The sequence below is a fragment of the Mirounga leonina genome, unplaced genomic scaffold, assembly GCF_011800145.1.
Source record: "Mirounga leonina isolate KUSES-001 unplaced genomic scaffold, KU_Mleo_1.0 Mir_154, whole genome shotgun sequence".
Lineage (NCBI taxonomy): Eukaryota > Metazoa > Chordata > Mammalia > Carnivora > Phocidae > Mirounga > Mirounga leonina.
The window spans coordinates 7,149,930-7,213,894 of record NW_023270389.1 but is presented as its reverse complement, the minus strand read 5'-3'; the positions used below and the strand labels follow the sequence as shown (position 1 = coordinate 7,213,894).

General features: G+C 39.8%; 1 protein-coding gene across 1 annotated transcript; it reads right to left on the bottom strand.

Annotated features, from left to right (window-relative positions):
* Nucleotides 1-7,827: 7,827 nt before the first annotated feature.
* On the bottom strand, nt 7,828-37,998 carry NUF2 (NUF2 component of NDC80 kinetochore complex). The gene is made up of 14 exons (XM_035010052.1): nt 37,895-37,998; nt 34,250-34,389; nt 32,996-33,070; nt 31,899-31,975; nt 31,138-31,199; nt 26,419-26,516; nt 25,162-25,235; nt 23,732-23,828; nt 22,242-22,304; nt 19,536-19,673; nt 17,437-17,577; nt 16,356-16,531; nt 15,313-15,448; nt 7,828-8,220 (listed from the first exon to the last, which is right to left on the bottom strand). The coding sequence occupies exons 2-14, from the start codon at nt 34,370-34,372 to the stop codon at nt 8,086-8,088; spliced, it is 1,395 nt and encodes a 464-aa protein (XP_034865943.1). The 5' UTR covers nt 34,373-34,389; nt 37,895-37,998; the 3' UTR covers nt 7,828-8,085.
* Nucleotides 37,999-63,965: the final 25,967 nt, after the last annotated feature.

Genomic DNA, 63,965 nt, shown 5'->3' with positions numbered 1-63,965 from the left:
GGGTTCTAGAGGGGAGGGGGGTGGGAGGATGGGTTAGCCTGGTGGTGGGTATTGAGGAGGGCACGTTCTGCATGGAGCACTGGGTGTTGTGCACAAACAATGAATCATGGAACACTTCATCTAAAACTAATGATGTAATGTATGGGGATTAACATAAGAATTAAAAAAAAAAAAAGCATGCCATTCAGCATTATGCCCACGTATTGTTAGTGATGCTTCATATAAGCAGTAAAAGTATAAAGAAATTCATGGAAATAATAAACTACAATTTCAGGATAATGGTTACTTGAGAGCAGTGAGGGGGTTGGTCATCGTGGGGCTATGGAAAGGGCTTTAATTGCATTCGTGTTTTCTCTTTTAAGTTAGGGGATGGTACAGGGATGTTTATTAATATTTGCCATGTAGTAGCCTTGTATATTTCTGAAATATAATACCTTTCTTTTAGAAAAACAGTAATGTCTTCACATCAATCATTACATAAAGATTTCGATTATTAAGTATTACAACCAAATATTTTAAACACTAAAGAGTGCTTGATATTCTGAATATCCAGAATAGATTCAACTAGCTCTTGAGAAATTAACATTATAGAGTTTTCATTACATTGAAACTAGTGATGTGGTTTAGTAGCATTATCAATTAAAACATAGCCTGTTGTTTCAGGGTTTCTGGGCTAGGATCCCATGTCAGATGTTTATAATTCCTTAGTAGAAATTCCCTTGTAACCAGGAAAAAAAAAAAAAAGATGGCAGCCTTCAGGGAAGTAGAAAATGAGGAGTAATTTTATCTGTAAGAGTCAGGGAAAACTTCTCAGTGGGTACTCCAGATCTGACCTGGATTCCTAGCCCTGTTCCATTTATAGCAGGGCTGCCTACCCATGCATGCCAATGATCTACTTCAAAGACTTCGAGGGGACATTTCTCCTGGGGTTGATGGAGGCAGAACTGACTTAGTGGGCCTGTTTTACTCTGAAATCACATTTGGAAAGTAAGTCAACTATTTGGGACATGCTTGGTAACTGTCAAATCACTGGGACTAGGGTAGGATGGGCTGGTCTTGAGTTTCAAAGAAAACTTGAAGTGAACCAAGATGCATATGGGGCATGGGGTTGGTGGCAATCCCAGAGGGCCACCATAGAAACAGAAGTTGGAAAAGAGCTGTATTTGTATTTCTTATAAGGGAACCCCAAGTAGGGAGCCAAACCATGCTTCCCAGAATCTACAGATCTAACTCTCTGGAATCACATCTGGCTGTAGAGCTCATCCTGCAGGCTCCAAAATTCTGGAAATGTGGCTAATAGGTATCTGATTGTTTTTGTTAAAAGTTAAAAAAGTCAGATCCTATATGGAAGAAAATATTTTTTTCAAATAACTAACTAAATCTTTAATATTTTTATATTTTTAGTTGCAGATATAGAGAAATTATAGTTGCACAGAGTCCTAGAACACCACCAACTTTCTTGGTATTTCACTGCATGGTTAAAAGTCACAGCATGAGGGAGAAGCTCTAACTAAAACTCCAATGTTTGCATTATTTTCCCCTTTCCATTTGCTTAACAAAAGAGGGGAGCTGGGATGTGTTGCCAGGGCTGGGGGGACTCTAGAAAAGAGGAGCTTTCTTCCTTGAATGCCTAGATCCCACAGATGGACAGGTGTGAGGGAGTGCAGTGTACCCCCAGGCGTATGCTTTGTAGGGTGGGAGGGCACGTGGGGCTCTGACCTGGCTTCCCCACCCACCTTTCTGGGCAGTTGGAAAAAGAATCTTCACTCATAGGAACTTTGGCAGTTTCCCTTCCCCTGAACATAAAACTTAAGCAAAAAAAAGTCACCCCTCTCTGCGTTGGCAGAGGATGGGCTAGCTCTCTCCAGGAGAATCTGGGGCCTGCTGACCTAATGTGTTACACAGCCATGGATTACTAATACAAGGATTAGAGCAAAAGGAAGACTAGCAACATCTGGATGGAAAGAAAGTCTTTAAGAGTTGACAATGTCAGGGCGCCTGGGTGGCTCAGTCAGTTAAGTGTCCGACTCTTGATTTTGGCTCAGGTTATGATCTCAGGGTCATGAGATCGAGCCCCACTTCAGGCTCCATGCTCAGTGCAGAGCCTGCTTGAGATTCTCTCTCTCCTTCTGCCCTTCTTCCGACTCCTGCTCTCTTCCTCTCTCTGAAATAAATAAATAAAATCTTAAAAAAAAAAAAAAGAGTTGACAATGTCCATGGATACTTCTGGAGAGCAGAAATTATGCTTTCACTTCTTTCCATGCAGTCCAATTGGACCTGGAATAAGGTGGACTCTTGGTAGATGTCGCTTGAATTATTGAGCGAAGGTTGGGGGGCTAAATTTTGTGAAAGTAGAGAGTCCAACCACAGACAGGAACATGGGGTGACTAGGGCTTCAGGGATAAGACATGTCTAGGGAGACTAACCATTCTGGCTTGCCCAGGACACAGGGGTTTCCTGAAGGTGGGACATGAGTGCTAAAATTACAACAGTGAGAGCCCCATTAGAGGAACCCTCCAGGGAAAGCAGGGAATTCATGGAAAACCTAATGAGGAGCAGTCTATTATCCCCTTGAAGATAGTGAAGTTTCTTCACCAAATATTATTTCACTTCCTTTATGTGCTAAGTTCTAACGATGAAAGCATGAATTCTGGCCTCTGGAGGAGAACTGATATAAAGTTGCCTTGGTGACAATGGACAGCTTTGCCCTCCTGGAAAAATGCAGCTGATTTCTGAGAACTTTTAGGAAGATATTAACGTTCCCATAGCATTTTTTTTCCTTCAAATCTCGTCAAAAGGATGGCTTTAAGCATCTCAGTAGTTTCTGAATCCTCTCTCTCCTCTGCCTGGAGACAGACCCCATAGCCATAATGAACATTGGTGTGGGTAGTGGGTAGTCAGAGTCCCGAGTACAGCAGGACTTATTTTTCTGCTTCGATTTTATTTCTTTCAAACTGTAAAAGCTGACCTCGCACGGCTACAGCTAGTTTTATCACCTCAACTTCTTGAGCTTTACCAGTAACAATAGCCACTTACAAAGAGTGCTATGTAGTTCACATTTATTATCTGATTTAATCCTCACAGCAACTTAAAGACACTATAATCCCTGATTCACACTTGAGAAACCGAAGGCTCAGGGCCATTCCAGGATGCGCCCCAGTTCGCTCAGCTGGTCAGTTGTGAACATGGATTTCGAAGGTCTTTCCTAAACCTGCGTCCTGAACCACTGTGCTAAATGCCTCGTCTTCGTGATGGTCAACACACATAAAGTGCCTGACGATGGCCCGGCCGCTGCACCAAGCATTCCACGTACGTCATCTCAGCCTCGAAGGGCAAAGAACCTGGCAGTATGAAGACGGAACCAATGATGAGAGGCTGTTAATTTCATATTCCAAGTGTGGTCTGTGGTCCAGCCACACCAGTATCACCTATGAGCTTTTTAGAAATGCAGGTTATCGGGTCTCACCCAGACCGACCGAGTGAGTATCTTCATTTTAACAAGAGCTCTCAGTGACTTGAACACATAGGAGATCTGTAAAAACCCTAACCCGGCTATGGGTGGATTCCCCTACAGCAGTAGTTCTCTAACTGGGATCCTGGACCAGCAACATCAGCTTCCCCTGGGAACTTGACTGAAAGGCACATTCCAGAGCCCCACCCCAGCCCTTCTGAATCAGAAACTCTGGAGCGGTAAGCTGGTGGAGCGTCCAGGTGATTTCAGTGCGGTCTGAGACCTGCTAATGCCTTCCTTACCTCTGCTCAACCTGGAAAGAAGAGCCAGCAGCGACACCCTGTGGAGCCAAGGGAAGTTTGCACCTTTTCTATGAATGTACCTGCTGCTTTTCCCTGGTAAGGTCAAACTGTCCTGATCTTTGTTCTTTGCACTAAAAATACAAAGCTAATGTCTTTCCCCATGAACTGTTTACTTTGAGGTCTTGTGCCCATTGTGATCAAGCAGACTAGATCCTTTAATTCAGCGAACTCATTCATCACCAAGTAAGTGTAAAAGATTGCAGTCGAAGTAGTGCAGAAGGTAGAAAGCATATCAGATTGGTCCCGGGAGCAGTGTAGTAACAGTTATATTTATAACAGCACCTGCTACCCCTGGAATATTTACTATGTGGCAGGATCTTTGCTAATTGTTTTCCCAAACTCCCTCAGTCCTTACAAGCTAGAGATGTAGTTACTATTGCCATTTTATAATAAAGAAAGTAATGTGAGGGCTGATTCTGATGCCAAGGCTCTTAATCACGTAGCAGCACTTCTTAAAGCGATCCCTGAGGATCAGTGTTGTAAGTCACTTAGTGTGCTTGTTTCAAGGGTAGGTTCCCAGAGACCCACCACATCAAGGCATGTGTGACAGGCACCCCAGGCAAATGTTACACTCCCACAGTCTGAGGACTGCTGCGCTACACCGAACTCCCTCCATCGCAACATTGTCCTTCAAAGAGGACAATGGACTGTTCCCGAAATGGTGAGGTGAGCAGCAAAGATTCGTAGAGCAGTGGGGAAGAGATGACCAAAGGGGACCTCCAAAGGGAGATCTATGGGGTGGCAGTATGAATGGATTAGAAGAGGATGCAGTGGTAGAGACTGATTTTATCATCTTATCAGAAAAAAGCTTGTCCCCCAGAGTCCTCAATGCCAGTCCTCGAGCTTCTTTTCCTAAGTGACTTGCTAATCGTTGTATGGGGTTTCTCGAATTCTTATCTCGGGAAAATTCAGTTTTAAGAGTTGCATGAAATCTGAGCTGGAAATCCAGCACCAAGCACTAGGAGGATGATTTAGATAAAATAATCTTAAAAAGATAATAAAATAGGGTCAGAAATCGGAGCTTTGTGTTGAGTCATCCTTGTAAGCAGACTGTTAAATAATTTTAAGTTACTGTTTAGAACCTATTTTGACTCTAAATAGATTGTCTCCGGGTTCCTTCTGACGCTTTTTTCGAGTTGTAACTATCACTTTAAATTTTTCAGCTTTCCAATCTTAAAATCAAGTTACTCCGGCATTAGTCATGCAAGCTATGTTATGCCCCCTGGTGGCAATATGGGTAGGAAGATGAGAAGCCAGTCTCAATCAAAGGGAGAGAGCCAACTTAATTGAAGTCGGTGGCGGGCCCTGAATTTGAAATGGAATTTCATATAAAACTTTTCTGGTCTTACTAAAAATAGGAAACATCCCGTTAAGCTAAAATCAGAGGTATTAACTTCAGCCTGCAAGGTACGTATTTCAATTTCCCTTGCTTTGTCATAAAATGGATTAGCTCCTTGAAATATGCCAGTTAAATTTGAAATTAAATATTTGCTCTACATATAGCTAAGTAGCTGGACTCATAAAAGATGCCTAGAGTCTAAATATGGGCAGAATTTCCTTCGAGATCAGGCCTCAGCCTATCACATAAACATACTGCTCTTTCCTTCCTTCAGAGCAGTCATTGTTCTGTTAATACATTTTAAAATGCTACACAGCCCAAGGAAGTCAGGTATATTCAAGGAGGCTTTGGGAAAAAATTTCAGATTTTGTTTGTAGTCTTCAGTTGGAACAGCCAAACATAGGTTTTAATGTGGATTATACTCAGGGCTTCTTGAAGGTGGATTTTTTATCTGTCTGGGAAGGGAGAGTGAAGCTAGCAAACTAGTGGTTTGGTGTGAAAAAATGCATGGAAGATACAAGTTTCTTGCTGGATTTAGATAAACCTGACCTCAATGGACAAATTATTTGGTCACGGGAGAGAAAAATGGCAGTTCCTTAAGGAAACAGAATAGGTGACTACCAGGTGCCTGGCTCTATGCTATCCTAGAAGTATGGGAGAGAGAGAGAGAGAGAGAGAAAACAACAGAGAGAGACACACACAGCCTCAAGAAACAGTAAGTCTAGCAAGTGAAGATGTGTAAAAAATTAGTGATATAAATGAAAATTGTAACAGACATAAAGGAAAACCTGACAAAGTTTAAAAGGGCATTTCAGCTGTAGTTTGGATTGAGACTTGAAAAATGAGTATTTTCCAGTTGAACATACAAAGGAAAAACAGAAACTAAAGGAGGAAACAGGTGTAAACGCATGCAGGTGTGACGTGCCCGGGATCGCTCCAGGATAAAGCTCTGACGAGAAGCGGCAAGAGACAAGGCAGGAGTCTGGATTAAGATGGGTCTTAAAACTCAGGCACAGTTACTTTGTCCTTGAGAGGTTCCATGAGGTTCTCAGTTCATGAAGCCCTTTCTGTTTAGGAAATTCTTCCACTGTGCCCCTTGGCCAAAAAAAAACACAACTAATGGACCTGTTAAGTCCATTATTAAGTAGTTAGATTAAAACAACTTCTTGGGCATTTTTGTCCTAACAATGTGTGTTTAGGAAGAATAACACAAAAACTGAAAGTATTTTTATTCTACTCTTAAATAACCAATTATTAACTGGATGTGTGTACTTACTGGGCAGTGCCCAAGTTCTCAAACTTTGCAGTCAGATTGGACATCACCACCCTCATTTCTTATTCCATAAGAATGTGATACTTATTATCACAGCAAAGGCCAGAAACCCATTTCATCAAGATGTTATCATTGAAAGGAATGCAGTGGGATCTAACTTTGAAACTGTGAGCTACCTTGGGCTAGCAGTTTGCAGTGGTGTCGAATAGAAAGTCACCATCTCTATGCTTCCCTTGCAAATTTCAACTATTCCATGGTTCCCCTGTGAGGTCACCATCACACCCCAGCAGCAGTTTGAAAATCCAAAAAAACTGCAAATCACTGACATAATCTAACTTGCAAGTTTAGAATGCCCTGATGCCTTTGGGGGTAGGGATGGGTAGAGACCAGGAGCCTGGTGAGGTGGTCATCACAAGCTTCTCAGGTAGGAAAGGACAATGCAAACTGCAGCACGGGGGAAGACATGAGAAGAAGCAAAGTTGGGTACATTGATCCACAGTTCTTGCTAACTAAATGTTATAAAAAAGGAGTGAGGTGCACAAGAGGGGAAACGGAGGGGTTCCAACTATGTGTAGTTAGCGATACCATTTAGCAGAACATGTGTTAAGTATTTTGATAATCTTATTTGAATCTCATTGGTTCCCCTTGCAATCCTGTCTTTTATTTCATGCACGAAAAACATTATTTTGAGTGGGTCCATTAGGCTCGGCCAGAATGCCAAAAGGTTAAAAACATCTACTGACTATTGGACATGCAAGTGTGAAATTCAGGAGAAATAAGCAAAATGTAATTAAATGTACATAATGCAGTAAAAGTTGCATGGATGTCTCGATTGTGATTGGAGCTGTGGGTGTAGATACAAGTTTTCAAACAGGAGTAAGAGGCTGAGGATGAGGATCAAGGGCAGAAGCCCACACTCAAACTTTCTTTCAAATGATTACATTAGAAAGTGTGGTATAGGGGGAACATTCCAGGCTCCAGCACCATACAGAGGACAGCCCAAATTCTGGCTCAGCTGTTTAATCTCAGGACCCTCATGGTTACTTCACCCATAAAGCAGTAATAAAAATATGCACCCAGGGGCGCCTGGGTGGCTCAGTTGTTAAGTGTCTGCCTTCAGCTCAGGTCGTGATCCCAGGGTCCTGGGATCGAGCCCCGCATTGGGCTCCCTGCTCAGCAGGGAGTCTGCTTCTCCTTCTGCCTCTCCCTCTGCTCCCTCTCTCGCTGTGTCTCTCTCTGTCAAATAAATAAATAAAATCTTAAAAAAAAAAAAAAAAATGCATCCAGAGTTGCCCAAGTGAGGATCAAATGAGATCCCAACCACAATGATCAGAAATACTACACCCCCTGATGTCCACAAACAAAGCACCAACAGCCGGGAAAACAATAGAAAAATTACATCTTTCAAATGCACCTATTTTGGTTTTATTCCAACTACTTTCAAGGGGCAGAAACATGAATCACTACACAAGTTATTTGAATTATAAGTTAATAAACTTTTACGTTAAATGCATTATCTTACAAAGTAACAACCTATGAGAGGATATAGAACATTATGTGTTGCTTCTGATACTTCTGTTGACTTCAATTTAACTGTTCTCTTTCCGAAGGTAAAATGAAGGCAGTGAGCTGTTTACAGGAAGCCAAGTGACTGTGTCCATCAGGTCGACGTTCTGAACATCCTCTTCTTCAGTTCACCTGTCTTCTGCTCTAACTGAGCACCAGCGTCCTCTGTGGCCTTTTCAATGCCTTCATGGTATTTCTCCAAAGCAGCTTTCAAACTCAGAAATATTTCCTAAGCGGAAAATGAAATGGAGTAAGAATTATCCCGTGCATCAACCTAAACTGATAAGAGTTACAAGAATTCTAACCATCTCGTTAATATTTATTAATAACATTTTAAAGCCTAAATGATCTCATGCGCACACCCATGCACACACACATGGACCTACTCGTTTTAAAAAATTCCTTCTTTAGGCGGAACAGACACATCAAAGAGGTCTGCTGCTTAGAAAGAACAGAGCAGAGAGACATGTAAAAAAGACTTGGATTTGAAGATATGAAGAATGTATTTGTAATTGTCAAGGAAAAGCTTTTACTTTGGAGCTTTTCATCTCCAGGCAAGTCCCTGGGTTACTCGGGACAACTAGACCCTCTGTGTCTGGCCCCAATCACCAATGAAAGATAGGTCAACAGATTTTTTTTTTTTTTTAAAGATTTTTTACTTATTTATCTGAGAGAGAGAATGGGAGACAGATAGCATGAGAGGGGAAGAGTCAGAGGGAGAAGCAGACCCCCCACTGAGCAGGGAGCCCGATGTGGGACTCGATCCTGGGACTCCAGAATCATGACCTGAGCCGAAGGCAGTTGCTTAACCAACTGAGCCACCCAGGCGCCCAGGTCAACAGATTTCATAAGTCATCTGTACGATTGAAAAATACACATGTTAGAGACACTTTAATAAACTTATCGGGTAATTCTACTATAAGCAATAAGTTTTCATATAAACCTATGTAGATGTGCTAAGAATTAAGAAAAAAATGAGAGAACAATGTTTACAGATGGGATAAAATAATAAAAGAAGCCAATTGGCCTGCAAACACTCACACTCATCCAGTGCAATTTTGATCCTTGTATTATTCATTTTTCTTGAACAAAACAATTCTCAAATCCAGACACAAGAAGTGGTATTCTAAGTTGATGGTTTTTCATCACTGAAATAAAACAGCAGTTCTCTTCCAGTGGGAGGAAGAAGTAGTAAATGGGTACAGATGTTCTCAATTTTAATCATCCCTGCCATTAAATTTTTCTTAAACCTATAGTTTGGTACTACTTACCTTAATTTAAATTTTAGTGTAGATACTATCTGATTTTGAACAAACTATATGGATTATAATTTAATATATTACAATTCATAGTGTTTCATAAAAGAATGAAACTATTTCCAGACTCTGTCATCTATGCAAATTTGAGAGCTATTGCTCAAGATTCAGTGAATATAAACAGATGCTTAAGGCTAAACACTTTCCAAAAATCCAAACACAGATATTTATTAAATCCTAATACAAAAATAGAAGAGTCTATTTAGATTTCTAAGATCTAATTGGGCATCAAATTACTACAACTATGATGGAATACGAATCATTAAGAAAATAAACATTTTTGAAAGCTTTATTTCTTCAATCTTAAAGGAAAAACAAGGTGAAATTAGTTGCTAGCTTGTGTAAACACCATTTAAAAAAAAAAAAAACTCAGCACATTCAGCAGTTATAGATCAATTTAACTTCCTAGTTCCATAGGAGTGTATATTTATTCTTACTAAAAAGGAAGCTGAATAAATTTGGTAGAAAGACAGTACTCATAAGAAACTATTAAGACTAAGTGTCAATCAATAGTGTCAATCTAAATATCTGAACCAACCACTTCAACACACCTAAAGAAACCATTTCCTTCCAAGAACAAAGATACTCTCATGGAGGAACCAAACCCCGCAGGTTGAGCCACGATATATGACATGTTAAAGCCCATTCCAGGGGTGCCTGGGTGGCTCGGAGTGGGGGTTGAGCATCCGACTCTTGATCTCAGCTCAGGTCTTGATCTCAGGGTCATGAGTTCGAGCCCCATGTTGGGCTCCACGCTGGATATGGAGCCTACTTAAAAAAAAAAAAGCCCACTCCAGGGCACATCAACAGAAGGCAGCAAGCACACATTTGAAGTAACAAGGCAACCCTCAGAAGATGTTAATGGCAACAAGCACAGCCCTCACAAATGCTATTTCAGTTTCCAATTAAATTCTGTATCCAAGTGGAACTTTAGATTATTAATCCACATCTAATCCACAAAATAAGTACATCTCACGGTGATGACTTCACTAAGGTGAAATATTTTTAAATTCAGTCTGGTTCTGTGGTGTCTCTGTGGTAACCACCAGGTGCCTGTGGCTAGAAAACTGACATTTAAATACCTCCGGGCTCCTGAGCTGCTGCCCAGACACAGGGGCCCAGTGGCTACCATACAGAACAGGACAGAAGAGCATCCCCATCATTGCAGAAAGTTCTACTGGCCGGCACTGGTCCAGGGAACTGTCTCACTTTTACATCAGATAAATTGCAGAGGACAGTTGACCCTTGAGCAACATGGGTTTGAACTGCACGGGTCCACTTATACACAGATTTTTATACAGTATGGGATTATAAATGTATTTTCTCTTCCTCATGATTTTCTTCCTAACATTTTCTTTTCTCTGGCCTACATAATGTAAGAATACAGTACACAATATATATAGCATACAGAACACGTGTTAATTGGCTGTTTATCTTACCAGTAGGCTATTAGTCAATAGCAGGCTATTAGTAGTTAAGGTTTTAGCAAGTAAGAAGTTCCATGTGGATTTTCAACTGCATGTGGTTGGCACCCTGAGTCCCTGGGTTGTTCAAGGTTCAATTGTATATAATATACATGGGGCTTCACAGCCAATCATTACCCAACAAGTACATATTTAATTCATCAACAAAATACATTATTGAGTACCTTCTAGAAGTAGCACTGTGCCTAAGTACACTAGAAAATGCAGATGTGCTTTCTACCCTGAAGGAACATACAGCGCTTACAGGATGGCTAAGTTTTGTACTATATTCTAAATTTTAAATATTATTTCATTATAATTAATTTAAATGTAAATATAAATAGCCATATGTTGCCAGTAGCTACCCCACTGGACAGCACAAATCCAGATTATCTGGAATCAACTAAAAGCACTATAGTAGTATTTGAGAGAGAGAGATCGAAGATATGTCACAGGAATCAGAGACTATACTTTCTAGTAAATTGTAAATAACTGAAATGATTAGCTTAGATCTAAAGCTTTAAAAGTCCTAGAAGGCAGGGATCATGTCTTCCTTATTCACTACTGACTCCAAGTCAGGTGGCGCCCCTGGCGCCCAGAAGATGCACAGGCCATAGGTGAACAAGGGACTGAGGGAATGCACCACAGGGAAACCAGGAGCTCCCATTTTAAGCAGGAAAGTATAGCAACAGGGATAGTTTAGCAGGATAAATTTGGCAGTACTTAGTATTCAGGGTAGATCTGGTGCAGAGAATCTCAAGTCAAGGAAGAAATTTAGCAGGTTTTTGCCACAATCCATGAGCATTACAAAATTAGGTGACAGAAGCAGAACAGAAAGGGGTTGTGATGAACAGTATCAATGACATTTAAAAAAATCTGAACACTAACCAGGTGCTTGTCTGGATGTCAGGATTATCTACAGAAAGTCCAAAATTTCAACTCCTTGCGATGGAAAAATGATGATGCCATCAAAGCATAAGAAGAAATTTGTGAAGAAATGGAGTAAAAGGGAAAGACAGAGAGGCAGAGGGGAAGGAGAGAGATAGTGAGGAGGAGAGATGCTGGAAGCTGCTAGAAATCATTCTATAAATGTTATTCTTGTTGTGATGAGCGAGCCCACTGAAAACATCCGGCAGGCAGCTCCACTAAGGAGCAGGGATGGGGTGACTGGACAGAACAGGACACCGGTTTAGAAACCGATCTAAATAAAGGTGTTAACTGAAAGCAGCAGAGATAAGGATCTCTGGGAAAGAATATTTAATGAAAAAAGGGATGTGAAGATCATTAGGATCTCAGAGAAACTGCACCCAGAACAAATGGACAACTGTAGCCTGTCTTTTCCTTCTCATGGAGGGTGATTATGAAGGAAGCTAAAAGGAGCTCTTTGGAAAAATGCATCATGATTCGCCATAGGATTTAGACTCTCCCATGCTGCTCAGGACACATGGGTATCACAATGCAGACTGGAAAAGCTACAACAACTTAGCAACTTCAACAACTGTATCCAAAGTTCTGCTCAGTGGCTCTATGCCTCTCTGAAGGAAGAAATATCTACTATAGCAAAGGGCCCGATTCTACTCAACATTTTTATTTTGGAGAATATGCATGTTGATCAAATGTGCAGGTGGTGCTAAGCCATGAAATAAATGTGAATGATTCAAAGATTTAAAATGACCTTGATACTTTGACATCTGCATAGAAGTAAATAGATGGAAGCCTTAACGAAATACTAGTAAAATTCTGACTTAAAAGTCCCATGAAATGGTTGCATTCATGTACGGGGAAGCAATTTAACTAGGCAGAACTACATGCGGAACGGATAGGGGTCATTTAATTGATCAGCAGCTCCATATGAGCTAAGGGCGAGATGCTGCTGCTAAAAATCCAAGCCAGTATTACACTTCAGTAACAGAAGCATTGTGCTTTGAGACTGGTCCCAGCATTATCTGGAAGGCTATGTTTAGTCCTGGGTCCTACATTTTACACAGAATAATGACAAACAGGAAACAGAGGGGAGAAGACAGTAAACAGGATAGTAATGAATCTGAAAATTAAGCTATATAAAGAATGGCTGGAAAACTGGGGCTCATTAACCCAGATGAGAAGGCTGGAGGAACCCATGATCATTATCCTCAAATGTCTGAAGTGATATTAAGCAGAGGATGATACAGATTTGTTCCAGAGAGATCTTGGTTCACTTGAGTACAGAAATTATATTTTAAATTCGAATTAACATTTTAACCACTAAAGCGGTCCTAGCAGAACAGCCTGGGTGGTTATGAGCTCGACGATATTGAAAACAATGAAGCAGAACCTATCAATGGTTCTCAAAAGCCACAGTAAAAAATTCCAGTTCATGAACCCCGTTGCTGATGATTCTAATTCAGGACATTTGAAGGGGGGGGGGTTGTTTGTTCATTTTTGAATTCTAATACGCAGCTGGTTTTAAGAAACACCATGCTAGATGACCATCCAAGTTTACAAATATTGATGAAAAACTACTACATATAAGGTGCCATTCCAGGCATGGCTTGACAGGACATACTAAGGTAGAAAATACATGATTGCTACTGTTGAGAAACAACATGTTCTTGGCGAGACAGACAGACACTAAACACAGTGACATGAGGCCAGAAGGGGCACCTTTACGACTGATGGGCTGGAAGTGCTGAGGCACATAGTAGCTGGTTCACTAACTGGGCCTGACCATGTGATAACAAATAAATATTCACTGATTGGGGCGCCTGGGTGGCTCAGTCGTTGGGCGTCTGCCTTCGGCTCAGGTCATGGTCCCAGGGTCCTGGGATCGAGCCCCGCATCGGGCTCCCTGCTCCACGGGAAGCCTGCTTCTCCCTCTCCCGCTCCCCCTGCTTGTGTTCCCTCTCTCGCTGTCTCTGTCAAAAAATAAAATCTTAAAAAAAAAATATATATTTACTGATTGATTTTAAGAAGTAGGATTAAATATCTCCTATGATCTTTCTAACCTGCATTCTAGAGAGAAACAGAGAGCTGGGCGTTGGTGAATATCTCGTTCAGGGGCAGGAGAAAGAGAAGCAGTTGAAATGTGGAAAGAAAGGGAAGAACACAGAAAGTCAGGACAGCCGACTGGGCCGACCACAGTAGGGAAGATGGTCATTCTCTTTTCTTTTCCTTCGTTCCGACCGTCCTTCCTTCCTCCCTTCCCAGCAGCCTTGAGACAGCACTTGGGGTACGTCTACGCATGCTTCCATGTGCACGGGTAGCGATGCCATCTTTCAAGAGGATACAGGTTCCTGAGAACGGGTGAGGGGATTGTCTGCAGTGGCTTTTAGTTTTAGGACTCCTTGCAAATTGGTTGTGGGTGGTGGAAGGTAGAGACAGCAAATATTTAAATATTTCTCAGGTATCAGAGTTTTAGGAAACCTGGATCCAATATGTCAATAAAGTGAAGGTGAAAAAGAATGAGGGGAAAAAAGAAAGAGGCCGTGGGATTTTACACGATAAAAAGTTGTTTTTAGTGATTTCTAGTAGAGCATTTTGGGGCAATCTGGAAGATACAGGTCAAACTTCAAAGGTTAAGAGAAAATGAGGTATAATACATGTATCAGGAATAAACGACTTCTTGGAGACACTGGCAGTTAAGAAAAGGACAGAAAGAGGTAAACATTTGATGTTTGGCACTGTACTGACATTTTGGAAAGACAAAAATGTAGACGATGTCTGTCCTCATTAAACTTAGAACTGTTTATGAAACGATAAAATAAATACACTGAAACAAGCCAAGAATAGAAGCAGCAAGTAACGTTAGGCAATTACGATAAAGTTATCATGAAAATTCTCATCACATAGGGACCACCCTCAGCTATTCTGTTTCAGGTAATAGCTCAAACACATTTAACACTGATGGTGAGAAATATTTTTTTTTAATATTTTATTTATTTATTTGTCAGAGAGAGGGAACACAAGCAGGGAGAGTAGGAGAGGGAGAAGCAGGCTCTGATCCCAGGACCCTGGATCATGGCCTGAGCCGAAGGCAGACACTTAACCGACTGAGCCACTCAGGAACCCCTAGAAATACTTCTGAGATCCTTTTATAAGGACGGAAAAATGCAGAAACTTTTTAAAGGACATTACTTAAAATCACTATCCAAGTTCATCTATCAAAAAAGTTCAGAATGAGCACTGGGTATTATATAGGACTGCTGAATCACTGACCTCTACCTCTGAAACCAATAATACATTATACATTAATTGAATTTAAGTTAAAAAACAAATTAATTTTAAAAAAAATTTCAGAACCTTTATGGAGCATGCACTCTTAAAGCAGAGCACGGATGCTCGGCTAGGTCAGGGGAAAGGACATGGGGGGAAAAATGTACGAAGGAGGCATAAATCCAAACAAACAGTGGTGATGGAAAAGGGGCTGTAAATGGAATTAGAACCAAGGAACTGGGGATCAATCTCTACTTCAGAGAGCTAGCAATATCCTGAACGTGAGGGTGGCAGAGTCGCCACGGTGAGCTGGTGAGACCATTAAAAAGGCACCTGTGGGCACCCACTCACCTGAGACTTCAGCCTCTCCCTCTCAGTGGCATCTTTCAGTTGCTGAATTCCGAATTTGATTTTCTGGATTTCTTGATTAATTGTGGTTACTCTCTCGTAGACAGCTCCTCTTTTTTCCTGAACTTTATTGCAATCTCTAAAGGAAAACAGACAGCTAAATTTTAATTCCGCTCAAGCATCTGAAAAGGAAAACATGAAACTCTAATTTTGATTCCAAAGAGATCACATATATTTGTTTGACAAACCTAAACCGTTTCTCGGGGCATACAAGCAAAGAGCTGCAAACCCCAGAGGGTGCTGGAGCCAAGGGCTGTTATTTACGCCAGAGACTAAGGTGACTCCCCCAGCTGTGCTCACGTACGTACTACTGGGAGGAACGTTGACTCGGGACAACTTTTCTGCAAGGCAGTTTGGCAGCAAATACAAAATCCGCCTGTTCTGCCCTTTGTCTTCATCCGCATGAGGAAGAACAAAGGAAATTTTCACCACGTGCAGACTGAAACAAGGACATCTCATAGACGTATCTGGGGGTGTATTCTAAAAATATAGTCTGAGAGCTGACGGGAAGAAGGCTCTACCACGGGAACACCCCAGCATGCTGGCTAACGGCCATAAAACCCTTAGTGAAATATTACTTCTTATCTGGATTTTAAAAATAAATAAATAAATAGGACCTTTTCTCAAAACATGGATGCTACAATGCCGGAGCCCAGCTGGACCATAAGATGGACCAGGTGACTCATCTGATGCAGCCCTAGCCCACTCCTCTGAGTGCACTGAAATGGGCAGGGGCACCGAACCCTTTTGGAGAATCCTGCAAAGGATGTGGAAGCGTGATATCTGGAAAGGGAAAAAACTAGGACCTAAAACAGCTCTAAATCTAGACCCAGCATTATAAAATTCATAATTAATTCATCTTTTTTTATTCACCCAAAGGTGGAATACCCTGTTGAAATTATAGGAGTTTCAGGATCTTAGGGGGAAAAGTGGACTAGCTTTTCCCAATTATTTTCTAACACATTAAACTGAAGACAAGTTCGTACTCAATCACTGTGCGTTTGTACTGCTTGACATCCTCGTGCTTCTTATTTATTTTGAATTGTGCCGTGGCGAGTTTTTCCTTCTTCACAATCATTAGTCTTTTGAAGGAATTTTCTTCCGTCTTCAATTTCTTCAACTCTGACTCATCACTCTCAATTTGGTCCTCCAAGTTCAGGCTCTATAGTCGACAGGGAGTACTTAAAGTCGAATCAACCAATTAGGATTTATAAACAAAACAAACATCTATTTCCTGGGATGAGCTATAAGAAGATACAATTTGAAGATGAGATAAAACTGTTTCAGGCCCAAAGCCGAGCAGAAGAAGGCAAAGTGTTGGGAGGGGACCACAGCAAGGCACTGGGGACGCTGGGAAGGAACAGGACCCTGGGCAGGGCTACATGAAGGGGGTTTGGGTCTGTATTAAAGTAGGAGGAATAAAGAGAGAAGGGGAAACCCTAGAACCATTAAAAGCAGTGAACCTCAACCTTCTTTTGCTGACTCTGGATGGCAGACAAGGGAGTGTATGGTTGGGATAGAATACCTCAGGTCGCCTTCTAACCCCTACTTCCCTCAAAAAAAGAAATCCTTTATCAAATGCAGTGTTAGTGGTCCTGGGGACAGCGTGGGTTACTATGATCAAGTTAAGAAGTAAAAAAGGATTTTCAAGCTTCTAGCCTGGGAAAATTAATGTCGGCATTCACTCTCCATCTTCAGGGCAGGCACTAAGGGCATAAACTTAAATCGCAGGTACGATGTGAGACCGTAAGTTGGGACTTTGGGCTTACTGGTGAGATCATTTCCAATGTTAGAACAGGTTTAAAATTCCATTACTTTCCTCCAAAATATACACAGCAACGTGCCATGTTAATTAATCATTTCATCTGAAGGCTAACAGAGGTCTTACCACTGCTGTGTTTAAGAAGAAAACTGTTGTATTGCTCAGCGAACCCTGCCACATCTATTATACTCTAGAATGATCCTGCCTTTCTTTAGGAAAAATAGTAACACAAAGTAAAAGCAAAGCCAAGGAACTATAGTAAACTATTCCATAATAAAAACATTAAAATTCCACACAATACAAACCTCTTTTAAGATGCTGGTTAATTTTTCCCTGTTATCTGCCAGGTCCTGTATTTTCTTCTGATATAACTGTACCTCCAGCTGACATGAAGGCAAGCAGTCAACGGAGTCTCTATAGATTTCATACTTTTCCATTACTTCTTGCTTTCAAAGAAAGAAAACATAAAAACCAGTTTGATAGTCTCCTTTATGAAACTGCAGTACTGTCAATTTGTTTGCTCTTAAATAATTTCTGCACTTAATACTGAAAGCTTAAGAGCAGAGAACAATTAAGTTTCTAGGTCAGTAAGAAAGCGCTGTTACTGACATGTGTCTAAGTACATATAATTATGCTTCTTAATTGCCAAATATCCTTACACAAAGGAAAACTGCCACAATTTTACTAAATCACTCACTGAAGTACCTTCCAAAGGTTATTCATGATGATTTGAAAAGAGTTCGCGTCTGCTAATATTCAAACTGCTCCTAATTACTCCTGGGCAAATTGTATTACCAATTATGATCTTCCTATTCATCTGTATAATAACTATTACTACAGCTGATTCTTTTTAAAAGATTAATTCCTCTTCTAAAATTAGAAAATGAACATGTAACAATACGGACTTACTTTTCTTCTCCCCACTAGCCTATCCCTCCAACCACCTTCTTAACCAATTGGATTTTGTCTTCAGTGAAATGCTTAATCATATCATTACTCATTTTTGTTGTCTTTTTTCTTACGAATCTGTAACCACTCTGCATCTTTGCATGTTATGGATATAATCCCTTTACCTCTCATATGCATTATAAACATGATCCATAGGTCTCCTTTTCTCTAACTTAATTAAAAAAAAAAAAAATCTATCCCGGTTCAAGATTATACAAGTGTTCTCCTAAAATTTCTAAAATTGTTGAAGTTTTAATCCACATAGAATTTATTTTTGTAAATGGTGCAAGGTATAGACCCAGCTCCCTTTTCTTCTATGTGAACAACCAACTGAACCAGAACTGTTTTTTATTAAATAAACTACACTTTTCTCATAAATACTCAGATCTAGTTTTTGGCTCTCATTTCTGTTCTCGTAATCATTGTCTATTCCTAGGTGATAATTCTTAATTATCAGGAATGACTAGAATAGCAAATTCAGAGGTAAACCAGAAACGTTCTGTTAATTGATGGTTTAAAAGCTCTGCCCCACAAAGGATGCTAACTTGTCTGCCCCCTTCTACTTCTGTCACACCGTGCCTCCATCCATCTCCCACAACAACCGATCATCTTGTTAAACATAAATTACATCATGTTCCAACATCCCCCTTTAAACTAATCAGTGGTGTACCCTTGCCCCTAAAGTAAAATCCCGCTCCCTGAATAATCTGCCTATTTCTTATTTTCCTATGGTCACCTCATGCCACTCCCCTTCTTATGCATGAGGCTTTGTTCCTGGAACATACCTCGCTTCCTTCTACCTCAAAGAATTTGCATATGCTGTTCCCTCTGCCTCCAATGGTCTTCCATGTACAAATTTAGTAGGATAACCACGGTTTATTCTTCAGATGTCAGCATCAATTTCTACTTCCTTCCCCTCTCCACCCCAGATTTCCAAAATTTAAATTAGGCTACCCTCATTATTTCAAAGAACCCTATATTATTTTTTGTTTCTCTTTTTGGTGTTTCTTAAAAAAATATTTTTAGAGCAGTGTTAGGTTCACAGCAGAACTGCACAGAAGGTACAGGGATTTCCCATGTACTTCCTACCCCAACATGTGCACACCCTATACATATTCATAATATATAACCTGCAATTATATCACTGATTATAAACTTAATACTTTTCTCCATCATATAAAGTAAGTCTCAGGAGGACAGAGAATTTCTGTTCTGCTCACACAGGGTAAAGTCTCAAAACTTTGTTGCATCATTGAACAAATGTCTTGAAATTGTACTTCTTTTCCCTACACCTACTTTAGAGGAGAGCAACATATCAGAGACAAGGGCAAAAAGCTTAAGAGGAAAAGAAGTGTAGATAAACTGGAAATCACAAAATGAACCCACGATTAAACAAAAGTTGCTAAAAAGAAAAAAATATATAGAAAAGCATTAAAATTAAAAAAAGGAAATTCACCCTGGAATTTTTAAGTTTCTGGACTGTATCTTTCATTTTTTCTTTATAATTCTTTAGCTTCTCTGGAGAATCCACAATTTTTGTTTTCAAACTCTCTTGTACTTCTTTCAAAGAAACTACTGACAATTTTAGTTCATTCTGTTGAGAAAACATATTTATATATTAGATACAGTAATAAAATTGTTAACTTACCATTACAATAATGGAAAAGAACAAAGAAATTGGGTCTGTGCTCTTTGTAGTGGGGGAACAATTAAATTATGATCACCTGCTTATTTGCTCCCTTTTGTCTATGGGCCAAAGACCAAGCCCCTAAAAGCAGGACATTCAAGGTCCTTCACTGTGTACTTCTCCTGTCCTTGCAAGGTCCCCTGCTGCCAGTGCCCCACCATACCTACAGCCTGCTAATACCAGTCCTAGGTTTGAACAGATGCAAGTGATGTCTCTTTGATCAGTACGGTCCTCCTGAATACCATCATCCCACCCCTGTACCGCCTCTGAGTTTCATTAATCCTTGGAAATCCTGCTCCCACTTCCCCTGCATTCCTTCTATGAACAGTACAATCACTGTACATGCAATGCTATAATTATGTACTTAATCTGTGTGGCTGAATTTGACTGAGCAGCTTGGGGTTGTGAGAAGTTATCTTTGTTCTCCCAGAACACAGACAAAGCCATAGCACTGAGCAGGCGCTCAACACATGCCTGCTGAATTAAAACAAATTTCCTTCCTCTCCTGAATTTCAAACCATTTGCGGAATTGAGGTGAAGGGCATCGGAGATTTTTGTGAAAATTTTTCTGCAAGTCTAAAATTATATAAAGATAAAAAATATTCATATGAACTTCCTCCCCAAGTATTAGTTGATAAATTATGTTTACATTGTTTTGAGATACTCTCTATGTATCGATATGGGAAGATCTCCAAGAAATATTAAGTGAAAGAAACAATTATAGATCAACAAACAACACAGGCCCATTTCTAGGAACACTGAATAATGAAACGGCAATAGGTAACTGTATGTGTCTATGTAAGCGCATGCAACGTCATGGAAAGGAATGGGAAGGAGCAACCTGTAGGGGAAGCAGGCCCAGAGAAGAGGGCCTTCTGTGTCTGACTCTCTGTCTCTCTGTCTCTCTCTCTCTCTCTCTCACACACACACACACAGAGGCATGTCATTTGAGTATTTTATAACAGGAATGTATTACTGGATGGCTTCTGTAATTTGTCTACAAATTACTTTCAACTAAAAAGAACCACAAATGATCTTACATTTTGATCAACTCAGAGCCCAAAATTGAATGTTTGACACCATATGTCTGTTATTCTAGCAAACGGTCACACTGTCTACTCTACTCTCGCATGCTCTACAAAACCAGAGCCCAACCTCCTTACGACTGACGTTGACTTTTCATCGCATTTCTTCCCTTTATAAGAAGCCTAAACCCGATACTATAATTACAAAACGATTTTGTTTTAAGGTAGATTTAAATGGGACAGAAAAAAATGAATAATAAAATAACCAGGCAATACTACTCAGAAGAAAGCACTTGCTAATAAAAAGAGTGACAGAAAAATACAGGATATATTACACCAAAGTAAATTTCAGGTGGTTCTATATAGTGTGTTAATAGAGAAGCCATAAAAGTACAATGAGACAACCTGGGATTAAAAACATGAGAAATGGGACAGCGTTTTCTATGTATAGAACTAAGCCCACAAACCATAAAGGCAATGTCTATAAATTTACATTAGAAACATAAGCCTTCTAATGGAAAAAAATCACGAATTTAAAAGACAAGTAGTTAATATCCCTAACTCATAAAGTTTCTTTAAAAAAAAAACGAAAGAAGCCAGGAACACACATAGTTTACAAAATAAGACATAACAACAAACCATTGAAGAGGATGTCAAAATCACTAAGAATCAAAAAAATCAAAATGAAAATGAGGTGTTTTTTTCCTATAAAAGCGACAAAGACAGAGAAAGCAAACTAAAAACCTCCCATTTTGGCAAGACAGTAGGGAAAAGAACACTCTCATATTCTATTGGTAGGAATGTAAATGGGTATCTTTTTAGAAGCCAGCTTGGCAAGGTGGGTCAGTTTTAAATGTGCATTCCCTTTAACCCAGAAACCCTACAAGTAGGAATCTGGTCTAAGAGGAAAAGCAGCCTGGTACACAGATCTCGGCGTGTGAGTACGTGAGTGGGTGTGCAGCATACACACACTGCTGTCTAGGAGCAGAAACATCAGAAGCCGGTGAATGTCCACCAACAGGACACCAGAAGGATCTACATCAGTGTGACGTACAACCATAAGCAGCCGTTAAGATAATGAGGCTCTATGGTGGCCTGGTAAGTATTCATACTCTTGTTCAGTGAAAAAAGGCAGGTTTGTGGCATGAAGAGTCTCACAGCTCTGAGGTAACATTACACATGGCTCTCCGCATAGAGAAATATCGTCTATGCACGCATCAGACTGTGTGGTGAGCCACTGGGTGATTTTCACTCTCCTCACACATTTCCATGTTTCCATTAAAAAAAAAAAAAAGGTAGTCAGCTATTATATTTAAACCGAAAAAAGTTAAACTAGTTTCATTTTAAGGAAAAAGGGAGAAACATTTACTTTAACAATGCACACAGTTAAAATACTCCTCCACACAAAATATCCAAACCTTAAATGCTGGTTATATGCAAAGATGCTTACCAAACGCTTGGTTTTCTCTGAAATATCAGACTTCTTTTGGGAATTTCCGTCCTGGAGCACTATCTAAGGAAAAACGCCAATAAACTGTTTTCTGTGATGATTCAAAACAGATTTAAATTTAGCCACTCAGTGCGTTCTCATAAAATAAAGGTAAGGAAGGAGAGAAGTTAAATGGATTAGACCAGATATTCTTAAACTTCCTCTGTTTACGATGCCCCCAGGCCAGAAGAAATACCTAACGGTTTCTTTACTAAGTAGGAGAGTCCAAATAACTGCCTAAGTATTTACATCCTAAGAACTTAGTAGCCCTTTGAAAAAATTATGCATACAAATTGGGAAAAAATAATGTTTATTTTATTCTTAAATAGCCACAACTACTTCCAAGTTGGATGTGTGTACCTATTGGACCCTGCACAAATTCACACACGTTGGAATCAGATTGGACACAGACATTCTCATTTCCTGTTCTGTGAGGTTGTTCACGAAGTATTGGTTTTTCACCACGACAAATGCCAGAACCCAGGCTCACAAAGATATGAATGGAAGGCAATGTGCCTTGAGCTAGGAGTTCAAGCAGGGTACAAGAGATGCTAACAATCACTGTTTCCCATAAAATTTTAAAATATCCCAAAGCCCCTGAAGTCCAGGGTGCCTCCGTACAGTCTGGGAACAGCAAGTTTAGAAAACGGCAAATCCTAAAAAATTCTAGTCAACAAGAATTGACTAGAACACAAATTGATAACCATGGTTGACAGAAGTATATATCCATTATAAGGAGCACAAATGGGCACAGCAATATACCCTAGATCTTTTGTAACTGAAAGTAACGTGCTCTTACGTCCTCCACAGCCAAAAGAAAAAAAAAACAAAGTTGTTTTTAATTTATGTGAACTGTGAAAATAAAATGAAACCTTGCTCACATGGAGTCGGGAGGCCAGGAGGGGGAGCTCTCACCCCCCATGAAGCCGTGTCAACTCCAAGAAGCCTCATCAACTAGGCCCCCCACCAGGGCAAGAGCCACTGAGTCTCTACAGGAAAGCCTCTTCCCCTGCAACTCCCCCAATGAGAAACCATCACCACCCTCGTGCTAGGTTAGTCTTTTCTGAGCCCAAGAAAGGTGGTTCTCTTAGCGTTCTCAAAGTTCCTGCATAGCAATTACTTTGCCGTGCTTTCTGCTTTTATTCCCTAGCTGTGAGCAAAAACAAAACCAAAGTGCCCAAAAAGAAGAATTTTTTGTCATATAATGAATCAGACTCTGTGTTTAGACTCTTGCTTTTCTTCCAAGGACTCTGATTCCAAACAACCCCTCCCAACCTCCTCCTCCTTCTCCATAAAATAACATATTTCTCTCCTTTGTTTGTTGGACGAGCCTATGGTTTTTGCTGCAGTTTACTTGTACCAAATTGCAATTCTCTGCTATTTCCAAATAAACCCATTTTTGCTGATAAGATAACTGGCTGTTTAATTTTTAAGGTCAACACAGCTGATACCGTTTTTTGACGAAACTCTTGATTCAGTGACTGCTGCAGCTCCTGAATATCATCTGAAAGCTGTTTGAACTCTGCTTGTTCTTCAACTGGAACAGAACTAAACACAGCAAAATAGATGAAAATAACATATATCAAGTTCTTAACTTTGCAAGGCCAAAATAGTCTCTGTCCTCAAATGACTCAAATGGAAAAAAAACAAAAAACAAAAAAACTATCTGCTTTCGTGTTTCTGAATTCTCATCCTTCCATGTGACAGAGATTTAAAATAGATGACCTGGCCTCTACAACACAGAAAATAAAGATCAGATGGGCTCCTCAGCCTTCCACCACCGAACCTGCGTATGGACTCATCTGCATTCGTACCTGCCTTTTCTAACTCAGCTCCTAATACAAGAAGCGCAACATTCCCTTCCCTGTTCAGTGCCGGCTCCTGCCTGGCTCCTCTCCTCGCCTCCCTCCCCTGGATCATCCATTCCCTTTGCTCTGCCTGTCCTTCCTAACAGCACCTGCCCATGTAAAAGTCTCTGCCATGCGCACCATTCTCAACTTCTGCTTTTGAGACATGGTACAGAATTATGGTTTTAATGATCATTTCCCTGACTGCTAGTGAGTTTAATAATCTTCACATAGTTAATTAGCTATTTGTATTTATTCCTCTGTAAATCCCCTGTTCTTGGCCTTTGCCCATTTTCCTATTATCCTTTTGCCCTTGGTTTGTAGTTCTTCGTATTTTAGGAATATTACACAGGTTTTCTTACTAGGGACGGTGCTGCTCTGCTGGGTAGGCTGCAGATACTCGCCCCCAGTTTGTCATTTATCTCTTAGTTTGCACTAAATTTACCTGTGAAATTTTAGTATCTGCCTCCTATTCCCAGTCTTTGCAGCCTACTGCTGTCTCTAAGACAGTCTATACCAGGGCAGGTTAGGAAAGCTCTCCTGTGAAACAAAGAAACTCAAAGCCATCAAGAAATGAGAAGGGATAGGAAATCTTTCTGCTCAAAATCGATCTATCTGGCCAAGAACTCTAACTCCCGAATGACTCTCCAATATGACCGATGAGGCAAAACAAAACAAAGCTCTCTTAACAGAATTAACTGGCTTTAAGGAAGAAAGAGAGTCCACTTAGTTACTACTCACCTATAGAAGATAAATACTTCCAGACATAATTTAGGAGGCAAGTTAATGGCTTTAAACATCTCAGGCTAATTCACTAACAACAAGAATAAGGTAAAAGAATATATTATGTACTAAGAGTTAGAAAGGAGGAGAACGAGTTTTTCTTTTTTTGGAACAGGTAAACTTAAATAGTCTGCTATTTAGTGAGGAAGGTGAAGGAGACTTGAGGTAGACTGCAGGGTTGTCAAATACTACTCATGATTCATTCTGCATCTTGAAATTACATTTATTTTATTTGTAAATCTCCTACTTACTCAAGTCTCTCCAATTTCATTAACGCTTCCTGGTGAGCAGTATTTAACTGGTGCATTTTGTCCAGAGATGATTTCTATTAAAGCAATTTTCATATTAGTGCTTTTCAACACAAACAGTGATGTGTTTAAAAAAAAACATCTACCGGTACACACTGCAAAATGCTTACTCCTCAGCTTTCACTATCAGAAATAAGACATTTTTAAGAGAGAACAGGCATTCATGATGAGTGAATTAGGAATTTACTTATTCACGCATAAATGCTGAGTTCTTACCATAGTCAGGCACTGTGCTAAGTGCCAAGAATAATACCCAAGAAGAAGTAGTTATAGTTGGGACTTAAGTAGCTCATTCTCCTTGAAGGGTCAGATACACGCATGTAAGTCTACAAACAACTTGCTACAGGACCAAAAAAAATGACATCCAGCCCAACCCGGGTAATGGCTGGGGAGGAGCATCACAGGGCGCTTTGTAAAACTGTCTGAGCTATGTCTTAAAAAATGAGGAGAAATCAGCCAAGCAAAATTGTATGTTTTTGTGTGTATATTAGCAAATCTACGTGAAGTTTTGGAGAGTGTGTGATGTTTGGGAAGTATAAGCTTGACATGATTTGTGCAAGGAAGCTTCTATCTATACAGCTCAGTGTTGCTGGAGCTGAAGTTCTAATTATCTGGTGTTACTCTGGCACTTTTCTAAGAATATGATAACCCAAAACTGAGGACAGATGGAAACAAATCACATGAATGACCCATAATCTTTCCAAATTCTCTAAATTGTTGATGAAATGAGTTTCCATCTGTTAAAGTGATTTACTTGGACTGGATCTTATAATGCACTGTTGGGCAAGCATGATAAAACATCATTTTAGGCCATTTTTTAGAAAGCAAACATAAACCTCAAATATCTCAATTAAATAAAGAACACTGCACTATCTATTAAACTCCAAAGGAAAAAAATATGAATTCGTCACTATTTCTCTTCCCTTACATTTCCTAATATAGGAAAAGGAGCCTCAGCTGTAAGATTAGAACAAAAAACCCAGCCTTTCCCTAATGTTATCCAATAGCGAAGAAAATCTCATTCTGATACATGCTTTCCAGTAACGAAAATCTGCAAATTACATAAATATTAAAATAAATTTGATTCTAACAGCCATCCGACAATTAGGTATCTGTGACAACTATTTCAAAACAGATCAGCACTTTATAAGTGATATTACTGATCTGCTATGTGACTCAAAAAATATGTTTAAATCTTACATATTGCCAAAGAAATTCCATATATGTCTCACGGCATGCTTCTCTGAAGTGAATGAAGTTGATAATGCCACTTAAAAACCGACTTGTCCGTTTTGCCTCTAAAATAGAAAGCAAGACTCCTTAAGTAAATCTTTGAAACAAATGTAAAAATAAAAATTCATTCTCTCCCACAATATACTCTGCTCATAGCACATAGAATAAAACTGCATGCATGCTATAATGAACCAAAGCGCAAAAAATGTGCTCTAATATAAAGATCAGAATTATCTTTGCATTAATAACTTAAAAAAAAAAGTAAATCATTTTTGGTCAAGAGAGAATAATAAGGAACAGATTTACTCTCCCATTTTAAACTAGAAAACCAGATAAAATATACAAGGCAACCAATTTTAGACACCAGACAACAGGCAATACAGGACAGCCATCCCTAAGAGAAACAAATGAGGTGAACCCTATTAATGCACCAGCCCAGTACTTAGGCGTTCTCAGGCTGTACTGCAAGGAGGGAGAACACAAACAACTCGCAGGTTTTGCTGAGTCACAAAGATCAAGTTTCGAGTTTGGAGAGGTCAAGGCAGCTAGAATTTATGAGTTCTAGAGGCCTTGGCCTTTCCCAACTAAACTCTATCTTCCTGACAGCCTCTATAAATATATTCTATAAATATATTCTGTTTGTTCAGGAAGACAGAGCAATGCATCAGCATTAAAAGAGAAGGGGAAGATTTTTTAAAAAGACCCAAATCAAACTTTTGTCCTTAAAAAATAAAATATCTGCAAAAATAAATACACTAGGTGGGATTAATAGCAGATCGACCTGACAGATGAATGCATTAGGGACAATGAAGACACAACAATAAAAGCTATTTAAAAGGCCAGAGAGAAAAAATGGATAGAACACCTATGTGCTGAGGGACAACATCAAGGTAGCATAACAAATGTGTAATTGGAGTCCCACAAAAGAGACTGGCAGAAAAAACTTATATAAAATATCTAAATATTTTCTAAATTTGATGGACACTATAGACATAGTCAAGGAGATGAGTGAGTCTTAGTGGGGGTGGGCAGGGGGAGAGGAACACAACAACAAACGGAAAGAAAATCCCCAAAAGCACATTATAATAAAACTGCTAAAAACTTGTGATAAGGAGAAAGTCTTACAAGCAACTAGACTGGGGGAGAACCAAAAGAAAATAAGTCCAGGCTAAGCAAGGAGAGGAACACAACAACAAACGGAAAGAAAATCCCCCAAAAGCACATTATAATAAAACTGCTAAAAACTTGTGATAAGGAGAAAGTCTTACAAGCAACTAGACTGGGGGAGAACCAAAAGAAAATAAGTCCAGGCTAAGTAAGCAAGTGGTTTGGATTATTAACTTTCATGTAGGAATCATTGCTGATGCCTTAGGGGCTTGGCGCTGAGCACTCTAGCAGATGGGGGACTCTAGGAAGGCTGCATCCTTAGTGAAGAGGTAGATTGGGGCAAGAAAAATCTCTCATGCCAGTGAGGGAAATGACAAAGTTCCTAGTGTCTCCTAGCCTTGTCTCTGGGGAGCAAAGGATCTCTGAGAATTCCAAAGCTTGAACCTACTGCCATAAGGATTTTTAGTTTGAATTAAACTGTATATGTGGTCCAAGAACTCCCAAATTTGGAATTAAAAAGTGATCTTTAGCCAATGATAACCCAGGAACAACTGCCAAAAGCAGAAAGTATCCCAGGAGGGATGTGGCCTCAACCCCAGCAGCAGAAGACCATAGGACGACTCTGCTGAAGACAAGCTTAGATTTATAATCCAAAGGCAGGTGTGCATATGCACGTACACACGCGGAAGACACATCTGTCATCAGTTTGTGGTATGCAGCTAAAGCAGGACGAAAGGAAAATTTATAGCACTAAACATGTATATCAGGAAAGAAGAAAGGTCTCAAATTAACGTCCTCACCTTCTACCTTAAAAAAAAAAATACGGGAAAAAAAACAGCAAATCCAAACTACGCATGGAAAAAAAGAAGGAATAACAATAAGTACAGAAACCAATAGAGAACAAAAACATAAATAAAATACAGAAAAATCAATGAAATCAAAAGCTGGTTTTTTGAAAAGATAAACAAAATTGATAAGCCTCTGGCCAGACTGGTCCAGGAAAACGACAAGAGTGAAAAAACAAATGACAAATGTCAGAATGAGAGAGGGGACATCACTACTGACCCCAAAGACTGTTAAAAATGATACAGGAAGATTATGAACCACTTTATGTTAATAAATTTTCCAGCTTAAATGAAGTGGATAAATTCCCTGAAAAGGGGAAACACCAAAGCTCACTCAGGGGCGTTGGCAATAAACCACCAGCATTTGATATTATCAGTGTTCTGGATTTGTGCTATTCTAATAGGTGTGTGGTGGTTGGTCAATTGATTTTTGACAAGAAGTGCCAAGGTAATTCAATGGGAAAAGAATAATCTTTTCTGGGGCACCTGGGTGGCTCAGTCGTTAAGCGTCTGCCTTCGGCTCAGGTCATGATCCCAGGGTCTGGGATCGAGCCCTGCGTTGGGCTCCCTGCTCAGCAGGAAGCCTGCTTCTCCCTCTCCCACTCCCCTGCTTGTGTTCCCTCTCTCCCTGTCTCTCTGTCAAATAAATAAATCTTTAAAAAAAAAGAAGAATCTTTTCAATAAGTGGTGCTGAAATAATTTGATAACTATATGCAAAAAAGAAAAAACCTGAACTATGACCCTGACCTTACATCATGTATAAAAATTCAAGCATTAAATAACAAAAGCTAGAACCATAATATGCTTGGAGTGCCTGGGTGGCTCAGTCAGTTAAGCGCTCAACACTTGATTTTGGCTCAGGTCATGATCTCAGGGCTCTGAGATCTAACCCACAGAACCCCGAGGAGGAGATTCTCCCTCCCTCCTTCTCTTTCCCCCTTCACATGCACACTCTGGCTCTCTCTCTCTTTCTCTCATAAATAAATAACTAATAAATAAAACTATAATGTGCTTAAAATATACGAGTAAAATCTTAGCATCTCTGAAACCAAGATTTCTTAATAGTACACACAAAAAAAATGGTTTTATGAATCATTTTTATGAAAAAAAATTGATAAATTAGAATCTTCAAAATGGAAATATATTTTGCTCTTCAAAAGACAGTTATAATACTAAAAAGTCAAGTAATGGATTGGGAGAAAATATTTGCATAATACATATCTGATAAACTATGTGTTTTTATAATATCTGAAGAAAACTTACAATTCAATAATAAGACAAACAATTAAAAAAAAAAAAAAGACAGGGGCGCCTGGCTGCCTCAGTTGGTGGAGCATGTGACTCTTAATCTCAGGATTGTGGGTTTGAGCCCCACATTGGGTGCAGAGATTACGTAAAAAAATTATTCAAAAAGACACTCCACTGACGAAGATATATGGACAGCAAATAAGCATATGAAAATATGCTGCTATTAGTCATTAGGGAAATGAAAATTAAAACCATGAGATACAGCTATATAGCCACTAGAAGGGCTAAGATTAAAAATTTCCAATATCAAGTCCAGGGGAGGAAATGAAGCAATTGAAACTACAGATGCTGTTGATGGTTATGATGCCGCCACATTAGAAAACAGTTCGGCAGTTTCTTAAAACTTTAAGTGTGTACTTAACACATGAACCAGCATTTCTACTGCTAGGTGTTTACCCAGAGAAATGAAAACACATGACCTTACGAAGACTTGTAACCTACGTTCAGAGCAGCCTTGCTCATAATGGCCAAAAACTGTAAACATCCAAATGTCTATCAGCTGGTCACTGGGTAAATATATTGCAGTTTATATTTACAATAGACTACTATTCCAAAATAAAAAGAAACAAAGAACTAATAAATGTAACTAACATGGATGAATCTCAAAAGCATTCTGCTAAGTTAAAGACACCAGACACAAAAGAATACAGACTATTATTTCATTTATATCAAATATCAGACAAGTCAAGAAACTACAGTGACAGAAAGCAAATCAGTGGTTGCCAGGGAAGAGGGGTTGGTCAGAAGTAATCAACTTCAAGGGGACCCAAGGCAACTTTTGTAGGGCTACCGAAATTTCCATACATGATCATGGCGGTGGTTATACAACTATGTACCTTTGTTAAAATTCTAGTTATACATTTAAAATTGGTGAATTTTTATTTTGTGTAAATTACAGACCAATAACAAAACAAAAAGGTAGAACAGAAAGAGGAAAAAAACATTTTTAAATAGCACATTGAATCTCTTGCAACATAAAATAATTTGATGCATAAATATCAGAGTCAAATGAATTAAGGGACATTTAAATAAAGTTAAGAGAAATTGACATGTAAATACAACATCAAGACTAATCAGTGCTAAAAGATATTTTCTTCATAGTAAAAAGTAATTGCTACATTTGAGAAAATTGGTGTGATGAATCCACTATGCAGTACCACAGCTTATATATTACTCATATCCGTGTTTTCAAATTTACAGGATATCTTTTAAATGTAAGGAGTTAAGAAAAATGGATCAGAAAAACAGCTTTCCTATGGACCTACAAAGGAAAACAATTCCAGTAAAAGGATATAAAAAAATTCATCCTTAAAAATGGGATAAACTTTCTAAAACCAATTATCTGTAGTTTTTATTTTTACACTTATTGACAGAGAAGTAAAATATTAAAGTCAGACATTAAAAATTGTTTTAAATTCTCACTTACTTGGATATAGAATATCAGCAATCTCAAAGTCATTCACCCGACAGATGGGCAGAAATGAATCCCTTAAAGATGAAGTGGAGAAAGAATATTTTAAGTTATATATAAACCATACAATATAAACATTTTATTTTCCAAGAGATTTCTGGATATGTTTCTCAATGTCCAAAGACCAAGTCAGAAGTCAACTACCACACATAATCCTGTAGCACAGAAATCTATGTTTTCTGTACACTGCACAAGTATTCAAGCAATACCAAGGTAAAGTTATAAATTCTAATAAACAACACACACTTTTGGAGGTACTAGGACTCTTTAAAAACTCAAAACCTCCAAACAATTTTAGATTCACAACATCTTAAAACCCCACTGAAAGCAGAATGGATAGTGCCACAGAGGGAAGCAGTTAGTTCTATTTGAAGAAGTCTACAATTTTCAATGTACTGATGGAGTGGAGAGGGAGATGATAGAAATTCTCCAAGAAAATCCTGTCATTAAGAAAGCTTAATGCAGGCACCTGGGTGGCTCAGTTGGTTAAGCAGCTGCCTTCGGCTCAGGCCATGATCCTGGAATCCCAGGATCGAGTCCCGCATCCGGCTCCCTGCTTGGCGGGGGTCTGCTTCTCCCTCTGAGCTCTCCCCTCTCATGCTCTCTCTCTCTCTCACACACAAATAATAAAATCTCAAAAAAAAAAAAAAAAGAAAGCTTAATGTAATGAAAAAATAAATGTATGTAGTCTCAGAAAATAAAACCACTTTACTCACAGATGAATAAATAAATTGCTGACCGGTAAGAAGCCTTCCATGATATGTGGATACATGACTTCTGAGTTCACTGGCATCTAAATGTAATATATCACAAAATCTAAGTTACACATTGATTAAACAAAATGAGAAAAGTCTTCAACCTCAAAATAACTTTTTTTTTAAGTAGGCTCCATACCCAATGCGGGGCTTGAATTCATGACCCCTAGGTCAAGAGTCATACGCTCCATTGAGCCAACCTCGTGCCCCCTGTTAATCATAAATTAAGATCAAAATAACCTTATTATCATTAAATGTTTAAAACTTAGTAAACAATAACGACCCTCGCACAAAACTAGAGTTGTTACTAATAATGCTAGGTTCACAGCAGGTCCTCAGTGAAGATTTTTTAAATGAATGAATGAAGGGGTCAAGTCAGCATTTACTAAATCAGGAGCTATGCTCAGCATTTTACATGTATTCTTCTTTAATTTTCATAACTACCCTAAAACAGTGTGCTATCCCTATTTTATACACAAAGAAAGTAAGCCTTAGCAAGGTTTCATAGCAAATATGTGGCAAAGCCTTTGATTTTTAAACAATATGTAATCATATTGGTGAGATTCTAAAGATAGTACATTTTTAGTAAAACTTCAGATCATGCCCTGAGGATTTAACAGCAACAACAAAATTAAGAAAAATGACTTTTCCTACTAGCAATACCTAATTTGCTAAAAGCTCAGATGCCTTATTTCAATTGTTTTCAATCTTAGTGTACATCACATACTCTAATTTGGGAGTCCTTTCTCAGAAGAGAGAGTATGTGTGAAGACTGTGCTATTGCTCATTAGCCTCTGAAGACAAACCTGTAAATCTGTGAATAACTACACAGCACCAATAATTTCTGTCATTTAAGTCTTTTACTACTGTTGTCTTACTAAAGCTATCAATATAAGCCACTATTATACCTAAGATTCTTTTGCCAGTGACATTAATTTTATATAAGCCTTTGATTTTGTTAAAAATAAAGTCAAGAACTTCCTATCCTGAAACCAGTATGCAATATGAACAAGGGAAATGCAGCAAAAGAAAGTAATTTTGCCTCATCTTAAACCCACCATGTAAAAATGCTCCAGTCGAATTCCATATACTATTTGTAAGGCTCTCATGTAGATCATGTGCAAGACTTCAGGCTACAACAGAAAAACAACTTTTAATACTCTGATGCATGACTCGACAGCTGAATCACCATCATCTGATATTGTAGACAATGGATGCAAAGAGTAACAAAGTTACTCTATTTCTCTTGAAATATTTCTTAATTTTTCCAAATCTTAAAACACATATATACTTATCAGTTTGCTCAGATATAATAAGTGGTCAGTGAGATCAGTTGTTTAAGCTTATATACAGAATCCAATCCAAGCAATCCATCCACATTAGGGAAGACGGGTTAGTCTTTCAAAACAGACTGCAGGCATGGGGCAAACATAACGGCACACTGAGGGTGTATTTTTTTTTTTTTTTTTTTAAAGACCATGGGCAAACTTATTTCACACTTCAGATGTTAAGGTTTCCTGAGAGGTTAAAGTTTAAGTGAACACTATTATCCTGGGGGTATAAATTTAATAGAGTAGCATGGAATTTTCAAAAGTTTTATCTTTTAATTCAGCAGCTGCCAAATACTGGCCTGTAGAACCTGTTCTGACCCATATACAAGTTCATTTATTCTGAGATTATTCCTTCCATTTTAAAGAATTACAAAGGGACTGAGATCAAGAAGTTTGAGTTCTACATCACTAAACCAGGTTTTATTATGTTATTACTTCAAGACCAATGCAGGAAAATGGAAGGAGACTTTGGGATTTTCTATGACACATAAATAGTTTTTTTGCATTTAATAACTAAAGAAATAAGAACAAAGCCTGTCAAAACAAGTCAATCCCCCCCTTGGGGCATAATGCAAGAAAATTAATCCATAAGTTTCCAAAGAGAATTGTTTCTAAGCACTTTTTATGGTTGGAAACCACTTGGAATAGGTTCCTTCAAGTCCTACCAATAAATGATACACTCAGACCACCACTACAATAAAAAAAATTTAATATACTTTAATAAGTCTATGATTTAGAAGTGTTTTTTTTAAGGAAACAACCATATTAAGGAATTGAATTCCTAATGGAAATGTAGATGTCACCTCACATATAAACTTAACATTATTTTAAAATTACACTTGGTGAGAGATTGCTTCTGGATTAAAATGATTGGCCCACATCAAGTAGTAGGGTACATGCCCTTTTGCAAATACTATAGGCCAAGTAGTTTCATTTCTTTTTAAATACCATCATCCACATGGAAACACAATCACATTGTACCTTTGGATTTGGATAAAGATCATTCTTGGAGAGGTTTTTACCATCAGCTCCTGTTAAGATTTTGTTGCGAATATGAATCACAATCTCAGCCACATTATATCTGGGGAAAGACAAAGTTTCCATCTTGGGAATCTCCTAGTCTGAAGGAAGAAAAAACAAAAGATCAGAAACATGGACAACTAGCTATTCTCTTTATCTGGAAGTTGATAAATATAAGCAAAATTAACAAGCTAACGTTGAACTATTCATAGTAGTGTTAACTATCATCAAACATCCTAGTAAGATAACACAAATTACATACATATGTATATCCTAGATTGTAAATGTGTATATACATGTATGTATTCTGAAATATCTTTTATTCTGAAATGGTTTTCTTTCTCTAATTTCCTAATGCTCTTCTCTTTCATATGGGAAAGAGGATTTTGCTCGAATATACGTGAAAATCCCTGTTTTTTCTTTGTTAAATTTGGGGGACTTAGGGTTTAACAAGATTGGTCTTGAGAATTAATCCTCCAGGCAAGATATATAGGCAACAGTATCAGCAGAAGCTATATATAAACAGTACCAACATAAGGATAATAAAACTGTACTCTGATCTAATATCCTATTTGATGTACACATAGTGAGATGGGCAATAAGATTTAAGATGCACGTAGGAAGAGAGAGGGGAAAAAATACAGTAAAAATAGAATGCTGTAATTAGTAGGAATTCCAATCACCAGAGAGAGAACTTAAAACAACAACAACCACTTTCCCCTAATGTCCTCAGATGTGAGATACTCCCACCTGTGTCCCCCTACAGCAGTCGTTGTCACAATTTTGCACCCCTCCTGCGGGGGGATATCTGGGTATGTGTGGCGACATCTTTGGCTGTCAGGACTGGAATGGGGGTGCTACTGGAATCTAGTGGTTCGAGGCTCATGCTGCTAAACAACCTACAATGCACAGGATAGCGCTCCCACCTCCACTGCAGCAAAGAATTATTCAGTCCAAAAGTCAGTAACGCTGAGGTTAAGAAATCATGTCCTAGAGCCTTGCCTTTAACTGTTGTAATAACTGCCACAGTGTATTGTGAGGTTTCTAGAACTCTGACACTACATTCTGAGCCCCCGTAAGCTGACACCTTTGCATTTTCTTCTTATTTCTAGCCGTGCCCGGCAGGATAGCAATAGTAACAGCAGGAGCACCAGCCATTGCAGCCACCGCCTCTGCGTCTCAGTTGACAATATCGGATTTATTACATACAGATCACCTGTTCCGTGAGGAAGTAGCATAATTCAAGAGCCCCAATGTGAATATACTCAACGTTGCAAACAAACTGAAATGACCCACAATTCCGGAAATCCATTTCTTTAGGTGCCTAATATTTCTTAGAATATTATAGTTAAAAGAAGCTTCGGCAACTTGCCTAATCTCTGATAAATGTAGAAAGCCATTCTGAAAGATGACCGACAAACAACTTGGCACTTCTGCGTGAACACGTGCAAACATCACAAAGTTCACCAACTCTCAAGGCAACTTTTTTCCACTTCAGTATGGCTTTAATAATTAAATAACTCTTCCTCACACTGTGTAGAAATCTGTTTATTGTAATCTTTACCCACTGGTCCTATTTCCAGTCAACGCAACTACAAAGGAAGTATTAATTTCTGTTTACATGACACCACTTTTGAAAACGTGAAGAGAGTTATCACATCTCTGCTTAGCCATCTCTTCTCTAAGGTTAAGTATAATTTAAGTAGAACCACTGCTTATATGACATTATTTTAGAAACTTTACCATTCTACTCAATTTCCTCTACAACAATTTTGTCCATGTCTTCTTAAAATGTAATGTTCAAAGTGAACACAATACTCCAGGTATGGTTTGCCTAGGGCGGAATATTAATATAGTAGACATTGGCCACGCTACTCTAGTCTACAACTGTAGCACTTACTGACTCTGTCTCTGTTTCTCTCTCTCACACACACACTCACACAATCAACTAAAACTCACAGAACTTCTTCAATGTGACCCATTGATATCAAGCCAGGACTTCTCCATGTTTTTCTTAACATAATTATTTGAACCTTAAGCAAGGATTTGCACTTCCCATTATTGAATTTTATAATTTTATACTTTCATTCCATAGTCAGCATCTTTCTGACTCCAGATCCTGACGCCTCACATATTAAATGTCCTTTTCAGCATAAATACACATTCCACATTTTCATCTAAGTCATAGATTTAAAAACCACTGATAGAAATACTTGGCCAAAAGATTGTAGAAAAAGTCACTTTTCCAAAACAAGCTACATCTGGATCAAAGATTATCACAGTAAGGGTGCAGCTGGTTAAGCAACGGACTCCTGGTTTCGGCTCCAGTGATGATCTCAGGTTGTGAGATGAAGCCCCAGGTCAGGCTCTGCGCTCAGCATGGAGTCTGCATGGGATTCCCTTTCCCTCTTCCCCTCCCATTCGCGCTAGCTCTCTCTCCCAAATAAATAAATAAATCTTAAAAAAAAAAAAAAAAAAAAAAAGATTATAAGAGAGAAAGAGTAGGTGTAAAATACCTTCATAATCATTACCGCACATCCTTCTCTAATGTGTCTTGCACTCTATCAGATTAATCCTTATAAACACTGAATGCATCATGTAATATCTTTACAAAAATACTTCAATTACCCTACCCACCACATCAAATTCAATTTTTTCTGTTGGTTTCTAAAACACTCCAAAATTTAATAAATCAGTGAATTTTCTGTTTCAAGTTAGTCTCCTCCAAGATGTTTCCCAAACTCCCAATGCTTCTTTTTGGAAGCATCTCCCATATCCAATTTCTATCTTTCTTTGATAGTACAATTTCAATTCCAATTCATCTTTGGGAGGTGGGGAAAAAGCCCTTCCAACTGAACAGTATGAGGTCTCTAGTGGGATAAAGCATATAAACAACCTAATAACATGTAGAGTGACCCTCAGACCGTCTAGCAAATAGCAGGTATTAACTGCTAATTATCCCTCTGATTTCTTTATATTTGCAACACTGAGAAGCTGAACAGAGTAGATGTTGAGAGAATATCTGTTAAATCATACACGCTTCGTTTTACTAAAACTAGTTCATGAAAGCAACGTTCCAAGAGGCAAAGCCTAAACAAAAACCACCTCAATAAATTAGGTAAAAAGTTTCCTGAACTCATTCAGGGAAAATGAACGTGCTATGCATGCACAGTGCCATATATTCACCGCTCTTTTCCTTTGATTCTTAGATTAAGTATGATATCTTTGCTCTGGCTAAGCGATGTGTGAGCAACGGAGATCTGTAGAAAGTTGACGAGCGTCTCAAACCTACTGCCTTCCAAATAAATGGGTCAAAAAAATATAAATACAAGCTTCAACTGGCCAGCTTCAGCCCAAGTTTCTTCTCACACAGTCTACGTGGCAACAAACACTCATCATTTCGCAGGAGCTAAGCTCAGGTTGTTTCTGGGGCCAACACCAAGTTAAAAGAACCCTATCTCCCGGGGCCTGGCTTCTCCAGCCTCCTCCCCAGCGCTACGCGCAACGAAAACACTGCCAGGCCCGGCGTCCAGGCTCCTGCCCGCGCCTCCGGAGGGACGGCGCACTCAGGCTCCCGTCCTCCCGAGTTTGGTCGCGTTCACTTACCGCGGCGGCCAGCCGCCCGCAGGAGGGCGAAGAGCTCCGGAACCGCTGCAAGCGAAGTTTGAAGTCAACAGACATCAGCCGTCAACGGTTGTGTCTTTTCAAACTTGCCGCCTCCCACTGGAAGTCCCGCCCCCTCCACCCAGCCCACTTCCTGCGCGGCCGCGGCGCCGGGTGCCGGTAAGGCTCAACAGACCCGAGGCGGGTGGGGCTTGTGCGGCGAGAGAAGGCGCCGGGCTCTAGGCGGAACTGTTTTTTGCGGCGTTGGCGTCTAGTCGGACCCGGATTCCACAGGAAGTGGGAGCGCGGCGGTTTGCCGGAAGGGCTGGGAGTTCCGGGAACGGGGTTGCTGCAGAGTTCCTCCACATCGTGGAGGGCTCCCCGGGCCCGAGGTTGAGAGCAAAAGCCAATGGACAGTTTCTAGAGACTTGAGCTAAGTTCACAGTGAGAAGGGAGAGAGGGTGTGGGGTTCTCCGTGGGGCAGCGTAAGTCCTAGGGTCCCAGAGTGATCATACTAATACCGATATTTTGACATCGAGTATGAGCGCACGGCTTCTGTTTTAGGCTTCATTAAAAGGGGAAGGAGGAGGGGGCGAGTAGATACTGTCATCAAATGAGGGCTCGAAGTCAGAGAGACCATGCAGCTGGCCAAGGACGCTCACAGTGTTCACAAGTAGCACAACCAGGATCCAGACACAAATCCCCTGATTCTGCGTTGGTAAACACGACTCCGAGAGGTGAAAGGTACCCAACGGTTCATCCGGCCAGAGCCTTTCACTTTTACAGGCAGGCAAACGGGGGCTTGGAAGTGATTTGTTCCCTACTGTGCGGTAAGCGGCACTGTCCAGAGTAGAAGCCACTGTCCTGATTGTAGCTTTTCCCTCCCTCCGGGCATCTCTCCACAGTAGCCAGCAAGGCAGGTGCTTCCCGACACGGACTGTTCCCCAAACGTGCACGTGCCCCAGTGAAGGGCGCTTCGTACATGACCGCAAGTCAGCGTCCTGCAGCGCAAGACACGAGCGAGCTAGTGTCGGTGGAGAAGCCGTGAAGTTTAATTTGGGTTTGGGGCACTAGAGGCCATAATGGGACCTACATCTGACTGCAGGATGGAGTATTAGTTGGTGAGGGTTCTATGTTGGATGGGGAGTCTGGACTGAATAAAGTGAAACATCATGCTAGAAATACTGTGTTGGAAGTAGACAAACGCTGGTGCTTTTTTGTGCATATTGGTAGAGAAGTCTATACCCATTCTAACAAAAATACATTTCATATTAAATAGTTCAGGGCTTCTCTTGCCTAAGTCCATGTTCTTAGGTCAATCTCAAAGTCAGAATAGTAAAACTCAAAAGTAGGTTAGGAAAGTAGAATTTTAAAGATCTCAGGGAGTCAGGAAAGGAGAGAAAAAAGACCTTTCATTGGCACTTAGCCAAATCAACTTTATTACTTGTGCATACTTATCCTCCACTGGAGCACATCTCCTTAGAGGCAGGGAAAGGGGGGACACCTAAGGGTGGAGGGCACAGCTCTGGAATCAGTAGCTGGATTTAAATCTCCAGTCACACTACTTACTGCCTATGTGGACTCAGGCAAGTTGCTTAACCTAAGCTGCTTTCCACTTACGCAAAATGGAGAAATAGTCCTCTTTGATTTATAGGTTGTCATGAAGATTAAATGAATTTGTTCATGTAAAGTGCCTGGCAGAATTGTGAGCACTCAATAAGTATTAGCTGTTATTTTGATTATTATTTGTATGAGGTCCCTATGCACATGGTAAGCGCTCAACAAATGTCTGAACTGTTGAGAGTTCAGACAAGAAAAGAGTGATCTATATGTAGGCCAAGAATAGAATGGACCCAATGGGAAGAAAAATAAGACAATTCTTTAATATAATGGTTTAGTTGGGGGATAATTTTACCATCGATATGGCAATCTGATAGTTAAAAGTATGAAAGAACTAATGGATATTTATTGAAATTATCTCAGCTATAAGGGTAAGCGTGACTTTAAAAATTCAGTTGCCTATTACAGGGCAGTGCGAGGTAGAGGGCGGAATGGCAGAAATTTCAACTTAGACTTTCTAGAGTTTTAATCATCATCCATGAAGACACTAACTGCAGCAGAAAATTGAACCTAGTATTCTTTATGACTGTGGCATCTAATTTTTCTGCACCTGTATACCCTCACATGCTCTGTATTTGCCTTCTATTTCATTTTCCCTGTCAGTCCTCAGTCCATTGCCTCCCTTCCCAGCCTGGACCGCAGGGTTTATCAGCATCCAAACTTCCTGTGTCCAAGGCCTCTGACCCAGGTGCCTGTCAAAACTGTGACCCTGAATGCATCCCATAAATCCCCAGCGTGGTGCCCTGGAGGAAACAGTACATAGGGGCGTATGACACATTTGTGGTCTCCAGCTTCATCTCACCTCCTGCTTCTTGACAATCCATTAATTTATCATCCATCACTTTCCTGTCTTGGAGCTTTCAGTGCCTTACAAACTATCCCTTCCCAGCCTCAACTCCCGTTTTTATTAGAAGGTGCCCAGTGTAGTCTGAAAGGTGTTTTTCAAGCACGTAACACACATTCACATGCATCTGCAGTTTTTATGCCTGTTCCTGATCTCATTTTAATTTCATGTTCCCTTTCTAGATTGCACTTTAGAGGCTGGATGACAGACCTGTAAGGACTGAGCAGACCTTTGAGTGACATGATGCGGATGCTCAGTGAGACAATGACAGCCTGCAGCTGGACATTACCTTTAATGCAGGTGGTGCTCTGTGGTAGCTTGTGCTTTGGGTTAAAACAAATCTCTTTTTAAAGTGATGGGTTCCAGGGGCACCTGGGTGGTCGTTAAGCGTCTGCCTTCAGCTCAGGTCATGATCCCAGGATCTGGGATCAATTCCCGCGTCAGGCTCCCTGCTCAGCGGGAAGCCTGCTGCTCCCTCTCCCACTCCCCCTGCTTGTGTTCCCTCTCTTGCTGTGTCTCTCTCTGTCAAATAAATAAAATCTTAAAAAAAAAAAAAATAAAGTGATGGGTTCCAAATTGTTGTTTCTGCTTTGTTTTTAGCAGATCAGTAAGGCTGAAAAGTTGATTCACTTGATCTAGGGTGGTAGAAATAGGTGAAAATACGAAGATGGATTTTACTCCCTATTTGCCATCAGGCACCCATGCATTGGAACAGAGATTCCCTACGGGACACACATGTTTCCAGTAGCCTTGTTTCCAGTTAACTGAGAAAATTCAAGCCATCGTGCAACATACACCTTAACGTCCTGCTTCCTCATGCCCCTCCCTGCCACGTGTACCTCCCTCTTATTTCAGAAGATGAAATATACCTCCCTGGCCTGTGCTGCAGATCATGCTTCTCTTTCTTTCTAAACCTCTCAGTTGCATTTGCTACCACTGATCAAACCTTCCTTGAAACCTAACTCCCTTTGCTTCGCTCCTCTCTCTTCTATCTACCTCATACTTCTTAGCTGGCTTTTTCTCTCCCTGCCCTTTAAACAGTGTAAGTTCCAACATTGTTATTATTATTATTATTATTATTATTATTATTTTGTAAATTTGTCTTTATTTTCTCCTTGGGAGTATCATTTACTCATTGTTTTAATCTGTTTGCTCATGAAGCCTAAAACAACTGCTGTTCCTGATTTCTCCCTTGAGATTCAGGCTTTTACTTCTATTGCTTCACAAGCTCCTTGGGACCTTTCTGGGTGTAGTCTGAAACCAGGCCCATAGTTGGAGGGCAGGGAGAGGCGAAAGAAAGAGGTAGGCCACTCCAGATGGTAGGTAGCAGGTTGAATAAGCAAAGGAACTTGCATACAAGACTTGCCTTGGGTGGCCACAAGAGCAGCTCTCTGCACTTGCCTGCCAAATCTTGAAAGTTTATATAGAATCCATAATGGGGTTCAGTCACTGTATACAATCCAGATGCGTCTCAGCACATCACTCTCTCAAGCCTGTGTCCTTGGAGCAGCCTCTGGGCACAGAGAAGGCAAGCTGGACACACATTCCAAGGACAGGGGAGGGAGAGAGGAGCCTCCAGTTGCTGGTGTCCAGCTCACAGGTCAACCAGCGGTCATGTCCTTTTGGTGACTCCAATAATTTCCTAGCCTTCTAGATAGAGCGACTTGGGAGGGTGCATGAGCCATTCCAACTTTAATTTGTCCCTTTCATTTCCACTATCTCAGTGCTGTCTCTAGCCTTACCACCCCTGCCCACACCCCCAAATTCATCTTGTAAGTAGCAGCCAGAATGATCAGTCCCAAATGTAAATCTGAACGTTTCACTTGTCTGCCTAGATTTCTTCCATCCATCTCTCTTATCACCTCCAAGATAAAGTCTAACTCCATAGCCTGGCATGCTAGGACCTCCATGATCTTGTCACTGTTTATGTTTCCAACCTCACCTCCCATCACACCCACTTCCCATTCAGGAGGCTGTTTTATACTTTGAGACCTTATTTTGTTGACTGTCTGGGCTATCCTGATTTTCTTTGCCTGACTCTTACCTATCCTTATTTATTTTTCAGTCTTTCAAGAAGTTTTTACCTATTCCATAGTCTGAATTAGTTGACTTTCCTCCTGGCTTTCTTGGCAATCATCTTTTCATTCAAAAAACTTTACTGAGCCCCTAATTTTGTGCCAGACAATGAACTACGTACTAGAACATAATAGTGAACAAAAAAAAATGTGGTAGAAACCAATCTAACAATTGACCTGACATCTTGTATTCTCATAGAGAAGGGGGGCAGGTAATAAAAATAAATTTTTTAAAAATGCAGTTCAGCCTGATTGGCTCCATGCTTGAGAATATCTAGGAATTGGCTAGGTTAAACGGGGTTGGGGGGACAAGTGCAGCAGATGGAGGTACCTTCCTAAAGGTAATAGAAAGCTTGAAGGGTTTTGACATGACTAGGTTTATATTTTAGATGATGATTCTGGCTAGTGTGAGAAAGTGGAATTCAAGAGTGGCAAGGAAACCAGTTCAAGAGGAAGGGAAACCAACTGGGACATCATTGTAGTAATCCAGAGGAAACAAGATGGCGGCCCATACTACGGTGTTGCCAGTGTGATGGAAATCGATCCCAGAGGAATTTAAGTAGACATGGTGGAACTTGATAACTGATTGAACGAGGAGGGCAGAAGTAAGAGAAAGCAAGGATAGAGTCTTGTAAACAGGTTTTGGTGAAAACAGGAACTACCATATTTTCTATCATATATTCATAGCCTAGCACAAGTCCTTAGATGTTGTAGATGCTCAATAAATGTCTGTTTCATGAGAGTTTTCTGACTCCCAGATAAATGGGGTGTCATTCTTTATTTATAGTGGGAAACTCATTTTGGGTGGTGAGCAGTTGTTGAGTTTTAGACATGTCAAGCTCAAGATGCCTGTGGGAGATACACATGAAAATGTCCAGATCCATGGCATTTGGAAGAGATCAGTGGATTCTTTGTATACTTAAAAAAAATAAAAGTTTATGTTATATTGAAATGATCTGTTTTATGTCTGTCTCAACTACTACACAGAGCTGGTTCTTAATGACTTGATTCCTGAGCACCTAACACCACGTCTGGCACAAACTGAGCACCCAGTTAATGTTTGTTGTTGGAATGAACTACTCCTTTTTAAAAATGGTTCATCTAACAGGGAGAAATCAGTCATAGTAGTAGCCTCTGAAGAGGAAAATGGGGAGGGGGTGGGTCAGAGTAAAAGGAGATTTTGACAGTATATACTTTGAGTCTTTATGCTCTCCCCCTCAATGTGCTTTTATTTCTTAAGAAAAAATAAAAGGATGACCAAAAAAGTGTTCTATTCAACTTTTGTGGACTTTAAACTGAAAACCACACTCTGACTGTGGTCTGATTGGTGTAAGGTAGGATAGTAATGCTGTCTGAAATCATGACAGCATTTTTGACCACATCACATTGACTGATTCACAGATTTGTTGGTTGTATCATTGATGCCATTATTCAACTCACCTAATATTATTAATAATATCCATTTCTTAAAAATGATGACTAACCATGAGTAGCAGCCTGAAGTAAAATTATGAACACACATTTCATATGAAGGGCATCAGAAAAAATCTTTGAAACTACGTATGAGAGATGCAGAAAACACCTAATGCAAAGAAGTGTCATAGTTTTATGCTTGCCTAACATTTTGTAAGAGAGAAAACAATTTGTCATCTAACATCTATTGCTTGGCAACATTACAAGTTATATCTAATATGCAAAACCCTTTATCACAAGTGTTGGAATATCCTTTGCACATTTTAACCATAGTTAATTATGAATGAATAAGTAAAAATGTATAATGCTTTTATAGATTTTTGAATTACTATTTTAGTTTGGGGCTATATATCTACTGGAAAATGCACCAATATTTAAAGAAAATAGCAAATTCTAGTAACATTTCTGTATGCACAGCATGTTCACTGGGTGGCATGCTTGTATTAACACTACCCTTATGCCCCTTGAAAGTCAACAGAAGTAGAGTGATAAACATCGAACACAATGTTCTAGGTAGAAAAAATTAGATTCTAAATTTATTGGCTTTAAAATACATGTTTAGAGTTCAGGCTTAAGAAAAACAGCATTGAAGTCAAAGTAGCTGTCTGCTCTGATTATCTTTTAATCATTCCAGACCTATTGATCTACTTCATTCCTCAGCTGTGTTCATCTTTGTTAGTGGATTTGGAAACTGAGCTCTACATTTGCAATGGTTTAAATATTATTTTTGTTATGGGCTCAAATGGAATTTTTAGTGTGAAGCCATAAAATACATGTCCTTTGCTCATTTTTGATGAGCTCTACACCAGATCCAAGGTAGAAAATACATGGTGTGTTATACTTGAACCCCTCTAGAATCCTCCCCCCAACCTTTCACACCAACACCTTCTTTTAACACAGTTAATTTAGAGCAGCTTAGGGATTAATTGGACATTGATAAAAATATTTGTCCAATGTGACTTTTTTTTTCAAATATAATCTTCATGCCCTGAGTATTTCCAATGTTGGCATTATAATATCCTGTTAGTGTTTCCAGTTATTTCAAGGCAGTTCATGAGAGTCACAAGAAAAAATATTAATGTTAATCAATTTAAGTAAGAATACAGATGAACAGAGCGGGGAAAAAAGGAGAGGCATACCTGAAAAGAGACTCTCAATGGTAGGGAACAAAATGAGGGTCAATGGAGGGAAGTGGGTGGGGGATGGGCTAGATGTGATGAGCCCTGGGTGTTGTGTGTAAGTAACGAATTACTGAATTCTAACCCTGAAACTAATATTACACTGTGGGCTAACTAACTGGACTTTAAATAAAAACTTGAAAAAAATTGAAGAATAATAACGTTAAAATTAATCATTCATAACAAATTTTGGAAAAGAAAGTTACACTGAAACCAATAATGACAGCACAAATCAGAAAACTCTGGGGATAAATAGCTTTTGTCACAGTTCTAGTGTCATGTTGTCATTCCTTTACGCCCCTTTATGTTACTGACTTCTATTATCTAGAGTTAGTCTAATAAATAGGCTGTTTAATGAACCCTGAGAGGGAAATCACTTCTAAGTTCCCAACATCTTTTCATAGACCCTAATTCTGTTTTCTCCCAAGAAAGAGACTGCATGTTTTATCAAAAAATTTTCGGTGTAATATTAAGTAATAGTATCTAATTTCATCCTTGGTATTTGAAAAAAGTTCAGGTCAATTTCCACCCACTACTTATTAAGCAGACTCAAACTGGTAAACAGTGTTTGGCCATATAAATTCAAAATTAATACTGAATATTGCTCCTAGGATAGCCCATTATGATATATTCCATTTATATATCTTTTGCTTGTGGTGCTTTAATAATAAGAATTCACATTTATAAAAGATGTCCCAGGTACCAGTTCCTCTGCATGCATTCCCTCATTTTTTTTATTTTACATTTTATTATGTTATGTTAATCACCATACATTACATCATTAGTTTTTGATGTAGTGTTCCATGATTCATTGCGTATAACACCCAGTGCTCCATTCAGTACGTACCCTCTTTAATACCCATCATCAGGCTAACCCATCCCCCCACCCCCTCCCCTCTAGAACCCTCTCAGTTTGTTTCTCAGAGTCCATAGTCTCTCATGGTTCATCTCCCCCTCTGATTTACCCCCCTTCATTTTTTCTTTCCTACTATCTTTTTTTTAACATATAATGTATTATTTGTTTCAGAGGTGCAGGTCTGTGATTCAACAGTCTTACACAGTTCACAGTGCTCACCATAGCACATACCCTCCCCAGTGTCTATCACCCAGCCACCCCATCCCTCCCACCCCCCACCACTCCAGCAACACTCAGTTTCTTTCCTGAGATTAAGAATTCCTCATATCAGTGAGATCATATGATACATGTCTTTCTCTGATTGACTTATTTTGCTCAGCATAATACCCTCCAGTTCCAGCCACGTCATTGCAAATGGCAAGATTTCATTCCTTTTGGTGGCTGCATAATATTCCATTGTGTATATATACCACATCTTCTTTATCCATTCATCTGTCTATGGACATCTTGGCTCTTCCCATAGTTTGGCTATTGTGGACATTGCTGCTATAAACATTGGGGTGCATGTACCCCTTTGGATCACATTTGTATCTTTGGGGTAAATACCCAGTAGTGCAATTGCTGGGTAATAGGGCAGCTCTATTTTCAACTTTTTGAGGAACCTCCATACTGTTTTCCAGACTGGCTGCACCAGCTTGCATTCCCACCAACAGTGTAGGAGAGTTCCCTTTTCTCCGCATCCTCGCCAACATCTGTCGTTTCCTGACTTGTTAATTTTAGCCATTCTGACTGGTGTGAGGTGGTATCTCATTGAGGTTTTGATTTGGATTTCCCTGATGCCGAGCGATGTTGAGCACGTTTTCATGTGTCTGTTGGCCATTGGGATGTCTTCTTTGGAAAAATGTCTGTTCATGTCTTCTGCCCATTTCTTGATTGGATTCTTTGTTCTTTGGGTGTTGAGTTTGATAAGTTCTTTATAGATTTTGGATACTAGCCCTTTATCTCATATGTCATTTGCAAATATCTTCTCCCATTCTGTCGGTTGTCTTTTGGTTTTGTTGACTGTTTCTTTTGCTGTGCAAAAGCTTTTTATCTTAATGAAGTCCCAATAGTTCATTTTTGCCCTTGCTTCCCTTGCCTTTGGCGATGTTTCTAGGAGGAAGTTGCTGCGGCTAAGGTCGAAGAGGTTGCGGTCTGTGTTCTCCTTTAAGATTTTGATGGACTCCTGGCTCACGTTTAGGTCTTTCAACAATTTGGAGTCTATTTTTGTGTGTGGTGTAAGGAAATGGTCCAGTTTCATTCTTCTTCATGTGGCTGTCCAGTTTTCCCAACACCATTTATTGAAGAGACTGTCTTTTTTCCATTGGACTTCTTCCCTGCTTTGTCAAAGATTAGTTGACCATAGAGTTGAGGGTCCATATCTGGGCTCTCTATTCTGTTCCATTGATCTATGTGTCTGTTTTTGTGCCAGTACCATACTGTCTTGATGATGACAGCTTTGTAATAGAGCTGGAAGTCCGGAATTGTGATGCCACCAGCTTTGCTTTTCTTTTTCAACATTCCTCTGGCTATTCTGGGTCTTTTCTGGTTCCATACAACATTAGGATTATTTGTTCCATTTCTTTGAAAAAAGTGGATGGTATTTTGATGGGGATTGCATTGAATGTGTAGATTGCTCTAGGTAGCATTGACATCTTCACAATATTTGTTCTTCCAATCCATGAGCATGGAACGTTTTTCCATTTCTTTGTGTTTTCCTCAATTTCTTTCATGAGTATTTTATAGTTTTCTGAGTACAGATCCTTTGCCTCTTTGGTTAGATTTATTCCTAGGTATCTTATGGTTTTGGGTGCAATTGTAAATGGGATCAACTCCTTAATTTCTCTTTCTTCTCTCTTGCTGTTGGTGTATAGGAATGCCACTGATTTCTGTGCATTGATTTTATATCCTGCCACTTTACTTAACTCCTGTATGAGTTCTAGCAGTTTTGGGGTGGAGTCAAAGAAATACAAACAATTATAAGAACATATTATGAGCAACTATATGCCAGCAAATTAGATAATCTGGAAGAAATGGATGCATTCCTAGAGATGTGTCAACTACCAAAACTGAACCAGGAAGAAATAGAAAACCTGAACAGACCTATATCCACTAAGGAAATTGAAGCAGTAATCAAAAATCTCCCAACAAATAAAAGCCCAGGGCCAGATGGCTTCCCAGGGGAATTCTACCAAACATTTCAAGAAGAATTAATACCTATTCTTCTGAAACTGTTCCAAAAAATAGAAATGGAAGGAAAACCTCCAAACTAATTTTATGAGGCCACCATTACCTTGATCCCCAAACCAGACAAAGACCCCGTCTAAAAGGAGAATTACAGACCAATATCCCTGATGAACATAGATGCAAAAATTCTCACCAAAATACTAGCCAATAGGATCCTACAGTACATTAAAAGGATTATTCACTACGACCAAGTGGGATTTATCCCTGGGCTGCAAGGTTGGTTCAACATCTACAAATCAATCAATGTGATACAATGCATTAATAAAAGAAAGAACAAGAACCATATGATCCTCTCAATAGATGCAGAAAAAGCATTTGACAAAGTACAGCATCCTTTCTTGATCAAAACTCTTCAGAGTATAGGGATAGAGGGTACATACCTCAATATCATAAAAGTCATCTATGAAAAACCCACAGCGAATATCTTTCTCAATGGGGAAAAACTGAGAGCTTTCCCCCTAAGGTCAGGAATATGGCAGGGATGTCCACTATCACTACTGCTGTTCAACATAGTATTAGAAGTCCTAGCCACAGCAATCAGACAACAAAAAGAAATAAAAGGCATCCGAATCAGCAAAGAAGAAGTCAAACTCTCACTGTTTGCAGATGATATGATACTTTATATGGAAAACCCAAAAGCATTCCCTCTTTAATGTTAACAGCTGCATGAAGTGGTCTCTATGCCCATTTTCGGATGAAAAACTAGAAGTATAAATCACCAAAGAAACTTTGACAATTTACCAATAGTCATGTAGCTAGAAAAGCAGGGAGCCAAAAGTTGAACCCAAGTAATCTAATGGTAGAAGACCTGCACTTTGCTACTCCACTGCACTACCTAATGAACTCCTACAGCACAGCGGTAGGATCAGTGCTGAGTTCTGTAGCCTGTGCAGCAGACCCCTTCTCTTCATGTTCCACAGCCTGTATCCCTGGGTTCTTGTAGCAAGACCTGTATCCCTAGATACCTTCTACCCTTTCCCACTTCCCCGCAATACACACACAAAAAAACCAATGAGAGAGACCTATGGGACATTGCATGGCTCCTTTGGGAAGGGTTTAGTTGATGGATCCTTTGACCTAACTACTTTGCTTCCTTGTGGTGTTCTAGGGATCAAGACCCTCTGAAGGCTTTGGGGTGGGTTGGCAGCCTCACAAGATTTTAGGCCTTCAGATATGTCCTAAGTAGATATTCTCTCATACCTAACCCTCTTCTTCCACAATTTGGCAGCTTCAAAGTCTCTCCCAACCCCTATTTCTCTAGCGCCTACCATCACTCCAAAGAGAGTAAAGTCCCAGGCGCTCCCAGTTTCTTCCTTTGTCTTAAAAGGAAATCTCACTACTTTTGCCATTTGTTGATTGTCACTTGCTTCTGGTTCTGCTCATTGACATGCTCTCCTCTGGAGGTTTTTCTCCTGGGATTAATATTAACTAAAACAAAACACATTTAATAATTTATCCCACTCCAAGAATTAATTTTCTTAAGAAAACCACTATTTGCTCTTCATGAGAAATTCATAATCACAATGTTTACATAATTTTGACCTTATTTCATAGGAATAAACCAACTGTCTTATGCTAAGAGATTTCCTACCCTGACTGACAAGGAATTATTTATCTTGAAATGACTTTCTTTCTCCCCTAACCACAGCAAGGATGTAGTTGTGTGGGGGAATGAGGACATTCTATTTTACCCTCTCAAGTTTTCATTTTAAGCTTGAAGACAGAAAGCAGAGTGGCAAACCACCTGGCTAGAACTAAGCTTCTAACCCCAGGATAAACCAGACTCGACAAGCATTGAAAAGATTTTGTATAGACTATAAGTATACTGGCCATCACTTTTTCAGCAGGAATTCATTGAAAACTTGTATGTGTCTGACACTATATTCTCAGAACCAAAAATTAGGACATATTACCAGTGGAAAACAATGTTTTAACTTTCTATTCTTTTCCAGGCGGGTAAAAAGAAAAGACTCTGTTTCTCCTCTCAACATTCTATTGCAGTTCCAGTCACCAAATCTGTGGGATTTTCCCCCACACTGACCAATTCTCCAATGCCAGCTGGGTGTCCTACAATTCAGTTCAGTTCTGACACTATCTACCATGGGTTAGCATCAGATTCCACAAGTTAAGAACCCAGCCCACAAGACTGCCCTACTTCAGATACCAATCACAAGTCCAAGGTTTGACACCTGTGCTTTTGATCAGTAGCTATAAATTGGAGTTTCCATGACCCCTTTGTCAGGTTCAGTAATTTGTTAAAATGGCTCAAAGAACCCAGGGTAACACATTTACCCATTTATTATGTAATAAAAGATATGATAATAGATACAGATGAGCAGTCAGATAAAGAGACACACAGAGTGAGGTCTGGGAGGGTCCTGAGTGCAGGAGTTTCTGTCCCCATGAGGTTGGGGTGCCACCTCCTGATACGTGAATGTGTTCACTGACCAGAAGCTCTCTGAACCCCGTCGTATTGGAATTTTTACAGAGGCTCCATCCCATAGGCATGATTGATCATTAACTCAATTTCCATCCCGTCTCCCTGCCCTGAGAATGGGGGAAGGGATGAAGAGTTCTAAGCTTCTAATCATGGCTTGGTCTTTCTGATGATCAGCCCCATTCTGAAGCCATCAAGAGCCCACCCAGAGTCACCTCTTTAGAACAAAAGATACTCCTGTCACCCAAGAAATTCCAAGGAATTTAGGAGCCCTGTGTCAGGAACTAGGGTCAAAAATCAAATATTAGAACAAAAGATACTCCTAGTGTTCTCATTGCTTAGGATATTACAAGGGTTTTAGAAGTTCTGTGCCAGGAACTGGGGGTGGAGAGGGTATGGAGAGGAAGACAGAGACCATATATTTTGCCTATTATTTCAGTTTCCTTCTTAGTGAAATAGAGGCTTTTTCTAGATAGGAAAAAAAAAGACAAAGATTCTTATTTTTATTTCACAAATAATATTGCAAAGACTTTATTAAGTTCCCCAACTATTTACCACTTTGCCAATGTAGAATTCTACATTTATGTTAGGGAAAACAATTTCATTTCAGGGGAAAGAATAAAGGATATACTAGAATTAATTTTTCCTGGATGATGACATGTCTTTGACTCAGAAAGGGGATGAGGTAAAGAGAGGAAGCAGGGACTGGAGAGGTAAGGGCGGGCAGACCACACGTTGGGCATCCTGGCCACAGAATCCCAGTAGCTCTGCCCTCCGCTTTAGTCTCGCCTCCTATAGGTGTTGCTCCCAAATGGGAGGTGAGTGTTCTTGGTATATGAGTTCAGAAATTAAGAGATTAAGAAAAAGGAGTTATGTATTAGGGCTGCCATAACTAGTGCAACAAACAGGGTGGCTACAACACCAGAAATCCATTGTCTCACACCATCTGGAGACCAGAAGTCCAAGTCAAGGTGTCAGCAGAGTTGATTCCTTCTCAGGCTGTGAAGAAGAATCTGTTCCGTGCCTCTCCCCAGCTGCTGGTGGTTTGCTGGCAGTCTCTGATTCTCCTTGGCTTGTAGATGTACCACCCCAACCTCTGCCTTTATCTTCACATAACATTCTTTGTGTATGTGTGTCTGTGTCCAAATTTCCCATTCTTTTATGGATACCAGTAATATAGGAGTAAGGGCCAATCTAATGATCTCATTTAACTTGATTATGTTCAGAAAGACCCTGTTTTCAAATGTCACATTCTGAGGTTTTGTGGATGTGGACTTTAATATACCTCTTTTGGAGAACACAATTTAACCCATAAAACATGGTTCACAAAATCATGAACTAAATGCCTTCCTGTGCAGGGCCTATAAATAGCCTAAGGGCTCAAGCCAGGATAAATGTGCCAGCTACCCTCCAAGCATAATACAGTTCCTGGATTTACACTTTTTAAAACTGAGTACTAATTACTTATTATTTTTATATCACTAATGCCCTTTGAAAAGTGCAACATGCAGAATCCGTGTGATTCACTTTATTTTTCTTAGAAACCACGCTCTTAAAAAGCACTGTCTGGGTAACTTCAGAACGAACAAACAGAAACTTAATTGAATTGGTGACACTTTGGATCTCTCTCATGGAGAAAAAAATAAGGTTTTATGCAACTGAGCATGGAGGATTGTCTTAAATTTCCCCAGAACTGACAGTGTCTGTGAATTCTAAACTAGGCACTTGGTGAATACACAGAGATAAAATTGAGAGAAGCATAACAAAGTATGGGTTTAGAAACAACTTCAGAAGGGTGCCCAAGCCCCAGGCTGCTGATAACAAGCTGGTTTGCTAACAGTGGAAGAGTTTGCTTTCAGTTGTGTAGCCTGCTTTCAATGAGCTATGTTACAGAGCCCCCATCAGTTCCCCAGGGGGATGTGGACCAGCACCAGGGGGCGCCACTTCCGGTGACTCAGTTGTGGAGCATCCCTCAGAGCTGACCAGCTGAGGGTTAGTGACCCCACTTAAGGGAAGCTGCTTGAGAGGATGGTCAAGGGGCAAATGCAACAAGAGAATCCCGGGTAACGATGGATGTGCCAACCAAAGGGAGAGTCTGTCTTCCCCCTAGCTGATCTATAGAATCTGCGGCCCACCATAGAGCTCCCACTGGAAAACAGTAGAGTGCTGTTGAGAGAACCCTTAGGAGCCCTTAGGAACACTTTGGAACACTTAGGAACACTTGACAAGGAATCCAGAGGAAGAGCGTGTTTGTAACATGGCGGAAAGTGCCTATTTCTTATGTAGATATTATGAATACAGAAAGTACGCTGCTGTGGCCTGTACCTGCAGGGCTCAAAGGCACTGAAGTAAATACTTGGGAAGAGAACCCATGATATGATATCTGAGGCTCCAAATGAAAGGATACAGTGGTTGGGTCGGGCAAGATCTCTAGAGCAGCTCAGGCAGCCATAGGACCAAGGGAGGGAGCCCTCAACCCCTCAAAACATATTGCAGCAGGGCTGGAGTTAGTCTAGCCTGAGGACAACTGAACACCTCTCCAAGAAACTAAGTGCTCCTTCCTCGCAGAGAACCCCACATCAACAGAAGCCACTAGCAAAGGACAGAGCCATTCCAAGCCAGGGGGATTCCAGAAATGCCTCATACCTTGGTCCAGGATAGAGTTGGTTTCGTAAGATGAACTCTTGTCCCTCCTCCCTGCCTTCAATTTCAAAGAAAATGGGCCTAGAAAGAAGAGATGGGGTTAGAAGTAGAGCTTCACCTTCTCCCCTCCTGTTTTGAACTGGTAAATATATCTTTTAATGATTAAAAGTGGCCAGAAAGTTATGGAATCTGCCCAAGATGCGATTAAAGAAACAAAAGAGAGAGATTCAAAATAGCATAGTTGGAGGCAATAATTAGAAGAAACAAAACAGTTTAGGATTTATAGTGCTCAGCATTGTAAACACTCCTGAGCCAGTAATGATCCTATTCTTAGCAGGAATCTCCAGGCCTGACTGCTAGACATAATTGAAGACACTTGTTAGAACATGAGACCAAAATAAGCCTTCTTTTGTGGCTGTTTTCAGTGTTTGAGCTTCTAATCATTAAAGAGCCACTATCCTGGCTGTTCTATACCTAGGGATCCCATTTCCATAAATGTATCAAAATATTTATTTAACAAATATATATTGATTGCCTATTATTAGGTGGACATTATATTAGATGTGGGCAGTGTAAGTGTACAGAAGGTATTGTCCTTGTCCTTGAAGAGGTCAGTGTGTGTGTGTGTGTGTGTGCATGTGCACGTTTATGAACAGCTAATTATACCTCAACCAGAGAAGAAAGATAGCAGAGGGTTGATAGAAATGTGGTGATAGTCCCCAGGAGGAAGCAGTTAATCTCCAGGGGAAATCAATAGAGTCTTCACACAAAGCATGACATTTGAGTTGGTTCTGGGAGGAAGGGCCCATTAAGCCCACTAAATGCATGTCAGCATTTAACACTGTGTTCAGATGAGTTTGTCAGGTTGTTTTTCCACCTGGCAGTTAGATGAGAGCAGGAAGGCTCTGACGGAGGAAGGAGTGCCGGAGTGAGAAGGAGGCCGATGAGGACAGGAGCCCGGTGGGCTGGGCTGAGTCTCCAAAGGGCAGGGAGAGAGGGAGGAGAGGTGCTGCCAGAGTGGGAGGGGAGCTGAAATTGGGGCTTCAATCACTTTACTGAGGTTCATCCCAGTTCTATTGATATCTGTCAGGGGTCTTTTTATAATTGTATTCCATTTAGCAGTCAGCTTTAGCCAGTGACCAAACAGACAGGACAGTTCCTGATTCTTAAGACTTTATAATTTGAAACAACATGCAAATGTGTAGAGACACATAAAGATCAGTAAAACAGGGGCTGAAACAGTTGTAAATGGAAATCCCCAAACAAGCCACTGAGCACGTACAGAAGTGAGGTTCCAGTTCTCTCCACCCTTAGCGATCTCTGAAGCTTCAGTGATCTATTTTATTTTTATTTTTATTTTTTAAAGTTCCTGTTTCCATGACGTGTACACTAGAACATCAGCTAGTTGCATGATTTGGAGCAAGTCTCAGAGAGATCCCATTTTTAAAAAACAATCCTAAAACTAGAAGGTCAGGCTCAATTACCATCATGATCCTTTTCAAAGCTGTCTATCATTTATGACCCTTTGAGGTTAGTTCAGTAAGTGCTAAGAATACCACAGTCAGACTTGGAAACACTAGGATGAAATCCATTCATTTAAAAACAATGTGTTGAGTACCTATTAATAAGGTTACCAGGTAAAATGCAGGCTACCTACTCATATCTGAATTTCGGACAAGGAATGAGGACTTTTTTAAAATACAAGTATGTTCCATGAAATAGTGTACATATTCAAATATTATACTTAAAAAATATACTTGATTTGAAATTCAAATTTAACTACATGTCCTTTTTAAATATATAGTTTTTCTAAATCTAACATCCTTACAAGGAAAAGCTAGGTTCTGTGGAAAACAGTGAATCGGTATATTCTGCCCCAGCTCTAAAGGGTGATAAGACTCAAATATAAGTAATCATATTACAATGTGAAAAGTGATAAGTTTATGCAAAATATACAGAGAGAAGGCTATGAAAGTTCATGAGATGGAGAAATTGCTTCCAGCCATGAGAAGTAAGGGAAGCCTCTGAGGAAGCCTGGGCAAAATGGCAGGAGTGAGGCTTGTGAACATGAAAGGGGGAGGGAGAAGGGTCTTCCTGGGAGAGTTGGCGGTTCTAGAAAAGTCTTGTAGGTGGGAAATCACAGAATAAGAGAGGACAGTAGTCGCTTGGTGCACCTGTGCCCTGCATGCATGAAGGGAAATCATGGCAGAAGGGATTAGAATGGTAGGTTGGAACCTGGCCAGAGGTAGGAGGGATGGAGGCTGGAAATCTGAAGAGGCTAAGGGGTTGTACTTGGTGCTTGTGATTTTTGATCCAGGGGACACCAAACACCAAGAAAAGAGAGAATGTGAAGGATCATCCCCAACTAATCACCTCCAAGAAAACATGGCCCCTTCATGTCATTTCTGTTCATAAAAGAAAATACCTATCTTAGTAAACCATAGTAAGTGGAGAAGAAACATGGTAAAATGGGGAAAAACACAAGCTTTGGTTGAAAACACCGTGAGTTCAAATCCACATTCCCCCTCTGGATGATCTTATTTCCTGTCTCTGAAGCGTGGTTTCTTTATAAACGGGACTACCAATGCTCTTGCCATGTTTGCACCTTATGAGTAAGTACCAACATCTACCTGGAAGACAGGAGGAGCCCACTAAATACTAACTGCCGAGTGAGCTATTATTTCACTTACTACTTATTCCCCTTCTACCCTCAAGTGTCTTATTTTATTGTAACGTGAAGATCGTTAAATAGAAAACTTCCTTTCAAAATATTCATTTTTTTCTCTTTATAAAGAAATAAATTTTTAAAAATAAAGAGCAACATACCCACTTGAACTGAAAAAAAAGGAAAAGAAAAAAAAAACAAGAAGCCAATATTTGGAATATTGGGGCCAAATATTTGCTCTAAATGGGTTCCCTCAATACCAAAGGAAAGCTAGATTTCTGTCCTAACAGAAATAACTACCCGAAGGTATCCTGGGAAGAGCTTGAGTTGTTATTTTGGGTAGTTATTTGGGTAGTTATTAAAGGAAAGCAGGCATTTCTACTTAAGTATCTACGGCCTGGCCAGATGGTGTGAAAGTTCTAGCTCAGCTGGTGAACCATGGAGTCTCAGGGATGCTCCATGCTCAGTGAGGTAACAAAGCCTAGATCTCACGACCTGTGAGAACCAGAGAGAAGGGGAACTTGAGCAGGAATAGGATAGTTTGTTCCTTGTTAAGACTCATTCTAGGGCGCCTGGGTGGCTCAGTTGGTTAAGCGACTGCCTTCGGCTCAGGTCATGATCCTGGAGTCCCAGGATCGAGTCCCGCATCGGGCTCCCTGCTCATCAGGGAGTCTGCTTCTCCCTCTGACCCTCCTCCCTCTCGTGCTCTCTGTCTCTCATTCTCTTTCTCTCAAATAAATAAAATCTTTAAAAAAAAAAAAGACTCATTCTAGATAATTCTTCTTGTTTCTGATTTTGTCCCCTAGAAGTCTGTCTCAGTCGTTTATGTAAAATGGGCCACAAAGATTGATGAGAAAAGCACCTAGAGGAACAGTGACTAAAAGTGTCCTGTCAAGGCCTGAAATAGCCACCATAGCTGAAATTGCATTTACAGATAATGCCTCCCCATTTCGGTATTTTTCTTTTAAAAATGAATTATCGCCAGTAACTACCTTTATGTATATCTTTTCTCCTCAACCTCATTCCTGTCCCCATTGCCGAACATCTAAAATAGATTTGTGGTGGAAGAAAAACTACCCATCCCTTTGTCTTTCCCGCCAGGCCTGCACTTGGCTTCGAGCTCATTCCTATGAACAGTACAGCTTGAGCTGCATCTTAGGTTTATTCTCATAGTTGGTATTTAGGGTCAATAAACTCGGTTAGTGCACAGCTGTGACACAGGACAATTCCTACAGGCTTTAAGCAAATATACGTGATTTTATCAGTCCCTGAAGACTGGCCCTGAATGATTTACTTGGGTAACATTCTTGGCAGTGCTTCTTTCTTTGTTTTTAATAATGTTCTGGGTTCATGTTTGTTTCCATTTAGATAAAGGTGACCTTCCCCTTTTCCAAGCTGTGTCTCCCATGAGACTCGTGAATCCTGCTGAGGTCTCTCATAGCTGCCATTAGTTAGCTGGGAGAACACCTTCAGTTTTAAAATAGTTGACGTAAAAATCAGACCACACACTAAGCAAGGACAGGTCAGGCGTATCACACCACATTTTTATCAAATTATTTGGGTTAGCACTTGAAAACTCGGTTAGTGCTTGAACATTGAGAGACATTTTGAATTCAAGGTGGAGAAACTGAAGGGAGCTAAAGGACAGAGCATGGAATTAGGATCAGTCATATTCAGGATGGAAGCATCTTGGGCTCAAGATCTGGGAGCATTGAGAATAGGTGGCTTTAGAACTTAGCTCTCATTTGCCTGGGTAGCCTCCAAGTATGAGCCATCGCTCTCTGATCCAGGTGAGGCTGAGGTGAGGGTGATAAGACCATTGGCCTCCATTCCATCTGTTTGCCAAGCCTTAATCCCCACAGTTCTCATCAATGCTAGTCTCGCTTTCTGCCTCTCTAGAAGAGGGACAGTTTTCCTGCCTACCTTGAAAAACATGAAATTCAAACCCAATAGACGTAAATGGCCGATGACACCCAGCATTGGATGCTACAAAGTTGAAAGCGAGACTTGATATTCTGAAGTAATGTGTGTCTGCTCTTTTTTTTTTTTTTTAAGAAAACATGTATGGATCATCTTATAAGGTTCATTTCTTCCACTTCTCCCAAAGATTCCCCAAACAATGACAGAGTACAGTTGTAATTTAAAACACTGGAGACACCATTCGTAGAAGAAAACGCTTGTCTTGCCTTTCAGTTAGGAAAGGATAACACACAGATCAAAATCCTAGGGTAGTGACGTTTATTCAGAAGATGGCACTGGCCTCTAGGAAACAGAATCCAAACCATTATTTCTCAAAAATATTCACCCCTGTGACCCACAGATAGTTTCGCTGCACGAGAAAGCATCTCGGTGTTTGTTGCAGTCTCCACTGGCAAAGAACGGTACGTTGTACATATACCATATTTCCACATTTTCAGGGCATTTTTGCATGTGCTCCTGATTCATATGTGACAATCATAACCCTCTGCTGGTGTCACTACCCTCATTCTCCAAATGAGGCCACTGAGACAGAGAAGCTAAGGGCCCTGCATAATCTACCCTGTGGTCACAGAGCAGAGACAAACCAAGTCCCGGCCACAGCCCTCCTACATGTGCAGTCAAAGGACCTCCCTGTGTTCTTCGGTGTCACTCTTTCATGGTGTGGCAGAGCCCTCCAAGATTGGGAAAGACATGAAAAGGAAGGGAAACCATTCCACAACTGGCTTCCCCATAGCCCTTTCCTCCCCAGATCCAAAATCTGTAAAGAAAAGAAAACTGGCATCTAAACACTGAGCTTTGCTCAGAGAGAATCCACTTCTCGGATAGAAAAGGAGCATTTCTTCCAGGGTTGTGCAACTGCGCTGCCTACTTAGATCATATGGCTTCCAGCTCCTTTTCCATCTTTCAGTGCCTACCCCCAAAAACAGAGAACATTCTATTGGCTTAATAATCTTGTAGGGGCGCCGGGGTGCCTCAATTGTTAAGCAGCTGACTCTTAGTTTCTGCTCAGGTCATGATCTCAGGGTCATGGGATTGAGCCCCTTGTGGGACTCTGTGCTCAGCATGGAGTCTGCTTGTTCCTCTCCCCTCTGTCCCTCTCCCCGTTCTCTCTCTCTCTCAAATAAATAAATAAAATCTTTAAAAAAATGATCTTGCGAAACACAATGCTTGAATTTCAGAGTAGAGATAAGGGTAACACACCAACAGGCCATCTTGTCAATTTTATGCTTCTATCCCAGAAATGGGAGTGTTCTTTTACAGGGAAGTATGAATTTTTTTTCCTGACAGAAGCCACAAAGTAAGTCATGATCTACTTAACATTCATAATAGCAATCATACAAGTAATTTGGAATTTAAACAGTTGTTACACGTGTACAACTATGTCCTTGCCCTATCACTCCAAATGAAGTGATATGCATGTACAATATGCAATTCATATATATATATTTTTTTTTTTTTTTTAAAGATTTTATTTATTTTTCAACAGAGAGAGAGAGACAGTGAGAGAGGGAACACAAGCAGGGGGAGGGGGAGAGGGAGAAGCAGACTCCCAGCCGAGCAGGGAGCCCGATGCGGGGCTCGATCCCAGGACCCTGGGATCGTGACCTGAGCCGAAGGCAGACGCTTAACGACTGAGCCACCCAGGCGCCCCGCAATTCATGTATTTTTATGTCCCATTTCCCCTTCATTCCTTGCATTGGGGTATTACTAGTGCTCGATAAATATTTGTCAAATCCATCAGAAATGAGATGAAAGAAATAAAAAAGTCCTATCTACAAATCTATAATGGTAAACAATAGTGGCAATGTTTTTCTTTCAGAAAAACAAAACAATAGCTCCAAGCAAAACCAGTCTTGGAGATGTGCCTTAATGACGTGGCAATCAATAGTTCCCAGCTCAAAAACTAAACTAAGATAAAACAAAACAGTACCTTTGTTGTTACAAATACCATCAGAATGATTTGTTCATCATAAATTCAGTTACGATTAAATTGCATTTTTACAAAACTATTGGGGACTATTTTGTTTTGCTCCTTGTTCTCGATTACATGTGTAGCAAGATGGAGTTCTCTTTCTCCTTCAATCCTTTTTTTCTGCTCCACCCATTTCTGTGGAAAGGGAGAACTGATACCAAAAAAAAAAAAAAAGACTGATACTTGGTGAACATAATACCACGTGACAGTCAATTATGGTCACGAGAAAAAAGTTTTGTTTTGTCTTGTAAATACTATGCTCTGAAGAATTTGAGAACCAAAAAGCCTGCTCTATGATTCATAGTCTCAATGTGATGTCATCTACCAAGAATGGAGCCAGGATATTTGCTTGATGCCTTGAGGGTTTCCAAAATGGATTTAAGTATGTGGAGGTGGGCAGAAAAGGAAGAAAAAAAAGGAGAGGAAGACAAGAGGGAGGGAGAAAACAATTTGCTTGTCTCAATCCGGGAAGAGGTAAAATCCAGTGGTTCCTGTCGAGATTCTCTGGAACCAAACAGCTAAAACTGAATCTGTCATCTTGTTAAATGAGAAAGATAATAGTCCTGACTTCAAAGAGTTATTTTAAAAATTAAATCAGTTAGTGCATGTAAATTGCTAAAACAGTGGCTGTCGAGTAATCATTTTATAAATGTTAGCCATTAATATCTGAGTTTGTCTCTATTGAAGTTGGTGGGAGTTTTGAGGGGGAAAGTGTGCAAGTGTTTTGGACCCTTTTCTGGACTACATATGTATGTTGATCAGCTAACAAAAATTTTGGTTATTATGGTCCTAAGTGACAATCCATTACATTTGGTTTCTAAATTCCCTACATAGCACAGTAATGCCTTTGCTTTCCCAGCTAACAGGAGACCATCACTATCCCTGCTGATTCCATAATTCTTCTTGAGGAAATAGCTCAAGCTCCCCGCTTTTTTTCAAACCTACATGATTTGTTTCTTGAGCTAAGTTCACTACGGGAACAGGTTATTTTCCTATTTTTAGTTTGTAGTCATATTTTTGACATAAAATCTTGTGCTTCCTTTTTTTATTCAGAGCACCATGAAAGGAAATGCTCACAATATACTATTAAATTTTTTTAAAGGCAGGACAAAACTCAATGTGCACAAGTTAACCCCAATAGTTTACTGTGGTTGCCTCCAGAGGTAAGCTGATGGGTGACTTTTGTGTACTTTCTTTATAATCTTCCATATTTTCTAAATTACCTGAATATGCTCAGATTCCTTTAACAAATAATGACAACATTAAGTAAAATGTTTGTGTTCTCTCCAAATATTATGTGAAACAAAGGAAAATTATCCAGACTAGATTATAAATGAAGAAACAAAGCCAAAAAGAAGTGCCTGATTTCCCTTGGAGCATATTTTCCCAGATTACAACCACCCAGGACAAAATGGTAAAAATAAATGATACCAATAGGTTTCAAAGGTTTCTTCATCAGGGGTGCCTGGGTGACTCAGTCGGTTGAGCCTCTGCCTTTGGCTCAGGTCATGATCTCAGGGTCCTGGAATTGAACCCCGTGTCAGGCTCCCTGCTCAGTGGAGAGCCTGCTTCTCCCTCTGCTACTCCCCCTGCTTGTGTGCTTTCTCTCTCTCTCTCTGTCAAATAAGTAAATAAATCTTAAAAAAAAAGGTTGCTTCATCAGAATAACATGGCTGATAGAACCCAAACACATGGTATTTTTTCTCTCCTTAATGCTATTTAGTCCACATCACAGAGAATCTATGTATCAGTCCCACAAATAAGATGGCTAGTCTACATTAGTGCTATTGACAATTCCAGGCTTTTTAGAATAAAAAAGGAGGGAGGAAGTAGAAAAGATTTTGTCCAGCTCTAAATGCTGTATAACATCAAAATCATTTCCATTTGGGTTTAAAAAGTAATTGTGTTGGCATATCTATGCTTTGCATCTTGGGAATTCACAGCACATTAAATCAAATAATGAAGCTACTCGAGAGACTTGACATGAGATAGCAGAGTTGTTTGGGTTCAACTGAGGACCCTATTTTTTTTTTTAATGGCCTGGTTTCTTTTTCTCAAAATGCATGTCCCAATGCTGTCTGCTGGACTGGGATTTGTACGGTATCAAAAGAAATCTTTTGATTTATTTGGTTAAGTCAGCAAAATCCATGGAGTGAGAGAACAACAGAGTTTGACTCAACTCTAATGTTATTTGAATTATTAAATTCCCGAGGTTGCCGCTTAGAGCATCATATTGGCCTTTTTCTCCCTAGCACTAAGCCCAAAGAATTTTATTCAAGTGATACTTATTAAAACAACCATGGTTAAGACTGTATTTCATTGTAAATAAAAAATTTCAAATTGGGCCTATCTCACCTAGCATCCTTTATTTAGTGAAGAAGTGAAAAGAAAAATTGAGGGAAATACTTTTTCTATATTTATTTATTATTTTTTTTTAAAGATTTTATTTATTTATTTGAGACAGAGAGAATGAGAGACAGAGAGCATGAGAGGGAGGAGGGTCAGAGGGAGAAGCAGACTCCCTGCCGAGCAAGGAGCCCGATGCGGGACTCGATCCTGGGACTCCAGGATCATGACCTGAGCTGAAGGCAGTCGCTTAACCAACTGAGCCACCCAGGCGCCCACTTTTTCTATATTTAAAAGGCTTATTTTTTTTCTCTTCCAGCTACAGAAGCCCTAAAAGTCTGAGATCTTTAAAAGCTTCATGTATTTTTCTCTGTACGAGCTGCAAGTGTTTTCTGCACAAGACTTGAATATGGATTTTTTTTTTTGCCATAAGAGAGATAAATATAATATTGATATGGCATTTATTACAAGAGAATCAATAAACCTCCACTGGCAACAAATAAAAGCATAATTAGATTACCCTAAAGAAACGTCTCTATAAATACATTGAGATGGTTTAGTAAATAATGAAGAAATTTTGCACAATAGCTCTGGCAAGAGCTATACAGGAGGAGATAATGGTCAAAAGTGGTTTGTGAGATTAAATATGAAATGGGGTAACGTTACACTGAGCCAGAAGGTACTAGAATCATATAACCAGATTTTTAGATCAGGAAGAGACCTAAGATGGGGCACCCAGGTGGCTCAGTCCTTAAGCGTCTGCCTTCGGCTCAGGTCATTATCCCAGGGTCCTGGGATCGAGCCCCACATTGGACTCCCTGCTCGGCAGGAAGCCTGCTTCTCCCTCTCCCACTCCCCCTGCTTGTGTTTCTGCTCTTGCTGTCTCTCTCTCTGTCAAATAAATAAATCATAAAAAAATCTTCAAAAAAAAAAAAAAGGAAGAGACCTAAGAAATCAACTAACCCAACCCTAGCATTTTAAAGTATGAAAAATAATGTTCTGTGAATTGTGTAAGACTGACGAATCACAAACCTGTACCCCGGAAACAAATAATATATTATATGTTAATTAAAAAAAAGAAAAAAGTCAATAACCCCCCCAAAAAAAGAAAAAGAAAAAGAATATTCAAAAGATGGACTTTTCCAAGGTCAGAGTCAATATCACAATTAAGTTTAATGCAACATAATTATATGAAGCACGTACTATGCATCAGGCATTTAGAACCCCAGAGAACAAAGATTTTTTTTAAAAGATTTCTAAAATAAGACAAATCCTCCCTTTGATCTGATTAGCCACTATCTGATTGGAGAGCCATGCATTTCCTAGATTTAAAAATTGAGTGTTTATCATAATACTACGATAGAGGTATAAAAATTGCCTGACTTGGAGTTTCTGAAAAGCCTTTCCAGACAAGATGACACATGAGTTAGCCAAGCCAAGAATGGTGGGAAGGGCATTCCAAGAAAATGCAACTGCAAGAGCAAAGGCATAGGGATGTCGTGCCCAGAGGAACTAATGAGAAGAAAAGTGTGGAGGCAGAAGGATGGTGAGAGCTTTTCCAGGTAGGGACAGGTCTTAGAGGGAGACCTTGACAGATGCTTGGACTTTATCCTTTAAAATAGTAATGTGGGGCATTCAAAGGATTTTAAGTCTGGGAATACTATGAATTCGAATTTATTCCATCTTCTAGTTGCAGCAT

What these genes read in the sequence shown, in the direction of transcription:
- NUF2 (XM_035010052.1), bottom strand. Translation starts at nt 34,372, where the DNA reads ATGGAAACTTTGTCTTTCCCCAGATATAATGTGGCTGAGATTGTGATT. An exon ending in GACTGGAGCATTTTTACATG is followed by an intron (nt 31,976 to 32,995) that starts GTGGGTTTAAGA and finishes TATTACATTTAG; the next exon opens with ATGCCAGTGAACTCAGAAGT. An exon ending in TGGAATTTCTTTGGCAATAT is followed by an intron (nt 25,236 to 26,418) that starts GTAAGATTTAAA and finishes TTGCTTTAATAG; the next exon opens with AAATCATCTCTGGACAAAAT.